The 58393-nt window shown below is 47.0% G+C and overlaps 1 protein-coding gene across 1 annotated transcript; it reads right to left on the bottom strand.

Annotated features, from left to right (window-relative positions):
- Nucleotides 1-3688: 3688 nt before the first annotated feature.
- Nucleotides 3689-53514, bottom strand: LOC141106778 (uncharacterized). The gene is made up of 20 exons (XM_073597705.1): nt 53375-53514; nt 50671-50739; nt 46450-46541; nt 46275-46362; nt 45845-45939; nt 43300-43351; nt 40360-40451; nt 39679-39790; nt 38701-39536; nt 38125-38335; nt 37881-38006; nt 24185-24380; nt 18593-18719; nt 18209-18394; nt 17999-18122; nt 17752-17882; nt 13510-13627; nt 11410-11513; nt 8173-8272; nt 3689-5587 (listed from the first exon to the last, which is right to left on the bottom strand). Exons 2-20 carry the CDS (start codon nt 50693-50695, stop codon nt 4446-4448), a joined length of 3957 nt encoding a protein of 1318 aa, XP_073453806.1. The 5' UTR covers nt 50696-50739; nt 53375-53514; the 3' UTR covers nt 3689-4445.
- Between the last annotated feature and the right edge of the window lie 4879 nt (nt 53515-58393).

Here is a 58393-nt window from a genome sequence, read left to right on the forward strand (position 1 = left end):
CCCCTCCTCAAACACAAGGAAGCGGTAGGCAGACACGTTTCCTCAGCAAACACAAGGAAGAGATAGGCAGACATGCTCCCTTCACAAACAATAGGGAATGGTAGACAGACACGCTCACTCCACAAACAGTAGCAAATAGTAGACAGACACGCCCCATCCACAGACTATAGAGAACTGTAGACAGATACGTTCCCTCCATAAAGACTAGGAAACGGTACACAGACGCCCCATCCACAGACAGTAGGAACCGGTAGACAGACACACCCCTCCATAAACATTAGGGAACGGTAGACAGACACGCCCACTCCACAAACAGTAGGGAACGGTGGACAGACACGCCCCCTCCACAAACAGTAGTAAATCGTAGACAGACACACCCCATCTCTCCCCCTCCATGGAGACAGACCATGACTACTAAACTCTGAACACAATAGTTACTTCTGAAGCTGTAAAGGCAAGTTGGACAGAAAACAAAACCACAATAATAATTTGCAACAATTACATTGGAGAAAAAAGGGTGGGATACGCCGGAAGATTCACAACATAGTCCTGCTATACTGGAAAGGGGTAACAATATGATCAGAACCATGTGTTTTCTGCGGTAGTGTTTCTAAAGGTTCTCTGTCTCTGTCAATCACTGTGCACATTTCTCAGGGCAGAGAGAATGAGAGGGGCCACAGGGCAACACCATAAGTGCTGTAGAGATGAGCCAAGACCATACGAAGAGAGGAATGGTGGCTTCTTGGGTACATACTGCTTGTTCATTCTGTTAGGTTCTCTTACGGAGTACTTTAGTAAAGTGAAAAAATTTGAAAGGCAGAAAAGGAATTCCTGACTGGGGTAAGGAGGAGAAGTCCTCAGCCTTAAGTGTGAGGAGGAGGTGGGGAATTCTCTATTCTACAGTGTGAGTAGGAGAATTTCCCCAGCCTCAGGTGTGAGGAAAAGGAGGTAAATTCTTTACCCACAGGTGTTGGGAGAAGAAGGGGGGATTTCCTAGCTTCAAGAGTAAGAGAATTTCCCCAGCCTCAGAATTAAGAGGAGAATCTCCCCCGCCTCAGGCGCGAGGGGTTCCCTGGTCTCAGGTGTTAGAAGGATAAGGGGGATTCCTGTGCCCCAGGTTTGAGAAGAGGGGGCTTCCCTTTTCTCAGGAGGTGAATTCCATAGCCTTAGATGTGAGGAGAAGGGGATTACTTCTCCTCACACCCATGGAAAGGGAGTTCCCCTCTTTCTCCTCACACCTGAGGCTAGGGAATTCCCCTCTTTCTCCTCACACCTGAGGCTAGGGAATTCCTCTCCTCTTCACACCTGAGGCTAGGGAATTCCCCTCCTTCTCCTCACACCTGAGGCTAGGAAATTCCCCTCTTTCTCCTCACACCTGAGGCTAGGGAATTCCTCTCCTTCTCTTCACACCTGAGGCTAGGGAATTCCCCTCCTTCTCCTCACACCTGAGGCTAGGGAATTCCTCTCCTTCTCTTTACAACCCTTCTCCTCATAACACCTGAGGCTAGAGAATTCCCCTCCTTATCTCAATACCCAATGGTAGGGAATTCCCCTCCTTCTCACACATAAGGCTAGGGAATTCCTCTTCTTCCCTTCACTCCTGAGGCTAGGGAATTCACCCCCTTCTCACACCTGAGGCTAAGGAATTCCTCTCCTTCTCCTCACACCTGAGGCTGGGGAATTCTTGTTCCTCTTCTCACACCTGAGGCTAGGGAATGCCCCTCCTTATCTTCATACCTGAGGCTAGGGAATGCCCCTCCTTATCTTCATACCTGAGGCTAGGAAATTCCCCTCCTTCTCCTCACACCTGAGGCTAGGGAATTCCCCTCCTTCTCCTCACACCTGAGGCTAGGGAATTTCCCTCCTTCTCCTCACACCTGAGGCTAGGGAATTTCCCTCCTTCTCCTCACACCTGAGGCTAGGGAATTCCCCTCCTTCTCCTCACACCTGAGGCTAGGGAATTCCCCTCCTTCTCCTCACACTTGAGGCTAGGGAATTCCCCTCCTTCTCACACTTGAGGCTAGGGCAGTGGTTATCAATCAACCCTGTCCTCAGGGCCCACTAACAGGCCAGGTTTGCAAAGTAACTGAAATACATCACAGGTGATATTATTTGCTGCTCAGTGATTGCAGTATTCTAGTCTACATCTCCCCAAGGTAATACATAAAACCTGGCCTGTTAGTGGGCCCTGAGGACAGGGTTGATGACCACTGGGCTAGGGAATTCCCCTCCTTCTCAACACCTGAGGCTAGGGAATTCACCCCTTCTCCTCACACCTGAGGCTAGGGAATTTCTCTCCTTCTCTTCACACCTGAGGCTAGGGAATTTCTCTCCTTCTCCTCACACCTGAGGCTAGGGAATTCTTGTTCCTCTTCTCACACCTGAGGCTAGGGGATTCCCCTCCTTCTCCTCACACCTTAGGCTAGGGAATTCCTCTCCTTCTCTTCACACCTGAGGCTAGGGAATTCCTCTCCTTCTCTTCACACCTGAGGCTAGGGAATTCCTCTCCTTTTCTTCACACCTGAGGCTAGGGAAATCACCCCCTTCTCCTCACACCTGAGGCCAGGGAATTCCTCTCTTCTTCACACCTGAGGCTAAGGATTTCCTTTCCTTCTCACACCTGAGGCTAGGAAATTTTGGTTCCTCTTCTCACACCTGAGGCTAGGGATTTCCCTTCCTTTTCTTCACACCTGAGGAATTCCCCTCCTTCCTTCTCCTCACACCTGAGGCTAGGGTATTCCCCTCTTTCTTCCCACACCTGAGGCTAGGGAATTCCTCTCCTTCTCCTCACACCTGAGGCTAGGGAATTCCTCTCCTTCTCCTCACACCTGAGGCTAAGGATTTCTTCTCCTTCTCACACCTGAGGCTAGGAAATTCTGGTTCCTCTTCTCACCCCTGAGGCTAGGGATTTCCTTTTCTTCACACCTGAGGCTAGGGGATTCCCCTCCTTCTCCTCACACCCGAGGCTAGGGAATTCTCCTCCTTATCCTAACACGCAGGGAATTCCTCTCCTTCTCCTCACACCTCCTGAGGCTAGGGAATTCTTGTTCCTCTTCTCACACCTGAGACTAGGGAATTCCTCTCCTTCTCCTCACACCTGAGGCTAGGGAATTCTTGTTCCTCTTCTCACACCTGAGAATTCCCCTCCTTCCCTAGCCTCAGGAGTGAGAAGGGGGGAATTCTCTAGCCTCAGGTGAGAAAAGGAAGAGGAATTCCCTAGCCTCAGGAGTAAGTAGGAGGGGGATTCCAGAGCCTCAGGTGAGAAGAGGAAGGGGAATTCCCAAGGCTCAGGTGTGAGAAGGAGGAATTCCGTAGGCGCAGGTGGCCCTAGGTAAGGTACATAATGCCTGTTCATTCGGTGTCTGGCTTTCTTGGAGATCAGTACATATTACCTCCTCATTCTGTGTCCGGCTTTCTTGGAGATAGGCACATACTGCCTATTCATTGTGTGTCTGGCTCTCTTGGAGATTGGTACATACTACCTGTTCATTCTGTGTCTGTCTCTCTCGGAGATCAACACATACTGCCTATTTACTATGTGTATGACTCTCTTGGGAATCAGTACATACTCCTTGTTCATTCTGTGTCTGGATCTCTTGGAGATAGATGTATACTGCCCCTTTATTCTCCAGACACTACACTTTTCTTCCTACAGCCAGTAACGTGTGACAAAGAGAGGAGTGCCCAGTTATGAGCTGCTTGTTTATTTTGTGTTTGGCACTTGTACAGTGCAAAACGCCAAAAGGCATTCTAAAATCTTGTAAGAAAAATGAATTGTTTGATTATGCGCTACTTCCCGTGAACTTCCCAATGGGAGGATAAGCAGCAAACATGTTTGTGTGTAGTGTATTTCAGTAAAATTGTTCTATAAGCCTTAAACAAAATTCTGTGAATTCCCTACAGCCAATGGAGTGTAGTGAGGTGAGCATGAGTCTGCTCTCTGGCAATCTGCTACCTGTTCATTCTGTGTTTGGTTCTACAGCATCGGGGATGAGTATGTTAAAGTATAGAAGAGACAAAAACAATTCTGGAGCTTGCCAAGGCTTCTAATCCTCTTCTGGCATACTAATAAAGGCTATCCTTCTATAGCCAATCATGTGTGGGATAAAGGGGAATGCTTTACTATTGGCTTAAGTGCTGAATTATAATTCTGCGTTTGCTTCTCCTACTTTGAAAAACATGCAGTGCATTAAAAAAAAAAAAAAAAAATGGCCCTTCCAAAGGCCTCCGCATACTACTAGAGCTGCTTGTATGAAAGGTTATGAACACCATTGTCTCAGGTGACATGCAGCCCATTCATTCTGTGTTTGTTTCTTTTACAGTGCACATTGATACATTGCAGTATATAAAAGATTGTAAAAAAAAGAAAAAGACAGTTTCGGGTCCTGTCACGGCTCCTTGCTTGCTCCTGGCATTGCAAGGATGTGGTCATGTTCATGGTCTAATTAGCCCGTGTGAAGTCTCTGATGGGCAACTAGGCCGGAGTTACTGCTAAAGCACTTCCCACACTGCATGCAACTAAATGGCTTCTCTCCAGTGTGAGTCCGGTGGTGCAGGAGGAGGTTGGCCTTGCGGTTGAACCCTTTGCCGCACTGGAAGCACGCATATGGCTTCTCCCCTGTGTGGATCCTCTTGTGGCGGATGAAGTTGGACTTGTCATTGAAACTCCTCCCGCACTCCTGACACTCAAAGGGCTTTTCTCCCTTGTGGATGCGCTCGTGCGTCACCAGCTGCGAGTTGTTGGCGAAGCACTTGCCGCATTCACGACAGGTGTAAGGCCTCTCCCCCTGGTGAGCCATTTGGTGAACAAGGAGGCTCGACTTGTCCGCAAACTTTTCCGGGCACTCCGGGCAGGAGAACTGCTTACTGCTGGAATGAAAGAGCCGGTGGCGGACCAGCTCGGCCTTGCTGGTGTATCGCTTGCCGCACTCGGCGCAGCAGTATGGCTTCTCTCCCGTGTGCGTGCGCTCGTGGATCAAGAGGTTGGCTTTGCGGTTGAAGCCTCGGCCGCACTGGTCGCAGGTGTACGGCTTCTCGCCGGTGTGTATGCGTTGGTGGCGGCCGAAGTTCGACTTGTCGTTGAAGCTCTTGCCGCACTCGGCGCAGACGAAGGGCTTCTCGCCGCGGTGGATTCGCATGTGCGTCACCAGGTGGGAGTTGCTCTTGAAGCTTTTGCCGCACTCCGTGCAGCCGAAGGGCTTCTCGCCGGCGTGGAGCCTCAGGTGCACCATGAGGTAGGAGTTGCTGCTGAAGAACTTGCCGCAGACGGAGCAGACGAACGGCACCTTGCCGCGGTGCAGCCGCTTGTGGATCAGGAGGTCGCTGTTGTGTGCGAAGCACTTGCCGCACTCGTTGCACACATGCTGCTTGATGGCGGCTCTCGCCGGCACGTTGGCCCCCGGGTCCACGTCTCGTAGGTATTTTCCGTACGGGTTGAGGCTGAGGTTGGGGGTGTACAGGTGGACGCTGGAGTTTAAGTTGCTGGGAGCATGGAAGCTTTGGTAAAAGTCGCTGTGTTTCAGCTGGTAATTGGATGGGAAGGGGGGACAGCGGTAGAAGTCTAAAGGATGGGCCCCATGTCCAAAATCTGTGGAGGGAAAAAGAAAAAAAAAAAAATGTAGATTTTGTCAAAATTGTCCCTTCAAGACATCCTGCAATGTTTGCATAAGCCGAGACTTTAACCCCTTCCTGCCTGAGATCTGTAGATTAACCACTTGCTAACCAGCAACCTACCGGTACATCGAAGGGTGATATATACACTATATTGTCAAAAGTATTGTGACACCTGCCTTTACACGCACATGAACTTTAATGGCATCCCAGTCTTAGTCCGTAGGGTTTGTAAAGGAAATAAGTTCTGTATATAATTCTATTCTACTTTATATGTATTGCACACGGCCCTCACTGTGCACACGGCACTAATAATATTTTCAGTAAATGTTTGCATTCTTTCGAGTCCTGATTAGAATTAGCCTGCCTATGTTACGCCCCTTGTTACCATAAAAGTACAATTGTAATATCAATGTGATACCTACTTAATCATGTGTATCTATTGGGTTGAGTCTGGACTCTGTGCAGGCCAGTCAAGTTCCTCCACCAAAAACTCGCTCATCCATGTCTTTATGGACATTGATTTGTGCACTGGTCCACATCATTTGGTGGAGGGGGGATTATGATGTGGGGGTGTTTTTCAGGGGCTAGGCTTGGCCCCTTAGTTCCAGTGAAGGGAACACTTATGCCCCGTACACACGGTCGGACATTGATCGGACATTCCGACAACAAAATCCTAGGATTTTTTCCGACGGATGTTGGCTCAAACTTGTCTTGCATACACACGGTCACACAAAGTTGTCGGAATTTCCGAACGTCAAGAACGCGGTGACCTACAACACATACGTCAGGACTATAAACGGGCCAGTAGCCAATAGCTTTCATCTCGTAATTTATTCTGAGCATGCGTGGCATTTTGTGCTTCAGTTTTGTCTACACACGATCGGAATTTACGCGAACGGATTTTGTTATCGAAAAATTTTATAGCCTGCTCTCAAACTTTTTGTGTCGGAAATTCCGATGGAAAAAGTCCGATGGAGCCCACACACGATCGGAATTTCCGACAACAAGCTCCGATCGCACATTTTCCATCGGAAAGTCCGACCGTGTGTACAGGGCATTAAGGGACTTAACGGAACTTTGTGGGAACAGTTTGGGGATGGCTCGCAGTCTCCGCTCTCATTCATCCTAAAGGTGTTCTATCGGGTTGAGGTCAGGACTCTGTGCAGGCCAGTCAAGTTCTTCCACCCCAAACTCACTTATCCATATCTTTATGGACCTTGCTTTGTGCACTGGTGCACAGTCATGTTGGAACAGGAAGGGGCCATCCCCAAACTGTTCTCACAAAATTGTGAGCATGAAATTCTCCAAAATGTCTTGGTAAGCCGACGCCTTAAGAGTTCCCTTCACTGGAACTAAGGGGCCAAGCCCAACCCCTGAAAAACAACCCTACACCATAATTCCCCCTCCACCAAATGATTTTGACCAGTAATCAGCTAAAAATATGCACTGTCACTGTACTAGTCTGGGAAGGGGTTAACATCTAGCGTGGTGGAAAGGTTAAATGTGTGCCTAGCCAGTGATTTTGTGTACACAGTGTGCTGCTTTCACTAAGGGATGTGCTAGATTTTTTTTCCCTGCTTTGCAGGGAAACAAAACCCAGCATATCCCCACCGATAGAAAAAAGCTCTGCCTTGTTTACATGCAGAGCTTCATCCAGTCTGTCTCCTTACCGATCAGCAGGTGCTGGTGAGCATCCATTGGCCGGCACCCACCGATCGGCTTCTGCTGTTACTAATCACAGCAGAAGCGGCGCGCACGTGCGTCCCCTACCCGGAAGGGCAGAATCACGTATACACGTACAATGGGCCGGTCGCTAAGTGGCTACACTCAATCAGGGGCGGCCCCGTCCATTAAGGGCGCCACCCCCTATATGGTTAATGGATAGATTCATGCATAGCATGAATCTATCCACAGCCGCCGTGGCCACCCCTTATTCAAGCGTCCGGCCCCTTTCAGGACACTGGGGCGCCTGAATTACAGCGGCGGGGGGTGTTCTTCTGAAGCACCTGATTCGAGCCATAGGATCTAATAGGCTTCAAAATAGGGTGGACTCGGAGCGCAGAGCATTGCGCTCGGAGCCCACCCAGGTGCGTTAGAAAAGCAAATGAATATTCCCTTTTCTAACACTAAATCACCTCTCCGCCAAACAGGAAGCGCCTGGTCTGTTACCCATTTCCCGATTGGCTGAAAGGTCAGGGGATCCTTTTGGACACCTAGGAGGAGGGGAGGAGACACACGGCAGAAGCCGCCGTGATCTCAGAAGAGAAGAGGACACAGGAATCGCTGCCAGATGTACGCCACAGCCTGTCCCCCTGCCCCCTGCCGATCCCAGATTCCCAAATGTGCCCGCCGATCTCCGCTGGTGGCCCGGCAGACAGCGGGGAGGGGGGTTGAGGTGCCTCGCGTGCGGGGTGGTTGTTTGCCGCCCCCTCAAACAAAAAACCACCAGCCGCCACTGAACTTACTGATAGAGGAGGATAGAGGAGAGGAGATTTTTTTTCAGTGACTGAACAAGGAGGATCTGGGACTGTTTTCCTGGATTTAGTGTTTATTCCTCACCTGTGCTGATCTCTGTAGGAATTTCCTCCTCCTTACAAAGCCTGTCAGCCTCTTCCTCCTCGTCTTCAATGTCAATCACGACAATGTTCAAATTTTCCTCCTAGATGTGACACACAAAATAAATACATTGTCAAGGACTACAAAATATACATTATAGTTGGGAAACATTTGAAACCACTAAAAAACAGGACTCATGATCTCATTATTCCTCACCCATGGATTGCTGCTGTGAAGGGACAGTTGATGAAGCCGTGTCTATGGAATACATTTGATGACCAACGAAAGCTACAGCTGCATTCCAGTGGCGGCTGGTGTTTTTTAATTTTTTTTGTGGGTGGCGGCAAATAAACACCCCCCCCGTTGGTTGGTCGGCGCTCACCCCTTCGGTTGCAGGCGGGCGGGCTCCTACGGGCAACGGGCAGCGGCCGGCCTCCTATGGGTGGGATGCAGGCTCCTATGGGCAGGTTGCGGGCTCCTATGGGCGGCGGGTTGTGGGCTCTTAAGGAAGGCAGGTTGCGGGCTCCTATGGGCAGCAGGTTGCGGGCTCCTATTCGCGGCGGGTTGCGGGCTCCTATGGGCAGCAGGTTGCAGGCTCCTATGAGCGGCGGGTTGCAGGCTTCTATGGGCGGGTTGCCCTCTCCTATGGGCGGCGGGTTGGGGGCTCTTAAGGGCGGCAGGTTGCGGGCTCCTACGGGCGGCAGGTTGCGGGCTCCTATGGGCGGCGGGTTGCAGGCTCCTATGGGCGGCGGGTTGCGGGCTCTTAAGGGCGGCAGGTTGCGGGCTCCCACGGGCGGCAGGTGGTGGGCTCCTATGGGTGGCAGGTTGCGGGCTCCTACGGGCGGCGGGTTGTGGGCTCCGATGGGAGGCAGGTTCCTGTGTCCTCTTTGCATCACGGCAGCTTCGGCCGTGTGGCTCCTCCCTCCTCCTGCTAGGCATCCAATAGGATTGCCTGTCCATTCAGCCAATTGGGTGACCGGTGTCAAAACCTGCTTTCTGATTGGAAAGGAGGAGGATCAGTGTTACAACAGCGAATATTGATTCGCTGTTGTAACACACCAGGGTGGGCTCGGAGGGCTTCCTTGGGCTGGAAGTGGTTAAATTACTTCCTTTCAGATTCATGTTGAGTCTTTTTTGATCATTTTTGTTTCAAAATGTGTTTTTTGGGGCTGTTTTCCTCACTTCCAGTTCTTCTCCCTGAAGAACCAGGGAGAACAATCAGGGAGAAGAACTATAAGTGGGGAAACACGTCTGATGGTTGTCCACGGAGCACTTTGCTCGATCACTTTCCTTTCACTTCAGGATATACGAGTTTACACTTTTTTACTGCCGATTGACTTTGGAGCACTTTGTTGGATCACTTTTTTTTTTTTTTTCACTTCGGTTGCACTGGACTTTCTTGATTTATTATTTTACCACTATAGAATTCTGTGCATGAGTTCCCTTTATTTTCAGCAGGGAGGACTTTACTGTCATTCATTTTGCATTTGTTTTTTTCACTTTTACTGTTTAATGTTGCTTAAATTTGGTTTGGCCCTACACAAATCTTTTACATTGTTTATTTAACCATTTGCCTACTGGGCACTTTCACCCCCCCCTTCCTGCCCAGGCCAATTTTTAGCTTTCAGCGCTGTCACACTTGCGCTGAATGACAATTGCGCTGTACCCAAATTAACTATTTTTATCATTTTTTTTTCACACAAATAGAGCTTTCTTTTAGTTGTATTTAATCACTGTTGGGTTTTTAATTTTTTGCTAACAAAACTAAAAAAAGACTGAAAATTTTGAAAAAACAAAACTTTCACAAGTTTCATAGTTTGTTCTAAAATTTTGAAAAAAGGGAATTTTCCTCCTTCATTGATGTGCGCTGATGAGGCTGCACTGATGGGCACTGATAGGCTGCACTGATGGTTGGCACTAATGTGAGGGACTGAAGGGCACTGATAGATGGCACGGAAGGGCACCGATAGGCTGCACTGATGGGCAGTGAGAGGTGGCACTGATGGTTGCCATTAATGGGCGGGACTAAGGGCACTGATAGGTGGCACAGAAGGGCGCTGATAGGTGGCACTGATGGTTGGCACTAATGGGCGGGACTGAAGGGCACTGATAGGTGCCACGGAAGGGCACCGAAAGGCTGCACGGATGGGCAGTGAGAGGTGGTACTGATGGTTAGCACTAATGGGCGGGACTGAAGGGCACTAATGGGCTGGAATGAAGGGCGCTGATAGGTGGCACAGAAGGGCGCTGATAGGTGGCACAGAAGGGCGCTGATAGGTGGCACAGAAGGGCGCTGATAGGTGGCACAGAAGGGCACTGATAGGTGGCACTGATGATCACTGATAAGTGGCACTGATGGGTAACACTGATAGGCAGCACTGATGAGGTGGCACTGGTGGGCATTGATAGGTGGCACTGTTGGGTAAAGGTAGGTGGCACTGTGGGCACTGGTAGGTGGCACTGGTGAGTACTGATAGATGGCACTGGTGGGCACAGATGAGGAAGCCGTGGCTCTCTATGTGAGGGACCGATGTCCCTCTGACAGAAGCCAGTGATTACCGATCTTTTGTTTACATCACGTGACCAGCTGACAGCTGATCACATGGTAAGGGGCCGGGATCGGCCCCTTACTCCGATCTGTGATCAGCCGACTCTCATAGACCCAGTGATCACAGAGCATGCAGCAGCTCATGCACGGGAGGGCGTCATATGACAGCCTCCCGGCAATTGAGGCCGGCTTTGTAGCCGTCATTTGGCTATAGCGAGGGCGGGAGGTAGTAAAGTTTGGCATACCACTTATTTGTGCCAGCGGCCTTTTTTACTACAGCGCAAAGACAATTTTTATATCTTCTTACCCTTTTGGGTTTTTATGCACATTGACATTGGTTATCACACATGCGTCTTTTATGTGCCTTGTTCACACCACATTGTTGATGTCACATCGTTTTTATTTTTTTTCCCACGCAGAAAACTGCCCAAACATTGCAGATTCCCGCACAGAAAAAATAAATAAAAATCTGCATGTGGCACCAGTGTTGTGGTGTGAGCAGGGCACATGACACACATAGAGGAAATGTGTTTTCTTAGAGCCCTTGCAGAACACGTGTAGAAGAACCGATATCTCTGCACAGCGGTGTGACTGAGCCCTAAACCTTCCACACCCCATCTAAAAACTAAAAAAGTTTGGCTGGAGATACACTTTAAGCCCCCCCCCCCCCCATCTACCAAGCAATGCGGCACCTTTTTACGTCTTTTGTAAGGCGTCTCGTTCAGTGAATACTCTTGGGGGTAAATAGGGTCGGGGTCGGCACATCTGTCTGGGGTACTGGCAACACTCGAATCATCTGGAAAAAAAAAACAATAGGATTACACATATATAAAACCGCTTTTTTTAGACTCCTTATAGAACCCCAATATGGGAGGAGCCAGCAAACGACAGGCAGGGGCTACACGGGTCCTCTTTAACCACTTGCTGACCGCCCTACAGCAGTTTTATTTCTACAGGGCGACAGCTCTGCGCAGGATCACTTATATATACGTGATACTGCACTTCCGCCTGCAGAGGGCGCCTGCGGGATAACTTCTGTGGTTAGTCGCAGCAAAAGCTGATCTGCGGGTCCTGGGCACTTGATGTCCACTCCGGCACCCACTGATCTTCGGTAAAACACACACAACGGGGATCTGCTTATGTAAACAAGGCAGATCTCCGTTCTGATGGGGGGGGGCATGGATCCTGTGTTCCTGAAGCAGGGAAAAAAAAAAAGCAGGGAATAAAATCCATCTCTGACGCAAGTAAAAGCAGCACATACATGTCACAAAACCACTGGATTAGACACAGCACAAGCCGATCAGGGGGTGCCAGCAATGGATGTCTGCCGGCACCCACTGATCGGCGAGGGGGGACACAGGATGAAGGTCTGCATATGTAAACAATGCAGATCTCTGTACTGTCAGTGGGGGATGTGCTGGATTTTGTTTCCCTGCGAAACAGGTAATAAAATCCAGCACACACCTCAGTAAAAACAGCATGCATTGTAAACACAAAAACACTGGCTAGGCACACAGTTAACCCTTTGACCGCCCTAGATCAGTGATGGCGAACCTTGGCACCCCAGATGTTTTGGAACTTCATTTCCCATGATGCTCAACTACACTACAAAGTGCACGAGCATCATGGGAAATGTAGTTCCAAAACATCTGGGGTGCCAAGGTTCGCCACCACTGCCCTAGATGTTTAACCCCCTTCCCAGTACAGTGGCAGTGCATTTTTTTCTTTAGCACTGATCACTGTATTACTGGTCCCCACAAAGTGTCAAAAGCGTCAGTTAGTGTCCGATTGTCGCCGCAATATCGTAGCCCCGCTATAAGTTGCTGATCGCCGTCATTACTAGAATAAATAAAAAAATGCCAGTATATATCCCATAGTTTGTAGACGCAATACGTTTTGTGCAAACCAATCAATATACACTTATTGGGATTTTTTTTTTCCAAAAATATGTGGAAGAATACATTTTGGCCAAAATTGATGAAAAAATTAGATTTTTTAACATTTTTTTTGGATGTGTTTTATAGCAGAAGGTATGAAATGTTTTTTTTTTTTTTAAATTATCGCTCCTATTTTGTTTATAGAAATAAAAAAAATAAAAAAAAAACGCAGAGGTGATCAAATACCACTAAAAAAAAAGCTCTATTTGTGGAAAAAAGGACATTAATTTTATTTGGGTACAGCATCGCACGACCGCGCAATTGTCAGTTAAAGTAACGCAGTGCGGTAACACAAAAAAATGGCCTGGTCATTAAGGGGTGGTAAAACCTTCCAGTCTTTAAGTGATTAAATTTATGTCCTTTTTTTTCCCCACAAATCGAGCTTTCTTTCGATGGCATTTGATCACCGGTGCGTTTTTTTTTTTTTTATTATATAAATGAAAAAAGACCATTAATTAAAAAAAAAAATAATAATAATAATAATAATTTTCTACTATCTGATATAAAACATATCCAATAAAAACATTAAAAAAGGAAGAAAAAAAAAAAAAAAAAAGAAAACCGTGCAATTGTCAGTTAAAATAACGCTGTGCCAGATCGCAAAAAATGGCCTGGTCATGAAAGGGGGGTAAATCTTCTGGAGGGCACTGATTAAAAAAAAAATTGTTTGTCCTGGTATTGTACGAGAAAAAAATGGAGTGTTTGTGCCTTTCCGATATTTTTGGATGAACTGTTCTGATTGGCTCTCAAAAGCTCTGTACGAATAATCAGATTATGGTACGATCGCTCCGAAAGCGGTATTTTGCGTCCGATTTTCCGATAGTGTGTATTAGGATTTAGTATCTCATACTCAACCTGTGCTGATATAATTTGCCATTTCCTCCTCTTTGTCCTGCAGGTTACTTTCTGAGTACGATTCTCCCTCCTCCAATCCCGGATCGGAGTCAATCGTCCAAATATCCGAATGTTCATTCTAAAAACGGGACAAAAAAAAAAGTGTCAGTTAATTTGGAACTGAAATATCATCGCATGATGATGTCACAATTCATATAGGACGGCGCTGTCCACCCAGCAGAGGAAATGAGGCTACAACAGGAGGACTGGCGGGATCAACACTCATCAACACTCGACAGCAAAGCAGACATAAAACAGGTTTAACCCATTCAATACCGGGCACTTTCACCCCTTTCCTGCCCAGGACAATTTTCAGCTTTCAGCGCTGTCGCACTTTGAATGACAATTGCGCGGTCGTACAACGCTGTACACAAACTAAATCATTTTCTTCCTACAAATAGCGTTTTCTTTTGGTGGTATTTGATCACCTCTGCGATTTTTTTTTTTTTGCGCAACAAACTAAAAAAGGCAGAAAAAAAAACAAAACAAAAAGATTAAAACGTTTTTCTTCGTTTCTGTCATAAAATTTTGTTTTCTCCTTCACTGACGGGCACTGATGAGGTGACACTGACGGGCACTGATGAGGTGACACTGACGGGCACTGATGAGGTGACACTGACGGGCACTGATGAGGTGACACTGACGGGCACTGATGAGGTGACACTGACGGGCACTGATGAGGTGACACTGAAGGGCACTGATGAGGTGACACTGACGGGCTCTGATGAGGTGACACTGACGGGCACTGATGGGCTCTGATGAGGTGACACTGACGGGCTCTGATGAGGTGACACTGACGGGCACTGATGAGGTGACACTGACGGGCACTGATGAGGTGACACTGACGGGCACTGATGAGGTGACACTGACGGGCTCTGATGAGGTGACACTGACGGGCACTGATGAGGTGACACTGACGGGCTCTGATGAGGTGACACTGACGGGCACTGATGAGGTGACACTGACGGGCTCTGATGAGGTGACACTGACGGGCTCTGATGAGGTGACACTGACGGGCTCTGATGAGGTGACACTGACGGGCTCTGATGAGGTGACACTGACGGGCTCTGATGAGGTGACACTGACGGGCTCTGATGAGGTGACACTGACGGGCACTGATGAGGTGACACTGATGAGGAGGCACTGATATTTAGAATTGATGAGCACCGATATGCAGCACTGATTGGTGGCACTGATGGGCGGCACTGATAGGTGGCACAGACAGGTGGCACTGATGGGCAGCACTGATGATGAAGTGCTGACAGTTGTTACTGCTGGGCACTGATTGGCACTGACCAGCGTTCCTGATGGGGCACTGATTGGCAGCTGATGGGCACATCTGATGGGGGCTGTGCTGATAATCAATGTGCTGATTATCATTGCAGACCCTCCCCTCTGACAGGGAGAGCGGCCGATCAGCTCTCCCTGTCAGCGCTAACCGAGGAAAGCCGGCACTTCCCGGTTCACACGATGATCAGCTGTGATTGGTCACAGCTGATCACGTGGTGAAAAAACCTGTGTCAGAGGCTCCATACCCCGATCGGAGACTGACACACAGCACCTCCGATCGCCGCACTGCTCCCCGGCATGTTATCCTAACATGTCACACTTTAAAATTGCGCACGCTCGTGGAATGGCGCCAAACAACGGTACATAAAAATCTCCATAGGCGACGCTTTAAATTTTTGGTTATCATTTTGGACTTACAGTCTACTGCTAGAATTATTGCTCTCGCTCTGACGTTCGCGGCGATACCTCACATGTGTGGTGCGAACACCGTTTACATATGCGGGCGCGACCTACATACTGTGCGTAGTAAAATCTTTTTATTGATTTTATTACTTTTTTAAATTTTTACACTGTCCCTTTAAAAAAAAAAAAAATTTTTTTGATCACTTTTATTGCTATCACAAAGAATGTAAACATCCCTTGCGATAACAATACAGCGTGACAGGTCCTCTTCTACCCTTGAAAGCAAAAGATTTTTTGCGATGGGGCACGGCGTTACTTAAATTGAATGTCTGTTTTTCCCACAAATGGAGATTTCTTTTGGTGGTATTTGATCACCTCTGCGATTTTTATATTTTGCGATATAAACAAAAAAAGACCGACAATTTTGGAAAAAAAAAAAAAACGATATTTTTTACTTCCTGCTATAAAGCATACCCAATAAAAATAATTAAAAAAATCTAATTTCTTCATCAATTTAGGTCAATATGCTACATATTTTTGGTAAAAAAAAAAACACCAATAAGCGTATATTGATTGGTTTGCGCAAAAGTTATAGCGTCCACAAAATAGGACATTTTATTTATGGCATTTTTATTAATTGATTTTTTTTTTTTTTTTTACTAGAATGGCAGCGATTAGTGAAAAAGTATTCATACCCCCATTGAAATTGTGCACATTTTGTCATGCTACAACCAAAAACGTAAATGTATTTTAATGGGATTTTATGTGATAGACCAACACAAAGTGGCACATAATTGTGAAGTGGAAGGAAAATGATAAATGGTTTTCAACATTTTTTACAAATAAATATGTGAAAAGTGTGGGGGGCATTTGTATGGCGCCCCCCGGAGTCAATACTTTGTAGAACCTCCTTTCCCTGCAATTACAGCTGCAAGTCTTTTTGGGGATGTCTCTACCAGCTTTTAGAGAGGGACATTTTGCCCATTCTTCTTTGCAAAATAGCTCAAGCTCTGTCAGATTGGATGGAGAGCGTCTGTGAACAGCAATTTTCAAGTCTTGTCACAGATTCTCAATTGGATTTAGGTCTGGACTTTGACTGGGCCATTCTAACACATGAATATGATTTGATCTAAACCATTCCATTGTAGCTCTGGCTGTTTAGGGTCGTTGTTCTGCTGGAAGGTGAACCTCCTCCCCAATCTCAAGTCTTTTGCAGACTGTAACAGGTTTTCTTCTAAGATTGTCCTGTATTTGGCTCCATCCATCTTCTCATCAACTCTGACCAGCTTCCATGTCCCTGCTGAAGAAAAACATCCCCACAACATGATGCTGCCACCACCATGTTTCACGGTGGGGATGGTGTGTTCAGGGTGATGTCACACATAGCGTTTTGCTTTAAGGCCAAAAAGTTCAATTTTGGTCTCATCTGACCAGAGCACCTTCTTCGACGTTTGCTGCGTCCTCCACATGGCTTCTCGCAAACTGCAAACAGGACTTCTTATGGCTTTCTTTGAACAATGTCTTTCTTCTTGTCACTCTTCCATAAAGGCCAGACTTGTGGATAGCACAACTAATAGTTTTCAGATGATGGATTGAACAGTGCTCCGTGAGATGTTCAAAGCTTTTTTTATAACCTAACCCTGCTTAAGGCGGGTTCACACTAGCTGCGGCCACGACTCACAGCAGGGGGTCTGGTGAGTCCCTGTTCACCGTTTCAGGTGCGAATCAGGTCCGAATTTTCGCCTGTATTCGCACCGAAAAGGACCACAAGACGCTACAATTCGGATTGCAGCCGCCCGGAGCTGTGTGAACCAGGTCCATTGAGAGCTGGTCACATTCTCCTGTCAAGTAAATTGGTTGCGGGAAAATTCGCATCCAATTCGCATAAGTGTGAACCCAGCCGTAAACATCTCCACAACTTTATCCCTGACCTTCATTATGCGGTTTGTTCATTAATGTTCTCTAACAAACCTCTGAGGGCTTCACAGAACAGCTGTATTTATACTGAGATTAAATTACACACAAGTAGACTCTATTTACTAATTAGGTGACTTCTGAAGAAAATTGGTTCCACTAGATTTTAGTTTTTGAAAACCATTTATCATTTTCCTTCCACTTCACAATTATGAGCCACTTTGTGTTGGTCTATCACATAAAATCCCAATAAAATACATTCACGTTTTTGGTTGTACCACGACAAAATGTGGAAGATTTCAAGAAGTATGAATACTTTTTCAAGGCACTGTATATCACACAGAGGGGCAGAGAGGTTCCGGTCATTGTCTGCCTCTGTGATCAACCGGCGGAATCACTGGCTGGTTGATCAGGTGTCCCGGTGGGATGAAATAGCCCACGGAATGCGGTGGGAGGGGGACTGAACATCCCTGATTAAGGTAAGAAAAAAACTTCTGCCTTTACAACCACAAGCTTTGAAAATGAAAGCTAGAAGCTGAATATTTGCCCTCTACAGCTGCTCCAGTCTTAGTAAATTCCCCTCATTGTATGATATACCTCAGGAACCGTTTTGTGAAAGGGCTGGTGGAGTTCTTCAGCAGAATCCTCAGGGATAATGATTTCCTCCTGTGTGGAATCCCGGGAATACAGAGGACATCTCTCTGGTGGGTTCCCATTACTGGATCCATCTGTAGGAAACACACACACTGACTGAATACATTGTTTCTATGTGTTTATCAGATGATGGGGGATCTAGGTGGACCCTCCGTACTGCTCTCTCCTTTACAATAAAGTCTCCTCTTACCTGGTGATGTGAGGGGCGGCTGATCCTCCATCATGATGTCCTTGTAGAGATCCTTGTGTCCTTCTAAATACTCCCACTCCTCCATGGAGAAATAGACAGTGACATCCTGACACCTTATAGGAACCTGACACACACAATGATACAGTCACCATCCAGACACATCCCTTGTCTGTTACTGGATAATGTCCCAGAATTCCCACCACCGCTCACCTCTCCTGTCAGCAGCTCAATGATCTTCTGGGTGACTTCTAGGATCTTGACATTGTTTTTCTCAATCGTCACAGAGGGAGGAGGAGGGTCCTTGGAGGAGCTCTGGATCCCCCTCCATCCACCTGAGGCAAGGTGGTGGCTCCTGGGTGTCACACCATCACTGGAGTTTGTATCAGGTACATAAACCTATATAATGAAGAACATTATGAAATTTCCTTCCAACAAGTCAAGATCTCACCTCTCCGGTCAGGTCTGTGTTTTATTAATAGAGATAAGAGTGATGTCATGTGACCTCCCAGAACCCTCCTCACCTCTCCGGTCAGGTCTGCGTTTTATTATTAGAGATAAGAGGGATGTCATGTGACCTCCCAGAATCCTCCTCACCTCTCCAGTCAGCAGGTAGAGTATCTTCAGGGTGAGCTTAATTATTTGCTCAGTCACATGACTCCGATCCTTCTCCATCTTGAGGCTGGGCTCAGGTCCCGGTGCTAAGGACCGGTTTGGGGATGGCCTGTTTTGGAAGAGACATAAGAACACATGGTAGGAGTTTTGGAGCATTATTAGTGAGGACTGTCCTGACCTGAATTATTAAAATCGCTACAGGAATTAACCAGATATGGACTGACTTTACACACAGTACATTAGTTCCTTAATTTACACCCCCGTGTCACCCTAGACCTGCATATTGTACTAAGAAGTATATGATTTGCAGTGAGCAAGCCAATGTCTAAGCAGGACACAGATATTCATTCATTCAAGCACCATGTGATGTCCAGCTACTGGAATATGTTCCGATTTCCTATGATCCTCCCAATTTCTAATACACCTAAGATCATCTGTTTTAGAAGTGCAGGTAAGTTAGTATGGCATCATGTGAGAGTATTAGCTCAGTGTTGTCACTTTTATGGCTCCTTGTTTGAAGGACTAAAAAAAAAAAAAAAAAAAAAAAAAAAAAAAACAGAACTTTGCCTTACAGAACCTTGTCAAAGGATGCAACCTGACCGTTGATTGAGGCACAGCATGCCTGCAATCCTACTGATTTCCACTGATGCCGAATTGCCATGTGGGTGATCCACTAGTGGCCATGTCATAACGTGGAATGGTTCCAGGAGAGTGACCACCTAGTGGTCATGTCATAATATCAGATGGTACCATCTGGGTGACCCCGGGTGGCCACGTCATTACATTGAAGATTTCCAGGTGGGTGACCCCATAGTGGCTATGTTGTAACATCGGTGGGTTTCAGGTGGGTGCTGTCTCAACATGGAGGTTTATAAACCCTTTCCCAAGCTGCATGGGTGGGGTTGATACAAAGAAACAAAAAAGGCGCCTCTAAGTGCAGAAGATTGACAATTTTAATGCCCCAAAAAGGGTTAAAAACACTTACAAAATGGAAGTGGTAATCAGGCACATCATGAATAAAGCTGCATTGGAAGGGATGGCGGTCAGAGGAAGCCTTCAGATGGAATGGATGTGATCACTGAACACAGCGGTGTGGGACACAGGAAGCCGCTGTGAGACCGGCGTCATCAGCTGGAAGGGAGACGAACCCGGAAGTGATGTCATCCACAGGGCGGCTCGATAACCAGCCTGAACCGCAAACAAACAGCCTGGACGAGGATGTGATGTCATCAGAAAGGGACGCGTTTCGGAACCTTCAATCGTTCCTTTGGGTGGGGTTGATAACACCTCAAAGAAGGTACAGTGTTCCCAAAAAGCCATTTTTAGCTTTGGGGCTGGCCAGCACAATGGCTTGTTCTAGGTGGGTGACCACCTAGTGGCCAGATCATAACATCAGAGGGTTCCAGATTGGTGACCTCCTAGTAGTCATTACATCAGAGGGTTCCAAGTGAGTGACCCCCCTGTAGTCATGTCATAAAAACAAAGGGCTCCAGCTGTTAGAACATCAGCCAGTTCCAGGTGGGTTACCCCCTTTTGGCCATATTATAACATTGGCAAGTTTCCAGGTGGGCGACCTCCAAGTAGCCATGTCATAACATTAGAGTGTTCCAGGAGGGTGACACCCTTGTGACTATGTCATAAAATCAGCATGTTCCAGGTGGGTGACCCACTAGTGACCATGTTGTAACATCTGAGGTTTCCAGGTGGGTGACCCCCTAGTGGCCATGTTATAACATCGAAGGGTTCAGGGTGGGCGACTCCCTAGTGCCCACATCATAACATTGTACGATTCCAGGTGGGTAACCCCCTAGCAGCAGTGTTCGAGATAGATGATCACCTGGTGGTTATGTCATAACACTGGAGGTCTTCAAGTTGGTGACCCCCTAGTGGCCATGTCATAATATCAGAGGGTTCAGTGAATGACACCTTAGCAGTCATGTCATAACATTGGAAAGTTCCTGGGGGGTGACCCCCTAGGGACCATGTTCAAGATTGACGATCACCTGGTGGTCATGTCATAACACTGGAGGGCTTCAGGTTGGTGACCCCCTAGTGGCCATGTCATAAAAACGAAGAGTTCCAGATGTCAGAACATCAGCCAGTTCCAGGAAGGTAACCCCCAAGTAGTCATGTTATAACACTGGAGTGTTCAAGGAGGGTGACCCCCTCCTTGTGACCATGTCATAAAATCAGAGTATTCCAGGTGGATGACCCACTAGTGACCGTGTCGTAACATCAAAGATTGCAAGGTGGGTAACCCCCTTGTCGCCGTGTCATGATAACATTGAAGGGTTCCAGGTGAGTGACCCCCTTGTGGCCACGTCATAAAATTGTACGGTTCCAGGTGAGTGACCCCCTAGTGGTGTGTTCGAGATACATGATCACCTGGTGGTCATATCATAACAATGGAGGGTTCCAGGTGGGTGACACCTTAGCAGTCATAATATGGGAAAGTTCCAAGTGGGTTTCCCCCTAGTGCCATGTTACAGATATGACCTCGTAATGGTCATGCTGTACCATTGGAGGGCAGCAGGAGGGTGACCCCCTTGTGACCATGTCATAACACTGGAGGTTTCCAGGTAGGTGCCCCCCCTAAAGGCCATGTCATAACATCGGAAGGTTCAAGGTGGGTGACATCACAATGTGGGAGGTCTATGAACCCTCAGCTGCCTGGGTGAGTTTAAGAACACCTCAGAAAGGGTACAGTGTTCCCAAAAAGCCACTTTTGGCTATAGGGCTGACCAGCACACCAGCTGGCTTCAGGTGGGTGACCCCCGAGTGGCCATATTGCATGTGGATGACCATCTAGTGGTCATGTTGTAACATTTGAGGGTTTCAGGTGGGTGACCCCCTAGTGGCCATATTCGAGGTGGATGACCATCTGGTGGTCATGGTATAACACTGGAGGGTTTCAGGTGGGTGACCCCCTAGTGGCCATATTCCAGTTGGATGACCATCTAGTGGCCATGTAACTTTGGAGGTTTTCAGGTGGGTGATCCCCTAGTGGTCATGTTGTAACATTGGAGGGTTTCAGGTGGATGACCATCTGGTGGTCATGTAACATTAGAGGGTTTTAGTTGGGTGACCCCCTAGTGGCCATATTCCAGGTGGATGACCATCTAGTGGTCATGGTATAACATTGGAGGGTTTCAGGTGGGTGACCCCCTATTGGCCATATTCCAGGTGGATGACCAACTAGTGGTCTTGTTGCAACATTGGAGGGTTTCAGGTGGGTTACCCCCTAGTGGCCATATTCCAGGTGGATGACCATCTAGTAGTCATGTAACATTGAAGGGTTTCAGGTGGGTGACCCCCTAGTGGCCATATTCCAGGTGCATGACCATCTAGTGGTCATGTAAAATTGAAGGGTTTCAGGCAGGTGACCCCCTAGCTAGTGGCAATATTACAGTTGGATAACCATCTAGTGGTCATGTTGTAACATTGGAAGGTTTCAGGTTGGTGACCCCCTAGTGGCCATATTCCAGGTGGATGACCATCTAGTGGTTATGGTATAACATTGGAGGGTTTCAGGTGGGTGACCCCCTAGTGGTCATATTCCATTAGGGTGACCATCTAGTGGTCATGCTGTAACATTGGAGGGCTTCAGGAGGGTGACCCCCTTGTGACCATGTCATAACACTGGAGGTTTCCAGGTAGGTGCCCCCCCTAAAGGCCATGTCATAACATCGGAAGGTTCAAGGTGGGTGACGTCACAATGTGGGAGGTCTATGAACCCTCAGCTGCCTGGGTGAGTTTAAGAACACCTCAGAAAGGGTACAGTGTTCCCAAAAAGCCACTTTTAGCTATAGGGCTGACCAGCACACCAGCTGGCTTCAGGTGGGTGACCCCTGAGTGGCCATATTGCATGTGGATGACCATATAGAGGTCATGTTGTAACATTTGAGGGTTTCAGGTGGGTGACCCCCTAGTGCCCATTTTCCAGGTGGATGACCATCTAGTGGTCATGGTATAACATTGGAGGGTTTCAGGTGGGTGACCCCCTAGTGGCCATATTCCAGGTGGATGACCATCTAGTGGTCATGGTATAACATTGGAGGTTTCAGGTGGGTGACCCCCTAGTGGCCATATTCGAGGTGGATGACCATCTGGTGGTCATGGTATAACACTGGAGGGTTTCAGGTGGGTGACCCCCTAGTGGCCATATTCCAGTTGGATGAACATCTAGTGGCCATGTAACATTGGAGGGTTTCAGGTGGGTGACCCCCTAGTGGTCATATTCCAGGTGGATGACCATCTAGTGGTCATGGCATAACATTGGAGGGTTTCAGGTGGGTGATCCCCTAGTGGCCATATTCCAGGTGGATGACCATCTAGTGGTCAAGGTATAACATTGGAGGGTTTCAGGTGGATGACCATCTGGTGGTCCTGTTGTAACATTGGAGGGTTTCAGGTGGGTGACTCCCTAGTGGCGATATTCAAGGTGGATGACCATCTAGTGGTCATGCTGTAACATTGGAGGGTGACCCCCTTGTGACCATGTCATAACACTGGAGGTTTCCAGGTAGGTGCCCCCCCTAAAGGCCATGTCATAACATCGGAAGGTTCAAGGTGGGTGACGTCACAATGTGGGAGGTTTATGAACCCTCAGCTGCCTGGGTGAGTTAAAGAACACCTTAGAAAGGGTACGGTGTTCCCAAAAAGCCACTTTTGGCTATAGGGCTGACCAGCACACCAGTTTTTTTCAGGTGGGTGACCCCCTAGTGGCCATATTCCAGGTGGATGACCATCTAGTGGTCATGATGTAACATTTGAGGGTTTCAGCTGGTTGACCTCCTAGCGGCCATATTCCAGGTGGATGACCATCTGGTGGTCATGGTATAACATTGGAGGGTTTCAGGTGGGTGACCCCCTAGTGCCCATATTCCAGGTGGATGACCATCTAGTGGTCGTGGTATAACATTGGAGGGTTTTAGGTGGGTGACCCACTAGTGGTCATGTTGTAACATTGGAGGGTTTCAGGTGGATGACCATCTAGTGGTCATGTTGCAACATTGGAGGGTTTCAGGTGGGTTACCCCCAAGAGGCCATATTCCAGGTGGATGACCATAGAGTGGTTATGTTGTAACATTGGAGGGTTTCAGGTGGGTGACCCCTTGTGGCCAATGCCGTAACTTCAGAAGGTTGGGTGATGTTGGGGGGGCTAAGAACCCTCAGCTGTGTGGGTGGAGTTGAGAACACCTTGGTGGGGGTACAGCGTTCCCAAAATGCCCTGTGATTGGCCGGCACACCATGGTGCCCCCCTATGGATAATAAGTGAACGTTCACGACATACCTTTTTTTTTTTTTCTTTGAGTACAGCATCCCTTTAAATGGCGGAATGAATGAAATATCGTGCGCTCCAATTGCCTGGTGCAGAGGAAGGGGCTGATATCGTACCATTCGGGGTAATAAAATATAATGAGGTGAATCATAAAGCTGCCCAATGAACACACAATGTGTCTTAAAGGGACTAAACATCATTCTGCTACAAACCTTCCAAAGAGACTCTAAACAGCCATTAATCTCCTTTCTGTAACACTAAGGCTCCATCTGACACACAAGCCCAGGACTTACCGTAAGGACCCTTTTTTCTCTGTCCCCTTCAGTCCTATCACACCGGAAGAGGATGGCTCTGTCAGAGGTGTGCTTCCTGGTTTTGCGTTCCACGGCGCTTCCGCGTTCTGCGTGCCACAAGCCTTAGCTGACTTCCGCCTTCGCTCCAGACGCAGGCTGAGCACAACTTCCGTGTTTTTGCGTTTCAACTCGCTTCCTCATTATGCGTTCCAGCGAGTCCAGTCACCACCTGCCCCCCTCGGAAACAGTTGTAGCGCGTTATTAGTTCCAGCTTGTAATCTCTGATCTGCATTTGTAAAAATAACAGGTCTAATTTTTTTGCACTCATAGCAACAAACTGAGGACCTGAGCTGCATATTATTCCAAAGAATATGTCCCCTCCACAGGACAAAGTAAAAATGATAAAACAATCTAAATAAGTCTTTATTGAAAGATTTGTATATTGTAAAGCACTATATAAATCCTGTGTAATAATAATAATAATAATAATAATAATAAGTAAAATTGGTAGGCCATTCTGTCCTGGAGGATTCACATTTCACGCTGAAGTCACCAACGCCAACGTTATACTCTCACCGCGCCACTTTGTTGGGTACACCTTGTTAGTACCAGTGTAGCGTCACATATGGCGACCCATCACATTCTGCTACCCGCTGGAGTGCGCATGCGCGGTGCCGCCATATGCGTTCCAACACACATACGACAAAACTCCACACCTCTCACAGGCTCGCCACGCTTCGGACACGGCCTCGCTTCCCTCGGCATAATCATATTCTGGCTCTATGTCCACTTGGATGGTGGGGCTTCAACCTGGACTTAGGGGTGGAGTTTTGTCGTAAAAGTGTTGGAACGCATATGGTGGTGTCGCGCATGCGCACTCCAGCGGGTAGCGAAATGTGATGGGTCGCCATATGTGACGCTACACTGGGTTGGACCTAGGGTTGCCACTTTCTTTTCTAGCCAAACCCGAACACTTTAGCGGCGCGCGGTACACTTTCTTTTGTTTTAGTATACAGTATAGGATTGTAACAGACCCGGGACACCTTTGGGCACTCCAAAGAGAATATCAAAGTGGCGCACATAGTGCCCCCTCACCCACGCCCTGTTCTGAGCCTCATTCCTGTCTGAATATTGTGCCCGGGTTTCAGGTGGACTTAAACCCGGAAATATGATTTAAAAAACCCGGACTGTCCTGATGAATCCCGGACAGGTGGCCACCCTAGTTGGACCCCCTTGTGCCTTCATTCTTGGTGGCATAGATTCAACAAGGTGTTGGAAACGTTCCTCAGAGATTTTATTCCATAATGACATGATGGCATCGCGCGGTTGGTGTAGATTTGTCGGCTGCACATCCATGATGCCAATTTCCCCTTCCACCACATTCCAAAGGTGCTCTATTGGATGAGATGTGGTGAGTGTGGAGGCCATTGGAGTACAGGGACCTCATTGTCCAGGGTGCTCTATTGGATGAGATCTGGTGAGTGTGGAGACCATTGGAGTACAGGGACCTCATTGTCCAGGGTGCTCTATTGGATGAGATCTGGTGAGTGTGGAGACCATTGGAGTACAGGGACCTCATTGTCCAGTGGTGAGATGATCTGATCTTTGTGACATGGTGCATTATCCTGCTGGAAGGAGCCATCAGAAGATGAGTACACTGTAGTCATAAAGGGATGGACATGGTCAGCAACAATACTCAGGTAGGTTGTGGTGTTTAAATGATTCTAAAGTGAGAATAAGGGGCCCAAAGTGTGCCAAGAAAATATCCCCCCCACACCGTTACACCACCACCAGCCTGAACCAGTGATACAAGGCAGGATGGATCCATACTTTCATGTTGTTTACACCAAATTCTGACCCTTCCATCTGAATGTTGCAGCTGAAATCAAGACTCATCAGACCAGACAACGTTTTTTCCAATCTTCTATTGTCCAATTTTGGTGAGCCTGTGTGAATTGTAGCCTCAGTTTCCTGTTCTTAGCTGACAGGAGTGGCACCCGGTGTGGTCTTCTGCTGCTGTAGCCCATCTGCTTCAAGGTTCGATGTGTTGTGTGTTCAGAGATGATATTCTGCATACCTTGGATGTAACAAGTGGTTATTTGAGTTACTGTTGCCTTTCTGTCAACTGTAACCAGTCTGCCCATTCTCCTCTGACATCAACAAGGCATTTTCCTCCACACAACTGCCGCTCACTGGATATTTTCTCTTTTTCAGACCATTCTCTGTAAACCCGAGAGATGGTTGTGTGTGAAAATTCCAGTAGATCAGCGGTTTTTGAAATCCTCAAACCAGCCCATGTGGCACCAACAACCATGCCACGTTCACAGTCACTTAAATCCCCTTTCTTCCCGATTTTGATACTAAGTTTGAACTTCAGCAAGTCGTCTTCACCACGTCTAGATGCCTTAATGCAATTAGTTGTTGCCATGTGATTGGCTGATTAGCAATTTGTGTCACCAAGCAAATGAACAGGTGTACTGAATAAAGTGGCCGGTGAGCGTACATCGGATCCCCCTCTATACATCAGAGCCCCCTCTATACGTCAGAGACCTCCCTGTATGTCAGAGACCTCCCTATACATCAGATCCCCCTCTATATGTCAGAGTCCTCCCTATACATCAGAGCCCCCTCTATATGTCAGAGAACTCCCCATACAACAGATCCCCCTCTATATGTCAGAGTCCTCCCTATACATCAGATCCCCCTCTATATGTCAGAGTCCTCCCTATACATCAGATCCCCCTCTATATGTCAGAGTCCTCCCTATACATCAGATCCCCCTCTATATTTCAGAGACCTCCCTATACATCAGAGTCCTCCCTATACATCAGAGCCCCCTCTATATGTCAGAGTCCTCCCTATACATCAGATCCCCCTCTATATTTCAGAGACCTCCCTATACATCAGAGTCCTCCCTATACATCAGAGCCCCCTCTATATGTCAGAGTCCTCCCTATACATCAGATCCCCCTCTATATTTCAGAGACCTCCCTATACATCAGAGACCTCCCTATACATCAGAGCCCCCTCTATATGTCAGAGTCCTCCCTATACATCAGATCCCCCTCTATATTTCAGAGACCTCCCTATACATCAGAGACCTCCCTATACATCAGAGCCCCCTCTATATGTCAGAGTCCTCCCTAGACATCAGATCCCCCTCTATATTTCAGAGACCTCCCTATACATCAGAGCCCCCTCTATATGTCAGAGTCCTCCCTATACATCAGAGCCTCCTCTATATGTCAGAGAACTCCCCATACAACAGATCCCCCTCTATATGTCAGAGTCCTCCCTATACATCAGAGCCTCCTCTATATGTCAGAGTCCTCCCTATACATCAGATCCCCCTCTATATGTCAGAGTCCTCCCTATACATCAGAGCCTCCTCTATATGTCAGAGTCCTCCCTATACATCAGATCCCCCTCTATATGTCAGAGAACTCCCCATACAACAGATCCCCCTCTATATGTCAGAGTCCTCCCTATACATCAGATCCCCCTCTATATTTCAGAGACCTCCCTATACATCAGAGCCCCCTCTATATGTCAGAGTCCTCCCTATACATCAGATCCCCCTCTATATGTCAGAGTCCTCCCTATACATCAGAGCCCCCTCTATATGTCAGAGTCCTCCCTATACATCAGATCCCCCTCTATATTTCAGAGACCTCCCTATACATCAGAGCCCCCTCTATATGTCAGAGTCCTCCCTATACATCAGATCCCCCTCTATATGTCAGAGTCCTCCCTATACATCAGAGTCCTCCCTATACATCAGAGACCTCCCTATACATCAGAGCCCCCTCTATATGTCAGAGTCCTCCCTATACATCAGATCCCCCTCTATATGTCAGAGTCCTCCCTATACATCAGAGCCTCCTCTATATGTCAGAGTCCTCCCTATACATCAGTTCCCCGTCTATATGTCAGAGTCCTCCCTATACATCAGATCCCCCTCTATATTTCAGAGACCTCCCTATACATCAGAGTCCTCCCTATACATCAGAGCCCCCTCTATATGTCAGAGTCCTCCCTATACATCAGATCCCCCTCTATATGTCAGAGTCCTCCCTATACATCAGATCCCCCTCTATATGTCAGAGACCTCCCTATACGTCAGATCCCCCTCTATATTTCAGAGTCCTCCCTATACGTCAGATCCCCCTCTATATGTCAGAGTCCTCCCTATACGTCAGATCCCCCTCTATATGTCAGAGACCTCCCCATACATCAGATCCCCCTCTATATGTCAGAGACCTCCCTATACATCAGATCCCCCTCTATATGTCAGAGTCCTCCCTATACATCAGAGTCCTCCCTATACATCAGAGCCCCCTATATATTTCAGAGACCTCCCTATACATCAGATCCCCCTCTATATGTCAGAGTCCTCCCTATACATCAGATCCCCCTCTATATGTCAGAGACCTCCCTATACATCAGAGTCCTCCCTATACATCAGAGCCCCCTCTATATGTCAGAGTCCTCCCTATACATCAGATCCCCCTCTATATGTCAGAGTCCTCCCTATACATCAGAGCCTCCTCTATATGTCAGAGTCCTCCCTATACATCAGATCCCCCTCTATATTTCAGAGACCTCCCTATACATCAGAGCCCCCTCTATATGTCAGAGTCCTCCCTATACATCAGATCCCCCTCTATATGTCAGAGTCCTCCCTATACATCAGAGCCCCCTCTATATGTCAGAGTCCTCCCTATACATCAGATCCCCCTCTATATTTCAGAGACCTCCCTATACATCAGAGCCCCCTCTATATGTCAGAGTCCTCCCTATACATCAGATCCCCCTCTATATGTCAGAGTCCTCCCTATACATCAGAGTCCTCCCTATATGTCAGAGCCCCCTCTATATGTCAGAGTCCTCCCTATACATCAGATCCCCCTCTATATGTCAGAGTCCTCCCTATACATCAGATCCCCCTCTATATGTCAGAGACCTCCCTATACATCAGATCCCCCTCTATATTTCAGAGACCTCCCTATACATCAGAGCCCCCTATATATGTCAGAGTCCTCCCTATACATCAGAGACCTCCCTATACATCAGAGCCTCCTCTATATGTCAGAGTCCTCCCTATACATCAGATCCCCCTCTATATTTCAGAGACCTCCTTATACATCAGATCCCCCTCTATATTTCAGAGACCTCCCTATACATCAGATCCCCCTCTATATGTCAGAGTCCTCCCTATACATCAGAGCCTCCTCTATATGTCAGAGAACTCCCCATACAACAGATCCCCCTCTATATGTCAGAGTCCTCCCTATACATCAGATCCCCCTCTATATGTCAGAGTCCTCCCTATACATCAGATCCCCCTCTATATTTCAGAGACCTCCCTATACATCAGAGTCCTCCCTATACATCAGAGCCCCCTCTATATGTCAGAGTCCTCCCTATACATCAGAGCCTCCTCTATATGTCAGAGTCCTCCCTATACATCAGACCCCCCTCTATATGCCAGAGACCTCCCTATACATCAGATCCCCCTCTATATTTCAGAGACCTCCCTATACGTCAGATCCCCCTCTATATGTCAGAGTCCTCCCTATACATCAGATCCCCCTCTATATGCCAGAGACCTCCCTATACATCAGAGTCCTCCCTATACATCAGAGCCCCCTCTATATGTCAGAGTCCTCCCTATACATCAGATCCCCCTCTATATGTCAGAGACCTCCCCATACATCAGAGCCTCCTCTATATGTCAGAGACCTCCCTATACATCAGAGCCCCCTCTATATGTCAGAGTCCTCCCTATACATCAGATCCCCCTCTATATGTCAGAGTCCTCCCTATACATCAGATCCCCCTCTATATTTCAGAGACCTCCCTATACATCAGATCCCCCTCTATATTTCAGAGACCTCCCTATACATCAGAGCCCCCTCTATATGTCAGAGTCCTCCCTATACATCAGATCCCCCTCTATATGTCAGAGTCCTCCCTATACATCAGTTCCCCGTCTATATTTCAGAGACCTCCCTATACGTCAGATCCCCCTCTATATGTCAGAGTCCTCCCTATACATCAGATCCCCCTCTATATGTCAGAGACCTCCCCATACATCAGATCCCCCTCTATATGTCAGAGACCTCCCCATACATCAGAGCCTCCTCTATATGTCAGAGACCTCCCTATACATCAGAGTCCTCCCCATACATCAGATCCCCCTCTATATGTCAGAGACCTCCCTATACCTCAGATCCCCCTCTATATTTCAGAGACCTCCCTATACATCAGAGCCCCCTATATATGTCAGAGTCCTCCCTATACATCAGAGCCCCCTCTATATGTCAGAGTCCTCCCTATACATCAGATCCCCCTCTATATGTCAGAGTCCTCCCTATACATCAGAGCCTCCTCTATATGTCAGAGTCCTCCCTATACATCAGATCCCCCTCTATATTTCAGAGAACTCCCCATACAACAGATCCCCCTCTATATGTCAGAGTCCTCCCTATACATCAGATCCCCCTCTATATGTCAGAGTCCTCCCTATACATCAGATCCCCCTCTATATGTCAGAGTCCTCCCTATACATCAGATCCCCCTCTATATTTCAGAGACCTCCCTATACATCAGAGTCCTCCCTATACATCAGAGCCCCCTCTATACGTCAGAGTCCTCCCTATACATCAGATCCCCCTCTATATGTCAGAGTCCTCCCTATACATCAGATCCCCCTCTATATGTCAGAGTCCTCCCTATACATCAGATCCCCCTCTATATTTCAGAGACCTCCCTATACGTCAGATCCCCCTCTATATGTCAGAGACCTCCCTATACATCAGATCCCCCTCTATATGTCAGAGTCCTCCCTATACGTCAGATCCCCCTCTATATGTCAGAGTCCTCCCTATACATCAGATCCCCCTCTATATGTCAGAGACCTCCCCATACATCAGATCCCCCTCTATATTTCAGAGTCCTCCCTATACATCAGATCCCCCTCTATATGCCAGAGACCTCCCTATACATCAGAGTCCTCCCTATACATCAGAGCCCCCTCTATATGTCAGAGTCCTCCCTATACATCAGATCCCCCTCTATATGTCAGAGACCTCCCCATACATCAGAGCCTCCTCTATATGTCAGAGACCTCCCTATACATCAGAGCCCCCTCTATATGTCAGAGTCCTCCCTATACATCAGATCCCCCTCTATATGTCAGAGTCCTCCCTATACATCAGAGCCCCCTCTATATGTCAGAGTCCTCCCTATACATCAGATCCCCCTCTATATGTCAGAGACCTCCCTATACATCAGAGTCCTCCCCATACATCAGATCCCCCTCTATATGTCAGAGACCTCCCTATACCTCAGATCCCCCTCTATATTTCAGAGACCTCCCTATACATCAGAGTCCTCCCTATATGTCAGAGACCTCCCTATACAGTGGGAAGAATGTCCCTCTGACAGTGGTGGTCAATATGCCACCCTTACGGCCAGCTGCAAGGTTCATTGCCCCGTGTGTGAACGAGGACGCACCGGACTCCTGCTGTGAGCCTCATGTGAAGATAGTGTGAACCCAGCCTGAGCCAATGATCGCAGCTCGTCTCCCATCAAAAGATTCACAGCCACGAGAAGCCTTATGCAGGCTCGCATTGCAGGAAGTGCTTCAAGAAGTCCACTCACCTCATCAAGCACCAGAGAGTTCATAGGAAGGATGCTTTGGTGGTGACTTAATGGGGGCATTGAAATGAAAATAATATGGTTAAAGCAGAGTTCCACCCAAAAATGGAACTTCCGCTGATCGGATTCCCCCCCCCCCCCCCCGGTGTCACATTTGGCACCTTTCAGGGGAAAGGGGGGAGCAGATACCTAATCCAGGTATTTGCTCCCACTTCCAGGCATAGATGGCCGCAGGCTCCGCGGTGATCTACACCATGTCCGTCCCCCTGCTGTCTTCTGGGAGACACCCAGGTCCCAGAAGACAGCAGGAACCAGTGAGGATGCACAGCGCGACTCGTGCATGCGCAGTAGGGAACCAGGCTGTGAAGCCGCAAGGCTTCACTTCCTGATTCCCTTACCGAAGATGGCAGCACCTCCACCCAAGAGCCGAGGGATAGATCGGCTTAGGGTGAGGACATCGCTGGCGCCCTGGACAGGTAAGTGTCCATATTTTAAAAGTCAGCAGCTGCAGTATTTGTAGCTGCTGACTTTAAAAAAAAAAAAAAAATTGGCAGAACTCCGCTTTAACAATGAAAATGGAAATTCCAGAAAAAAAATTGTCTTCTCAACATAAAAGGCTACGTTGGTGGTTCTACGTTTTTGACCAAACTTTGCCTTGACTGTTTACAGGGTCAGATTTTTAGAACCAAGATTGAAAGGACCTTCTTCTGAATCTCTATGATCTACTGGACTTCAAAGTTGGAGTCATCCCAGCAGTGGGGTGGAATATGTTGACCTCTCCACAAAAACGACTTTTTCTTTCCACTATCTTTAAAGACTCAAGAATGATACTGAAGGATTTAACAGAAGCGGTCTTATTTATGGGCTTGAGCAAATGGAGAACTCATTTGCTGGCCATGAAATATAGATGCTTGTGAAGGTTATTCATCTTTCAACTATCTTTATAGACTCGAGAATGATTCTGGAGGATTTCACAGAAGCCATCTTATTTATGGGCTGGAGCAAATGGGGAACCCATCTTCTGGCCATGAAGTACAAATGGTTGTAAAGGTTCTAAATCTTGGCAATTGTTTTTACTTTACTTGAACCCAACCTCAGGTTTCAGACTTTTGAATCAAATTTTGGTACTCTCTACATAAAGCGTGTATCTTCTTTTGAAAAGCTAAGACTCAAATTAGTTCACCACCATCTTCAGGTTTCATCTCCACGTCAACAAAAAAAGTTGATTTTCTTAGCTGTAAAGTACTGGACACAGGATCATTAGTCTTCGCCATTGGTTTTATGTAGCTACCTTCAGGTGATTGGTTGGCTCCTTCACAGAGTCCTGACCTCAACCTGATAAAACACCTTTGGGATGAATTAAAGCGAAGACTGCGAGCCAGGTCTTCTCACCCAACCCAACCCAAGCCTGACCTCACAAATGCTCTTCTGGAAGAATGGTCAAACATTCCCATAGACACAATCCTAAACCTCGTGGACAGTCTTCCTAGAAGAGTTGAAGCTGTTATAGCTGTAAAGGGTGGGCCAACTCAATATTGAACTCTACGGACTAATAGGGCGTACACACGGTCGGACATTGATCGGACATTCCGACAACAAAATCCTAGGATTTTTTCCGACGGATGTTGGCTCAAACTTGTCTTGCATACACACGGTCACACAAAGTTGTCGGAAAATCCGATCGTTTTAAACGCGGTGACGTAAAACACGTACGTCGGGGCTATAAACAGGGCAGTGGCCAACAGCTTTCATCTCTTTATTTATTCTGAGCATGCGTGGCACTTGGTCCGTCGGATTTGTGTACACACGATCGGAATTTCCGACAACGGATTTTGTTGTCGGAAAATTTTATCTCCTGCTCTCAAACTTTGTGTGTCGGAAAATCCGATGGAAAATGTCCGATGGAGCCCACACACGGTCGGAATTTCCGACAACACGCTCCGATCGGACATTTTCCATCGGAAAATCCGAACGTGTGTACGGGGCATTAGACTGGGATGCCATTAAAGGTCATGTGTTTGTAAAGGCAGGCGTCCCAATACTTTTGGTAATCACTGTCTATTTCATCCACCTATCACATCTTTTCTATCTATCCATCTATCTATATCTATCAATCCATCTATCTATTGTATCTATCTATCCTTCTACCGATCTATCACATCTTTTCTATCTATCCATCTACCTATCTATTGCATCTATCTATCCATCGCATCTATTGTATTTATCTATCCATCGCATCTATTGTATTTATCTATCCATCCATCTACCTATCGCATCTTTTCTATCTATCCATCTATTTATCTATCGCATCTTTTCTATCTACCACATCTAGTGTGTATATATATATATATATATATATATATATATATATATATATATATATATATATATATATATATATAGAGTATCTGTCTGTCCGTCCATCCATTCGTTCTATCTATCCCATCTATTGTATCCATCCATTTCGTTCTGTCCATCCATTGATCTATCTTCTCCTTAATCTATACATATTATCTTATCAAGCTACCTACACTCTCAGATAAATCTAGTAAAGCACACACAATCCAATTCAGACTATATACATTTTTATTGGATAAAAGTATATTTTAGACTGAACAAATGCATTTCTGTGTATGAAAATGAGCCGGGGTCCAGCATCGTTGTACAATTCCTTATACAACAGGGCGCAATCCAGAACACTGCAGTATGAATACCTGTCTATGTGTACAGGCACCTCGCTTGCCCCCCTGGAGTCTCTACGGGGGCCCACTATGTGCTCTGCACACCTCTGAGCCGACAGGGAAGAATTCCACTTCTGATATGTAAAGGGAAACAAGCAAATGGCTCCAGGAAACACTGCAGCCGTGGTAAAGTCAGAACGTGCACCCTTCTTCAACTTTGCTCCTGAGTTCCTTATAATTAATTCCAGATACATTCAGCTGGCTTTTCACAGTGCTCCCGCTTAGGACGGCTGTCTTGTCATATGATTCTGTGCAAACTCCCTCTCTATGGACTACAGCGGATGGAGCTTGGAACCCGGGAACACGCAGACGGTGTCTTCCCAGATTGATTCCAGGATGTTGAGAAAATTAGGGGCAAGTAGTCTGTATTACACCAAAATGTCCCTTGAACAATCAAAATCTTCCCTCCTCTCCCCCTTCACACGATTCACACGATTTTCATGCTGAAATCATTTTTGAACATCCTTTCATACAAAACTAATTTTTTTTTTAGTGTTGGCAGCTTTAATCACCCCGGCTTCTTAAGATTTCTCTGAGAACCCAGCGGTAGGAAGCCAGTTCCCAAGTTTCTGGCTCTGCTTTCCTACAGAGGAACAATGATGTCGTAGACCACCTCCTCCCACCACTATGGAACATCTTACTTGTTGCGATCCTTGATGGAGCCTCTGTTGCAGAGAATACACTTCCAATGGCTGATGTGTTTCGGGGGTAGGTGCCCTCTTTTTCAAAGCCCAGGGATATGAAGAAGAGGGTACCTACCCCCGAAACACGTTAGTAATTGGAAGGGTTTTCCTTACATTGGGGTTGGTGCAGTGGATCAGAGAGTGTGGGTCACTGTGGATATCGATGAGCTTGATATCCTGTGTGGTTTGTGAGTACACATCAGTTTACCTTCTTCAATAAAGAGTTTTTAAGGTAAACAGATGTGTACTCACAAACGGCACATGATATCAAGCTCATCAATATCCACAGTGACCCGCACTCTCTGGTCCACTGCGCCAACCCCAGGGTAGGGAAGACACTTCCAATTTCTAACGTGTTTCGAGGGTAGGTACCCTCTTCTTCAGATCCCTGGACTCTGAAGAAGAGAGGACCCAAAACATGTTGGCCATTGAAAGTGTCTTCCTTACGTTGGGATTGGCGCAGTGGACCAGAGCGTCTGGGTCACTGTGGATATTGATGAGCTTGATATCATGTGCCGTTTTTGAGTACACATCTGTTCCATTTGTTCAATAAAAAGTGTTAAGGTAAACCGATGTGTACTCATAAACAGCACAATATCAAGCTCATCAATATCCACATGCTCTGGTCCACTTCACAAATCCCAGCGCAAATAAGACACTTTCAATGGCCGACGTGTTTTGAGGATAGGTACCCTCTTCTATAGAGTCCAGAGATCCGAAGGAGAGGCTGCCTACCCTCGAAACACGTTAAAAATTGGAAGTGTCTTCCCTACGCTGGGATTGGCACAGTGGATCAGAGCATGCAGATTACTATGGATAGTGAAGAGCTTGATATCATGTGCTATTTGTGAGTACACATTGGTTTACCTTAAAAACTCTTTTTAATGAAGAAGGTAAACAGATGTGTACTCATGAACAGCACACGATATCAAGCTCATCAATATCCATAGTAATCCACATGCTCTGATCCACTGTGCCAATCCCAGCGTAGGGAAGACACTTCCAATTTTTAACGTGTTTCGAGGGTAGGTAGCCTCTTCTTCAGATCCCTGGACTCTATAGAAGAGGGTACCTATCCTAAAAACACGTCGGCCATTGAAAGTGTCTTATTTGTGTTGGGACGTTTTTAAAGGTAATACGCAAGGCTGGTGCGTCCTCTGCTTTTGTTTTTCCAGTGTTCTTTTTGGGCTTCCCTAGTCCTCAGGGGGCTGCAAAGTCTTGCCCACCTTCAAGTTGTCAAAGACCTAAGGTCCTCCGTTATCCATCTCGAGTGCAGGAGGTTGTTTGTATGCTAGAGCATAAGCCATCCACAATGCACTTGAGTTTCTCTCCACCCTACGACAGCAGCTGTGCTGTTAATATGCTGTAGTTAAAGCCCATCTCGAGGCAACCCAGGACACCTAAAGGACCCCATGGCATGTAAATAAAAAAGGATAGAAGACTCTGGACCAGAGCGTCAAGTGATTGCAACTTTAGGCGAGTACAGCGGCAATCAGAGGGGGCAATATCTTCCCGGAGATGGGCTTTAAGCAGGCAGATGCCTAGTTTGGTGCGGAGTTTGACATCTATTCATTTGTACACTACTTGCCCTAAAGTGCCAACCCATATAAGGAATATTTTTATTTTCTACGTCCCACTTCCACTTTGGAATAGTAGTGACATCATCACTTGGAGACCTCTCCCTTCCATAAGCTCAGCTACGTGCCTCTAGCCAGGGCTGTGGATAAGAGGGTACCATTGGTCCTAATGTATGGGGCCTGGGCCAGCAGGGAGGCCCAGTCAGCAGGGTGAATCTGATGTGGGCAGGAAGGACCGGTGAGGGAGCAATTACTGGAACTAATCCCCTGTATGGCTTTCTCTGCAGCAAGCTGACTTCTACTCCTCTCCCTCTCACTGATTTTTAGCTGCTGCAGAGAGAGTCATACAGGGGATCAGTTCCAGTAATTGCCCCCCCTGCCGCACTGATCGCCCTCCCTATGCACCATACGCTTCCCCCTGCTGCCCAGGCCTCCCCCACCCCTGCAGTGCTCCCGGCTTCCCTCCTCTTCTTCCTGCCGGCAGCTGCAAGCACACAACAGGATCATATTTATCACATGTCATATTTACTAGCCCCTTAGTTTCCCAAATTAACACAGTGAGTAATCGGTACCAATAGCTCACTTTGTTCATTCATAAGTTAAGCGTAATAAACTGTATGGGGGGGCTGTTACGTTGGCTGTACAGGGCTCCGTGGTTTCTAACCGCAGCCCTGCCTCTAGCACACATAGCCATCAGTAAGAAGCACAGGGATTTTGTGGATGTGAAAAGATGATGTGGTTTCTCAGTAAAAGGCACCTTGTCTCTCGAGCATGATATCAGTTGTTTTGTTACCTATCTGTTCAAATACACGTTTTGCAGAGTTCCATTGATTGAATGTAGTGCTACTAGACCTACCAAAAGCCCATTGGGCAAACAGGCACTGTCCAAACCTTCAGTTTTTCAAAAAAAAGCTATCAAGTTTGGTAAATGACTCCCCCTCCCCTCCCCTTTTGTATAGGCAGTTATTGTTAAGAGGTCCTTCACAAAGTTCTAGAAGTTGCATGTGTACGCACCATGGCAACACTACCTCACCTCCGAGGCTCTGGGCACCAATAAACGAGAAGGAGAAGACCAGAGTAGTAACCAGCAGAGCTGAGATGTCTTTGTTTGTAGGGGATGATCTCTTTGGAACCTTTGCACTTGTGCTCCCAGCTTCATCTGCTTCCCAAAGGATATTATAGGTCTCACACATTGGCTTTTGCATGGCTGGTAATGTGACCGAAGTTCTAAAGTTCTAGAAGGTGCATGTGTACCCACCATGGCAGCACAACCTCACCTTCGAGGCATTGGGGACCATAAAATGAGAAGGGCCTTTGGAAAGAAAAGACCAGAGTAGTAACCAGATCTGAGATCTTATTTTTTTGGGTGATCTTAGCAATGTCCTGCACCACAGATATCACAACAGAATGATTATGGATGAAGCAGGACTTCACGAGAGCTACCTTTGGGTCAAGCCCGTTTCCAAAAGCAGTAGGATCTTTCAGAAGCTGGATGAAAAATTGAAAGATCAGTCCATTATGGCCGGTGTGCTGAACAAAGCCTTGAATCACCTACCAGCCAGCTTTTTTTTTTTTGAGCAAATAATCATAGTGGGCAACCTTAATAGTTGTGTTCCTGGCTCTGTCAACCCACAAGGTCTCGCTTTCTCTCTGCTGATGTTGGTGGTCAAGTGAATGCCTACAAACAGGAAGGGTTTGGCTGCCCCCGGGCCTTCAACGTTCATCAGATCTAGCTATGTTTGCCAGGCTAAGGCTTTTCAGGGCAAGGCACAGAACTGAGGGTGCCAAGCTACTGCCTGCACAACTCGTGGGGGGGTGGGGGGAGTACAGTAGTCCAGATTGAAGTCCTCTTAAAAATTGACAGGCTCAGGTGACTGGAGAACACGTTTGGTCTTCTCATGGATCCTCTGCCGATGTTTGTCTAGGCTACCCTTCCGGGTGAAGAATTTTCCACACTCCATGCAGAGGAACGGCTTCTCTTCGGTATGGATGATTTTGTGCTTAGCCAAGTTGGACTGGTTGGCGAAGCCTTTGCCGCATTCGATGCAGGTGTAGGGCTTCTCGCCAGTGTGGATGATGCGGTGGGAGATGAGGTTAGACTGGTTGGCGAAAGACTTGCCACATTCAGAACACATAAATGGCTTCTCGCCTGTGTGAAGTATAAGATGGGCATTTAGGCCGGAGCGGCTCGAGAAGAACTTGCCGCACTGGCTGCAGGAGAAGGGCTTCTCGCCCGTGTGGATCCGCAGGTGTTTTACCAGAGCCGGATTGTTGCTGAAACACTTGCCGCATGCCGGACAGACCACTGGCTTGTCCCCAGAGTGGATCTTTTCGTGAGTCTTCAAGTTAAACTTGCTGGCAAACAGTTTCCCGCATTCTGAGCAGGCGTAGGGCTTCTCCCCGGTGTGCACCCTCTGGTGGGCCGCCAAGCTGGGCTTGTAGGTGAACCGCTTGCCACATTCGGCACAGGAAAACGGCTTCTCCCCCGAATGGGAGCGCTGGTGCTTGGTGAGGTAGGAGAAATGGCTAAAGCTCTTTCCACACTCGGTGCAGATGAAATGTTTCCCCCCTTCGGCGGTCGGGTTGTCCCCAACGATGACCTGGTCATACTCTGAGAACTTCTTGAGGTTGATGTCTCCAGGCAACGAGTGGTAATGGTCGAGTTCCTGGTCGTAATCGACCTCATAGCCTAGAGAGAGAGAGAAAGTGGACACACTTAAAGTCTACTCATTTTCCAGCCACTACCACCATGTGACCTACTGGTACTTGAACTAGACGAGAATCAGGGATAACAGCCGGAGCAAGAGCTTGCTGTCAATCAGTGTGCTCACCCGCGTCAAAGTCCAGAGTAGATTCGTCCTCCTTCATCTCCTGCTCATCTGTTAGGTACAAGTCTTCCTCTAGTAATATGGCACCATTTGGCCCACCTTCTGGAGACTCCTCCTACACGTCACAGGTAAGGAAAAAAAAAAAAAAAGGAATTAACATTCAACAATCCGCATCATGCCCCGCCATTGTTTTTTATCAGTAAACTTTCAGCAGATTGTGGAAATAAGATGTTCAGCTATTTGAGCTTTAGATAGAGCAGATAAGGACTACAGCGCCCATCAGGTTTTTCTTCTTTTTTTTTTACTGTCTGTGTCCCCTTTAGGGAGAGTCACCTTCTTTATCTGACCTGTTTACTTATCACCAAAAGTGCAAGAAAATCCCAACTTTTGGGCTGTCACTACAACAGGAATAAAAAGATCTTCCAATGGGGACGCTGGTGACAAACAGGGATTCCCTCACTTTGGAGGGATTCTCTCTCGCTTCCTGTTCCGGCTTTGCAACAGGAAGTGAAGGGGAATCTCCCCAATGGGACACAGATGGAAAAAAATAAAAAAAAATTAAAAACCTGATGGGTTATATCCCTCCTTTACATTATCTAAAAAGAAAAATATGCTTTGTCTGTTTTCACTTGCAGTGCGATATTTTTCTGTAAACAGGAATACCACCCCTCCCCCCCAGATTACCTGTAAATCTTGTTGGCTATAATCTGCATCAGAATTGTCCGAGAGAACAGGGCTGGGAAATCGCTCCGGTGTATTCCTGTGAAAGGGTCTGTCTGCAAGAAACATTTTTAAATAGACATATTATGTGACTACAGTCACCATAAAGAACAGACATTTGTTATATGACAAATCCCTAGCAGTACCCTTTATACTTTATCATGGCTACCTCCCTGTACTATGAAAAACCTTTGTTATGTTTATAATCTTTATGGACAGCATACTGACAGAAATGGTACCAGCTGATTGGCGAAAAGACCACAAGGTACCAATATTCAAAAAAGGGCAGAGACATATTCCTGGAAACTACAGGCCTGTCAGTCTAACATTGATAGTATGTAAACTATTATGCCCTGTACACACGATTGGACATTGATCTGATATTCCGACAACAAAATCCATGGATTTTTCCGATGGATGTTGGCTCAAACTTGTTTTGCATACACACGGTCGCACAAAGTTGTCGGAAAATCCGATCGTTCTGAACATGGTGACGTAAAACACGTACGTCGGGACTATAAACGGGGCAGTAGCCAATAGCTTTTGTCTCCTAATTGATTCTAAGCATGTGTGGCACTTTGTTCGTCGGAATTGTCCACACACGGTCAGAATTTACGCAAACAGATTTTGTTGTCGGAAAATTTTATAGCTCTCAAACTTTGTGTGTCGGAAATTCCGATGGAAAAAGTCCGATGGAGCCCACACACGGTCAGAATTTCCGACAACAAGCTCCGATCGCACATATTCCGTCGGAAAGTCTGACCGTGTGTACAGGGCATTAGGGGGGATGATAATGGATGATATCCAAGAATTTGCTGATGAAAACAGTATCACTAGTAGTAATCAGCATGGGTTTATGAAAGATTGAAAGATCGTTCTTGCCAAACCTGTTGACATACTACGAGGAAGTGAGCTGCCATCTAGATAAGGGAAGGCCGGTGGATGTGGTGTATCTGGATTTTGAAAAAGCATTTGATACAGTTCCTCATAAACGCCTAATTTACAAACTTAGGTCTGTTGGCATGGACCATAAGGTTTGTTCTTGGATAGAAAACTGGTTACAGGGGCGTGTACAAAGGGTAACAAATAATGTGTACACAGACTGGTCAGGAGTGGTAAGTGGGGTACCCCAAGACTCTGTCCTAGGACCAATCCTGTTTAATTTATTAAAAACAGAAAAAAAAAAAAAGAAAAGTTTTCATAGTTTGTTTTGAAATTTTGCAAACAGGTAATTTTTCTCATTCACTGATGTGCGCTGATGAGGCTGCACTGATGGGCACTGGTAGGCAGCACTCATAGGTGACACTGATGGGCACTGATTAGCACTGATAGGTGACACTGATGGGCACTACTGGTGGGCACTAATTGGCAGCACTGGTGGGCAATGTTGGGACTGCACTGATAATAAGAACACCAATAATCAGTGCCCTGATTATCAGTGTAAATGTCTTTTTCACACAATCCGGTTATCAGCTCTCCTCGCACTGTCAGCGTGAGGAAAGGAATGCCGATAACCAGCTTGTGTTTACACTGTGATCAGCTGTGATTAGACACAGCTGTTCACGTAGTAAAGGGCTGCTGCTGCATGAGGGATTTTTTCACTGCCGGGGTAATAAGCATGTGGAACCCACTTTCACAATCAGTGGTGCCAGCAAAAAGTATTGATAGTTTTAAAAAGACTCTTAGATGTGCATCTTAGTAAACACAACATACAGGGATTAAGGATGAGCTCAGGCGTGTTCGCAACAGCACGTGCAGAGCCCGCCCGGAAGTCGGCACTGCGGAAACGCTCATCACAAGCAGCGAGACATTTTCCCGATCCGCGGCTGCAGAGAGCAGGAAACGTCTCACTGCCTGTGATCAGCGCTGTGCAGTGCCGACTTCCTGGCGGGCTCTGCACGTGCGGTTGTGAACACGCCTGAGCTCATTAACAGGGATATGGGAAATGGTTATCGACACTGACACACATACACCTACACAGGTTGAACTGGATGGACGTGATGGTCTTTATTCAACCTTACCTACTCTATTAGGGTTGCACCGATGCCGATATTGGTGCTAATACTAGCTATTTTTGCGAGTATCGGTCCTCACGAAAATGCGGCGATCCCAGAAACCGATACCTGAAGCCGAACGCCTCCTCCTCCCCTCCGGCATCGGGGGATCAGAGCAGTCGCAAGGTCGCTTCCAGCTGATGTAACTTCCAGGCCCTGCGTTCCACACTGGTACCGGAAGCGCGGCTGTCCTCTGGGTGTCTCCATCTGTGGCTTCCCCCTGCCGGGATCTACACTGCGGACATCTCTGGCTAGTCTTGTTACTCCGAGCGCCCTACATGCAGAAACCCATCCCTATAGCACAGCAGTAAGAATTTTCCACCGATCTAGGGGGGTACTGGGGAGGGGTGGGCTCCCCGCTCCCAAGCTCTCCACTACCCCCTGACACTTGCCAGCAATCTTCCATCTTGTACTGACGTACAACACGTACGACGAGCCGAGACAAATGAAGTTCGATAGCCAGTGCGGCTCTTCTGCTTGATTCTGAGCATGCGTGGCACTTTGTGCGTTCTTGACGTTCAGGAATTTCCGACAAGATTTGTGTGACCTTGTGTATGCAAGGCAAGTTTGAGCCAACATCCGTTGGGAGAAAAAATCCATGGATTGTGTTGTCGGAATGTCCGATCGTGTGTACGGGGCATTAGTCTTGTTTTGTTTATAGTGCAAAAATGGTGGTGATCAAATACTACCAAAAGAAAGCTCTATTTGTGGGGAAAAAAAAAAGACAAACTTAATTTATGTACGGCGTTGCATGACTGCGCGATTGTCAGTTAAAGTAGCGCAGTGCTGAACTAAAAAAAAATGGCCGGGTCATGAAGAGGGGTAAAGAGAGTTACATGTTCCTTGTTACCTTTCTGTTCTTCCACCGTGTCTTCCTCTCGAACCTCCAAATTTATTTCACTCTGAGGGTTAAACACAAAAAAAAAAAGTGTAAGTAACAGTGACACCCATACACATATATCAGACGCCTGGGGCCACCTTGTAAAGGTTATGTATATATAGATGTTTGACAAAAAGCAAAAAATAAATAAAAATAAAATTAAATAAAAACAAAAAAAAAAAGGCAAAAAAGGTTAACAGGGAAATAAAATATGAAGGGTTCAAACTGTAGAAAACAGCAATTTTTGCCCCCTTCTTTACTCAGTCCTACATTCATTTTCAATTCTACTTTCACTAGCTGCTTTTCCTGCTAGCTAGTGTAATGAAAGCAGATTAAAGTGATTCTAAAGGTTGCAATTCTTAAAAAAATAAAATAACAAACATGTCATACTTACCTGCTGTGTGTAATGCTTTTGCACAGAGCAGCCCGTTCTCTTCTTTTTGGGTCCCCCCACTGGCGGTCTTGGCTCCACCCCCCACCCAAATAGCAAGCCTCTTGCTATGGGGGGCACTCGAGTAGGCTCGCTCCCGATCCACACTCCTGGGAATGGACACTGTCCATTCACATACAGAGTGTGGCTCGGCCCTGCTCCCACACTCTCCGCATTGGCTCACTGGCTGCGATTGGCTGCTGTGTGAGCCAATGAGGAGAGGGGAACCCGGGAGAGCCATGGTTCTCATGCACATCACCGGATTTAGATCGGGCTCAGGTAAATATAACAGGGGGGGCTGGGAGGGGGGAGTTGCACCCAGGTTTTTTTTTTTTTTACCTTAATGCATACACTGCATTACAGCGATTGTAAAGTCTCATGTTTTTTTGTAAATAACAAACATGATGGTTTTGCACAGAGCAGCCCAGATCCTCCTCTTCTCGGGTCCCTCTTCGCTGCTCCTGGCCCCTCCCTCCTGTCGAGTGCCCCCACAGCAAGCAACTCGCTATGGGGGCACCCGAGCCGAGCCGCAGCTCCGTGTCTAAATGGAGGTGTTTTTTTCCTAAGAAACGTGTCAGTTTTTATTCCCTTCTTTGCAGGGAAACAAAAACCGACACAACCCCGCTGACGGGACAGAGCTCTGTGTTGTTTACATAGGCAGAGCTCTGTCCCGTCTTCCTCCTCACCGATCAGTAGACATGTGCACTGCCAAAAAATGGGTTTGTTTTCCTTCCATTCGTTTTTTTTTTTTCTTCGTTTTTCGGGTCATTCATTATGATCGAAATTTGTAAATTCGAAATCCAAAAGTTTGAAAATTCAGAAATCCGAAAAGAAGATCCAAAAATTTGATGGAACGAAAATCTGAAAATTTCAAAAATCAAAAATTATAACTAGCTAATAATAACTATTAAATTATAGGTATTGGAATTTCCTTTCAAATCTGGCTGTTAGTGAACGTAACGAATACGAATTGATCCAAAGTTACGAAGGTCACATCTAAACGAATGGAACGTAACAAATTAATAATAATAATAAGTTATTATTTATTATTATTAATTTGCTATGTTCCATTCGTTTAGATGCGACATTCGTTATTTCGGATAATTCGTAACTACGGAGAAAATTTGCATTCGTTACGTTCACTAACAGGCAAATTCGAAAGGAAATTCCAATACCTATAATTTAATAGTTAGTAATATTTATTAATAGTTAGTTAGTTATTTCAGATTTTCGAATTTTGGGGTTTTCTAATTTTCGGATTTTTGTTCTTTTCGAATTTCCAATTTTTGTCTTTCCGAATTTTTCAGAAGAATTCGTTAATGGGTTTTGGTTAATTCGAATATTTCCGAATGAACGTATTTGTCAAATTTAGTCGAAAAACTAATTTGGGACGAAACGAATTGCACATACCGATCAGCGGGTGCCAGTGGTCATCCATCTTATCACGGCACAGCCGGCACGCCCGCTTACCGAGAAGTGGTGTAACACGTACCGGGTACACAGTCTGGCGCAGGACAGCCACTCCGTCGCCGTACAATTATGTTATCCGGTTGGCAAGTGGTTATTAACAACTTAAAGGGGTTGTAAACCCTCGTGTTTTTTTGTGAAAAAACACCTGACAGTGACCGGCCCCCAGTCCCCCCCCGTTTTACTTACCTGAGCCCTGGAACTTGACCCACAGGGACCCGCTATCTCTCTGCCCGGGGTTCTCGGCTTTGGATTGGATAGATTGATAGCAGCACAGCCATTGGCTGCCGCTGCTGTCAAATCCCATGCCGCGGAGGGTGGGGCCAAGTCCTGTATTCGGTGGCTATGGACGCCAAATGCTGGACTCGGGAGCGCGCCCGCAAGGTAATCCCCCAGGAGAGCGCTTCTCCTAGGGGGTTATCTGATGTGGAGAGGAGCCGCGAGAGATGCCAGGGGACCCCCAGAAAAGGATGTTCGGGGGCCACTCTGTGCAAAACGAGCTGCACAGTGGAGGTAAGTATGACATGTTTGTTATTTAAGATATTAAAAAAAACGAACCCTTACAATCACTTTGACCTGCATTTGGGAAACAAGTGCGCAGCTCTTCCTCACGTTTACCTTAATACGTATTCTCTGCCATTTCCTTCCATCCCTCTTCAGTGAGAAAATTGGAAGGGGGCGCCTCTCCACTGTGGTTCTCTTGACCGATATGTCTGTAGGAAGAAAAACACAAACTGAATCTGTTCTGTATTTGGTGGTTATTGCTCACCTTTTGTGACCTCCAATGCACAAGCATGTAAGAATCCTGTCCTCGGTCATTACAGGTTGGGACTCGGAGATTACACTGCTCCTCCAGGGGAACACAGGGGAGTGTAAAGAGGAGAGCCGGAGTCTAATAGAGGCTGATGGCTCCTGACTCCCCCACTGGGCACATAATTTTCCCCCATTACTGTCTACTGACAGAGGAGGGGGGAGAAGAAGAGATAGTTGTAGTGACTGAACAAGGAGAATCTGGGACTCTTCTCTGGATTTAGTGTTTATTCCTCACCTGTGCTGATCTCTGGAGGAACTTCCTCCTCCTCCTCCTCATCGCTCTGCACAGTGCGATCTTCTTCCACGTTTATTTGATTTTCGCTCTGAAAAACACAAAATAGATCCATAACTGACAATACCGGTCTGCAAACAATTCTGCATCCACTACATCTAGCAGGTATGTCCTTTACCTGGTGAGGGGTGCCGAGATCCTCCAGTTTGGAATCTGGGGAATGTGATAATTGGGGACATCTCTCCGATGCGTCTTTGCTGCTGGACCCATCTGTAAGAAACATTGTGTCTGAGCGTATATATGTTTTATTTAGCCCTCTAGAACAGCGTTTCTCAACTCCAGTCCTCAAGGTGCCCCAACAGGTCATGTTTTCAGGCTTCCCATTATTTTGCAAAGGTGATTTAATCAGTTTCATTGCCTTAGTAATTACCACAGCTAGAGAAAAACTCACCCAAACTCTACCGCTATATAGTATATTTGGTGTGTAGAGTAGTCGGTGCTCTGGCTAATTAACCACTTCCCGCCTGGCCTATAGCAGATTGACGGCCGGGAAGAGGTTCTGTTATCCTGACTGGGCCTCATATGACGTCCAGCAGGACAACATGTGGGGGCGCGCAGCGCGGCGTTTCAGTCTGACACACCGCATCTCCGATCGTGATAAGAAGCCTCTGTCATAGGCTTCTTACCACGTGATCGCTTGTGACCAATCACAGCTGATCATCGCGTGAACCAGGAAGTGCTAGTAAACGGCATTCCTTGGTTTGCGATGACAGGGAGAGTCGATCGGCAGCTCTCCCTGTCAGGGGGGAGGGGGTCTGTGCTGATAATCAGCACAGCCCCCTCAAATGTACCAATCACCTGCCAATCAGTGCCCAGCAGTGCCCCAGCATTAAAGTGTGCCAGTGCCCACCACAGTGCCAATCACTGCCCACCAGTAACACCTGTCAGTACTTATCAGTACCTAATCATCAGTGCTGCCCATCAGTACCGCCGCCTGTCAGTGCCAATCAGTACCGCCGCCGGTCAGTGCCAATCAGTACCGCCGCCTGTCAGTGCCAATCAGTACCGCCGCCTGTCAGTGCCAATCAGTACCGCCGCCTGTCAGTGCCAATCAGTACCGCCGCCTGTCAGTGCCAATCAGTACCGCCGCCTGTCAGTGCCAATCAGTACCGCCGCCTGTCAGTGTCCAGCACAGCCGCCTGTCAGTGCCCATCAGTGCCGCCTGTCAGTGCCGTCTGTCAGTGCAGCATATCAGTGCCGCCTTTTGGTGCCCGTCAGTGCTGCATATCAGTGCCGCCTAGCAGTGCCCATCAATTCTACATATCAGTGTCTCCTCATCAGTGCCCATCAGTGCCACCTCATCAGTGAAGGGGAAAACAACATTTTATGAAAGAAACTAAAAAAAAAACCTCATTTTTAAAAAAAAATTTTGGTCTTTTTTAGTTTGTTTAGCAAAAAATAAAAACCGCAGAGGTAATCAAATACCACCAAAAGAAAGCTCTATTTGTGGAAAGAAAATGATAAAAAGTTAGTTTGGGTGCAGTGTTGCATGACCGCGCAATTGTCAAAGTGTGACAGCGCTGAAAGCTGAAAATTGTCCTGGGCAGGAAGGGGCGTAAGTGCCCGGTATTGAAGTGGTTAAGCTCACAAAAGATCCACAGAAAGTACATCCATAGATGATGTTACTGCTGTAATGCTTAAATAAATATTTCCTATGGAGAAGCTGTTCATTACCACAGCTGTTTCATCTGAGGGAAATCCTAAAAACATGACCTGTTGGGGGTGCCTTGAGGACTGGAGTTGAGAAACACCGGTCTAGAACACAAGTGATTTACACAGGTCAGATCCTTCAATAAAAGACATTCAAATTTTTCTCTGCTCCTGTCGTCCCCTGAGATCCAAATAGAAATTTGGAGACACATTACATATGACTGCTAAAGATCACTGCTGTTACAGGGCAGTATGGAAAACCAGAGAAATGTCTACAGGGGTTCTGAAGGCCACATAAAAAATATCAAAGGGCACCAGGGAGCTATACAGTCTCCGATCTCTTATAATGGACGGAGCAAGGAATGTTGTGAACGCCCTCCAGCAAGTTGCGTGTTATTTCTTTACTGCTCTGCAGAATTTCCTTGATTGTTTTGCTTTTAGTTGCCACCTGCCTCCAGGGTAGTTTGGCTGTCTTGCCTACTCAAAGAGCATGGCAACTGTGGCTGACGTTTCAAAGGTTGACTATACGAAGCTGAGGCCCAAAGAATCTCCCTGGAAGTGAATGTTCTACTGGAGCTCAGGATACACATGGAAACAAACTGTCACTGCTATGCCTATGGCAGTTGTTCAGCAAGCACACGGACTGTACTGTCTAATATACAGACAGCCTCTTGAAGGCCCATCTACAGTTACAGTGCCTTGAAAAATTATTCGTACTCCTTGAAATTTTCCACATTGTGTCATGTTTCAACCAAAAACATAAATGTATTTTATTGGGATTTTATGTGATAGACCAACACAAAAGTGGCACATAATTGTGAAGTGGAAGGAAAATGATAAAAAGGTTTTCAAATTTTTTACAAATAAATATGTGAAAAGTATGGCGTGCATTTGTATTCAGCCCCCTTTACTTTGATACCCCTAACTAAAATCTAGTGGAACCAATCGCCTTCAGAAGTCACCTAATTAGTAAATAGAGTCCACCTGTGTGTAAATAGTTGTTCTGTGAAGCCCTCAGGATTTGTTCGAGAACCTTAGTGAACAAACAGCACCATGAAGTCCAAGGAACACCCCAGACAGGTCAGGCATAAAGTTGAGGAGAAGTTTAACGCAGGGTTAGGTTATAAAAAAATATACCAAGCTTTGAACATCTCACAGAGCACTGTTCAATCCATCATCCGAAAACAGAAAGAGTATGGCACAACTGCAAACCTACCAAGACATGGCCGTCCACCTAAACTGACAGGCCAGGCAAGGAGAACATTCATCAGAAAAGCAGCCAAAAGGCCCATGGGAACTCTGGAGGAGCTGCAGAGATCCACAGCTCAGGTGGGAGAATCTGTCCACAGGACAACTATTAGTCGTGTTCTCCACAAATCTGACCTTTATGGAAGAGTGACAAGAAGAAAGTCATTGTTGAAAGAAAGCCATAAGAAGTCCCGTTTGCAGTTTGTGAGAAGCCATGTGGGGGACACAGCAAACATGTGGAAGAAGGTGCTCTGGTCAGATGTGACCAACTTTTTGGCCTAAAGAGCAAAACGCTATGTGTGGTGGCAAACTAACACTGCACATCACCCTGAACACCCCATCTCCACCGTGAAACATGGTGGTGGCAGCATCACGTTGTGGGGATGCTTTTGTTCAGTAGGGACATGGAAGCTGGTCAGAGTTGATGGGAAGATGGATGGAGCCAAATACAGGGCAATCTTAGAAGAAAACCTGTTAGACCCCTTTCACACTGGGGCGGTTTGCAGGCGCTATTGCGCTAAAAATAGCGCCTGCAAACCGACCTGAAACTGCCGCTGCTGTTTCTCCAGTGTGAAAGCCCGAGGGCTTTCACACTGAGGTGGTGCGCTAGCAGGAGAGAAAGAAAACTCCTACAAACAGCATCTTTGGAGCGGTGAAGGAGCGGTGTATTCACCGCTCCTGCCCATTGAAATCAATGGGGCAGCGCGGCTATACCGCCGGCATAGCGCCCCTGCAGCGGCGCTATGCGGGCGGTTTTAACCCTTTTTCGGCCGCCAGCGGGGGTTAAAACCGCACCACTAGCGGCCGAATACCGCCGCTAAAACGACGGTAAAGCGACGCTAAAAATAGCGCCATTTTACCGCTGACGCCCCCACCGCCCCAGTGTGAAAGGGGCCTAAGAGTCTGCAAAAGACTTGAGACTGGGGAGGAGGTTCACCTTCCAACAGGACAACGACCCTAAACATACAGCCAGAGCTACAATGAAATGGTTTAGATCAAAGCATATTCATGTGTTAGAATGGTCCAGTCAAAGTCCAGACCTAAATCCAATTGAGCATCTGTGGCAAGACTTGAAAATTGCTGTTCACAGACGCTCTCCATCCAATCTGACAGAGCTTGAGCTATTTTTCAAAGAAGAATGGGCAAAAATGTCCCTCTCTAGATGTGCAAAGCTGGTAGGGGGGTTGGTCTATCACACAAAATCCCAATAAAATACATATACGTTTTTGGTTGTAACATGACAAAATGTGGGAAACTTCAAAGGGGTATGAATACTTTTTCAAGGCACTGTACTGATCTTTACTGATGGCAGCCACATGGTCCATCACCAAATGATCAAAGTGGGGGCCTTGTCAAAAGTTCCTTTTAAGACAAAAGGCCGAAAATGATCAGAAAAACGCATTCCCGGCCCTGGAAGACCAAAAATACACAGTGTTCTTACCTAACAATATCAGGGGGTCCTCCATGGTCACCTTGAGTACAGCCGGCAGCGGAGAGCCTCAGGTGACCTCTGCAGACAAGAAAAGAGAATTAACGTTAAAGAATCTTCCACATTTCTTTTAATTAAACAGTCACAGACATTAGGAGAGGGCAAAAGTATAAAGGAACACCCGTAGCCGCCTCCCCTCTGTGATGTCAGAAACCGTCTCCCCTCTGTGATGTCAGAGACCGGAAGAAATGAGGATCTCGTCACTTCCGCTTTTGGTTTATTTGCAGATAAGCTGTTACCAGCTCCTGATCAGATAGATTTGGGTTCAATCAGATGCTTTGGAGGCCAGAGGAGAGATTTGGGGTCTTATAGACCAAGATCTCTCCATAAAGAGGACCTGTCACATGCCTATTGCTGTCACAAGGATGTTTACATTCCTTGTGACAGCAAAAAAAGCGATAAAAAAAAATGAAAGGGACAGTGTAAAATGACAAAACTATAAAATAAACCCAACAAAACAAGTAAATAATTAAAAAAAAAATTTTTTTAAAGTGCCCCCATCCCCCCCTGTTAGCGCACAAAGGTGAACGCAGGCGTTTGTCCTGCACGCACGTAAATAGAAATTGTCCCACACACACGTAGGTATCACCGTAAGCATCAGAACATGGCCAGTAATTCCAGCACCAGACCTCCTCTGTACATCTAAAGTGGTAACCTGTAAAGGCTTTTAAAGCGTCGCCTATGGATAGTAAAATTGACGTCGTTTGTCACCGTTGCACGGGCGTGCGCAATTTTAATGTAATATCTTCTATATTTTTCAAAAAAAATTTGAATTTTTTTGTGATCACTAAAATTCATTAAAGTGTATTTTTTCCTAAAAGTTTGCTGCGCAAATACCGTGCGATGCAAAAAATTGCAAACACCTACCATGATATTCTCTAGGGCCTCTGCTTAAATAAAAAAAAAAATATATATATATATATATATATATATATATATATATATATGTGTTTGGGGTTTCCAAGTCATTTTCTAGCAAAAGAAAAAAAAAAAGTTTTTTTTTTTTTTTTTTTTTTTACGTATATGAGCGAATCGGCAGAATAAACCGGGGGTAAAGTGGTTAAGCCCACCTGAGCTATCCTGCCAGGAAGTCGTCACTGGGCGCTGCCAATCATAAGCGGCAGAGGCGTTCCCCACCCTGCAGCTGCACGCCCCCAGCCTATATGGGAAATGTCTTGGCTGCTTATGATTGGCGGGGCCCAGCGACGGCTGCTTATGATTGGCGGGGCCCAGCGACGGCTGCTTATGATTGGCGGGGCCCAGCGACGGCTGCTTATGATTGGCGGGGCCCAGCGACGGCTGCTTATGATTGGCGGGGCCCAGCGGCGGCTGCTTATGATTGGCGGGGCCCAGCGGCGGCTGCTTAAGATTGGCGGGGCCCAGCGGCGGCTGCTTATGATTGGCGGGGCCCAGCGGCGGCTGCTTAAGATTGGCGGGGCTGCTTATGATTGGCGGGGCCCAGCGGCGGCTGCTTTTGATTGGCGGGGCCCAGCGGCGGCTGCTTTTGATTGGCGGGGCCCAGCGGCGGCTGCTTTTGATTGGCGGGGCCCAGCGGCGGCTGCTTTTGATTGGCGGGGCCCAGCGGCGGCTGCTTTTGATTGGCGGGGCCCAGCGGCGGCTGCTTATGATTGGCGGGGCCCAGCGGCGGCTGCTTATGATTGGCGGGACCCAGAGGCGGCTGCTTATGATTGGCGGGACCCAGAGGCGGCTGCTTATGATTGGCGGGACACAGAGGCAGCTGCTTATGATTGGCGGGACACAGAGGCGGCTGCTTATGATTGGCGGGACACAGAGGCGGCTGCTTATGATTGATTGGGTCCAGTAATGGCTGCTTATGATTGGAGGTTTCCAGTGACGACTGCTTATGATTTACGGTGCCCAGCGATGGTTGCTTACGACTGGCGGGACCCAGTGAAGACTTCCCATCGGGATGGTGGGGAGCATTGGAGGGAACCCTCACAAGCCCGGGGGGGGGGGTCATGCCCACTCCATGCAGATAGAGTTCTGACCGGGATTCGAACCCCATCACCACCAATCCACTGTGACGTCATTACACCGTATCCTACTATTATGTTACTATGGAATTTATACTTTCATCATTGTATCTATTTCCTAGTCTGTATTCATTAGTTTTACATCCATATTTTTTATTTTTGGACATTTGCTATCAAGAAACACAGCGTACGCGTGGCGGCGCCGCCGCGAGCGGTCGGTTTTGTCCCCCCCAAGTTTGGCGGCCAGGTGTCCCCGGAAGTTATTTTTGGAATGTCGCTTTTAAATGGGGGTCGCGTTTTGAAATTGACCCCGGGGAGAGGGTCACTATCTTCTCCGGGGCGAGGGTCACTATCTTCTCCGGGGCGATGGTCACTATCTACTCCGGGGCGATGGTCACTATCTACTCCGGGGCGATGGTCACTATCTACTCCGGGGCGATGGTCACTATCTACTCCGGGGCGATGGTCAGTATTTTCTCGATGGTTGTGCTTGAGGTGCACTTTGTCTATGGTGACCTCACAGCCTCCCAGGTGTGTGATGACCCCCCCCAGTACTACCGGCACCCCCTGCCTACCTAGCATTCCCTGGGGCTGGACCCCTCTCTCCCCTGTACAGGACCAGTACATACCCCCCATACAAACAATGCACACACAGCTCTTACCTTCTCCGGCGTCCACTCTCTCCCCACCAAGTCAGCCAGGCGGCGCCATTGTGACGTCACCGCCCCATCTTCTCCTCCGCCCCGCTGCATCTCGGGAGTCGTAGTCCCAATCAGCCGGCCGGGTTCTGCGCTTCCCGCTTCTTACCACCAGGGGGAGCATCGTGGCGTCACGGGCGCGCTCAAGGCACAGGCGGGAAGTCGCAGGGCGCGCTCCCGAGTCTAGTCAGTCACAGGCTGAGGGAATCCTGTCAGAGAAGAGCTGAGGCAGGTGTCCCTATTAATCATCTATAATCATATTATTTTTTACTATATAGCAGTATTGTAGCGTGTATTATCACTTTATATATTGTTTTAGAGCAATATATATTTTTTATATATTTATAACTGATTTATTATAACTTATTATTATGTATTGACTGTTATCACCACTATGATTTATAGATTATGATTATTATCACTGTTATTGGTATTATATTATTGGTATTATGTTGTGACTATTACTAATATTCTCTCATGACAGGCTTCCTTTAGCGCTGGCGAGCCAGCCGCCCGCCGCTGCCCAGTCATGGCGTGCGTCATTACCTGCCCACTATTATTATTATACTGTGACTATTAGTATTATATTGTGACTATTATTACTGATGCTCTTCCATGACAGGTTTCCTTTAGCGCTGGCGAGCCAGCCACCCGGTCATGGCGTACCATCAGTACATGTTCAATATTTTTACACTGTGGCTATTTGTATTATATTGTGACTATTATTACTAATATTCTCTCACGACAGGTTTCCTTTAGCGCTGGCGAGCCAACCGCCCAGAGCCCACCCGGTTGTGGCACAGATCAGCACCTTTCCATTATTATTATTATACTTTGACTATTAGTATTATATTGTGACTATTATTACTAATGTTTTTCCATGTCCTTTAGCGCTGGCGAGCCAGCCACCCAGTTGTGGCATGCGTCACTACATGCCCATTATGAATATATTGTGACTGTATTATATTGTGACTATTATTACTAATGTTCTTCTATGATAGGTTTCCTTTAGCGCTGGCAAGCCAGCCGCCCAGTTGTGGCATGCGTCACTACATGCCCATTATGATTATACTGTGACTATTAGTATTATATCGTGACTATTATAACTAATATTCTCTCATGACAGGTTTCCTTTAGCTCTGGCGAGCCAGCCCCCCCCAGAGCCCACCCGGTTGTGTGGCACAGATCAGTACCTGCCCATTATTATTATATTGTGACTATTATTACTTACAGATAGGTCCATATATATTTGGACACAGGCACAATCTTCATACTTTTTGGCTCTGTATGCCACCAGAATAAAATTAAAATGAAACAATCCAAATGAATTTGAAGTGCAAACTTTCAGCTTTAATTTAAGGGGTTAAACATAAATATCCAGTACAAATTGTAGGAACTGCAGCCATTTTTATACACAGTCCCCCACTTCCCCCATTTTCAGGGGCTTAAATGTAATTGGACAAATTAATATATTACCTAAAGAAAATGTTCATTTTTATTATTTTATTGAGAATCCATCACTGGCAATGACTGCCTGAAGTCTGGAACCCATGGACATTACCAAAGACTGGGTTTCCTCCTTTCTGATGCTTTGCCAGGCTCTAACTGCAGCTGTCCTCTATTGTTCTTTGTTTGTGGGTCTTTCTGCCTTTAGTTTTGCCTTCAGCAAGTGAAATACATGCTCAATTGGGAGGAGATCAGGTGATTGACTCAGCCATTGCAGAAAACTCCACTTCTTTTCCTTCAAAAGCCCCTGGGTTTCTTTTGCAGTGTGTTTTGGATAATTTTCCATCTGTATTGTGAAGCGCTGTCCAATCAACTTTGCTGCATTTGGCTGAATCTAGGCTGACAGTAGATCTCTAAACACTGCATAATTCACTTCTGCTTTTGTTTCTGTCTTCTGTCATATCATTAATAAACACCAATGACCCAGTGCCACTGGAAGCCATGCATGCCCATGCCATCACACTGCCTCCACCATGTTTTACAGATGACTATCTGTGCTTTGGCTCATGAGCTGTTCCAAGCCCTCTCCACGCTTTTTTCTTCCCGTCATTCTGGTACAGATTATTCTTATGCCACGTACACACGATCTGACTTTCCGCCAATAACACAGTGGAATTTTGTCCGAAAGGTGTTGACTCAAACTTGTCTTGCATACACTCGGTCACACAAATGTTGGCCAAAAATTCTGAAGGTGGGAACGCGTTGACATACAAGAAAAGATGGAGGTACAGCAGAGGTAGACGTGTTTCATCACATTGGCAGCTGAGCAACTGCACATCCTGCACCCGACAGCTTAGGATGAGTTTCATTAACTTGGGGTAGTAGCACTTTTCTTTGTTGTTTATGGTCTGCAGCAATGCTGGCAGCACTCATATGGCTATTTCCCAAAGACAGCCTCTGGATATGACGCTGAGCATGGGAACTCCACTTCTTTGGTCGACCATGGTGAGGTCTGTTCTGAGTGGAACCTGTCCTGATAAATGTCTGTATGGTATTGGCCACCGTGCTGCAGCTCAGTTTCAGGGTCTTGGCAATCTTCTTATAGCCTAGGCCATGGGTGTCCAAACTTATTTCAAAGAGCGCCAGATTTGATGAAGTGAACATGCGTGAGGGCCGACCATTTTGCCTGACATTCTTTGAACCATTAAAATTATATGCAAATTAACTATTTTATGCAAAGTTCATTGCAAACGGCATACTTTTCATTTCGTCACATGGATGACAAATCTAAACAGATGTTAAATCACTCTGCCTTTCATATCTGAAGGCCAGATGAAAAAAAAATCCAGGAAGCTGAAATATATGTCCGGAACATTGTAAAGTTCATTACATATTAGAGGTCGACCTATATGGGTTTCTCTCTGGCCGATGCCGATGCCAATACCAATATTTAGTAATTGGGGCGGCTGATGGCAGATATATGATGCCGATTTTTGTGGCCGATATTTTAAGCCGATTTAAAAAAAAAAAAAAAAAAAAAAAACCTCACCCACTCCTCCCTGCTTGCTCCTGTCACTCTACCACACACTTGATGTCCTCAGTACAGATGGCACTGGTTGGCTGTGGCAGGTGGCACTGGTTGGCTTAGGCAGGTGGCACTGGTTTGGAACTGGCAGGTGGCACTGGTTTGGAACTGGCAGATGGCACTGGTTGGTGGCACTGGTTTGGAACTGACAGATGGCACTGGTTGGCACTGGCAGGTGGCACTGGTTGACACGTGGCACTGGTTTGGAACTGACAGATGGCACTGGTTGGCACTGGCAGGTGGCGCTGGCCCGTGGCACTGATTGGCAGGTAGCACTGACAGATGACACTGGCAGGTGGCACTGATTGGCAGTGGCATTGGTTGGCACTGACAGGTGGCATTGGTTGGAGGAGTCACTGGTTGGCACTGGCAGGTGGCACTTATTGGCGGTGGCACTGGCAGGCACTAGGTGGCACTGATTGGCAGTGGCACTGGTTGGCACTGGAAGGTGGCATTGGCAGGTGGCACTGGTTTGGCACTGGCAGGTGGCACTATTGGCACTGGCAGGTGGCACTGATTGGAGGTGGCACTGGCAGGCACTGGCAGGTGGCACTGACAGGTTTCACACTGAGCCGTGTGTAAACTGTGTGTGAAACTAACAGAGAGGAGCTGTCAGAATTGAGCTTAATGTTGGGGTGGGCGGGACCCGGCTGGGGTGGGCGGGACCCAGCAGCTATCAAACAGCAGCCAATGATTGGGCTGCTTAAGAAAAGGGGCGGGGCCACATACACATAGCGGCCTGCCTAGATCCCATCCTATTGGCTGTGTTTGATAGCTGCTGGGTCCCGCCCACTCCGGCCGGGTCCCGCCCACCCCTCACATCAACCTCAATTCTGACAGATCCCCTCTCTCTCTCCTCTGTGTTCCCTTTCAGTTTAACACACTCAGCGGCTCTGGCAAGCATCAAGCGCCGCGCTGAGTGTGGAGAGGGGAGGAGGAATGGCGGCCAGTGTTAAATATCGGCCTAATTTAGATAATAATCGGCCCATGCCGATTTATCAAAAATGGCCAAATATCGGCCGATATATCGGTCGACCTATATTACATATTATTGGTAATAAAGGTTGTCTGTCAACTTTTAAGTTAAAAAATTATGAACAGGAACATAACACCAAGTATACATGTTGTGTCCAAATATATTTATAACTGATTTTGACCAACTGACATTAACTGAGATTTTGCAATGTATTCATCTCAATTGAAAAAAAAAACTTGCCTGCACTAATGTGAAGGGTGAAACAGATCTGGACTGCAGCACATAGGCTAGGTCTGGTTGAAAGGCAGTTGTTTTTGATGCGCAAAACTATTGTCTATTGTCCCCTGTCCAGGTTCTCTTCAGTTGCAACAAAGATCAATTGGCTGCCCATGTGGCTGTGTGTGATGAATACACAGCACAGGGAGAAGGAACGCACCAAACCCCGCGACGTCCGAGAGATCGCAAGGACACCGACTGAGGACGTGCAGTCCTGTGGCGTTGAGAGATCCCAGGGGAGCGGCGCTCGGGGATTCACTGGTGGGTCACAACAGATAGATTTTGCCAAATTAACTGTGGGGCCGTATTAAACCGGAACACTGGCCGCAATTGGCCCGTGGGCCGGACTTTGCACATGCCTGGCCTAGTGCCATCTTTATGTAGAGCAACAATTCTTTTTTTCAGATCCTCCAGAGAGTTCTTTGCCATGAGGTGCCATGTTAAAATTCCAGTGACCAGTATGAGAGAGTGGGAGCGATAACACCAAATTTAACACACCTGAGACCTTGTAACACTAACGAGTCACATGACACCGGAGAGGGAAAATGGCTATTTGGGCCCAAGTTGGACATTTACCTTTTAGGGGTGTACTCACTTTTGTTGCCAGCGGTTTAGACATTAATGGCTGTGTGTTCAGTTATTTTGAGGGGACAGCAAATTTACACCGTTATACAAGCTGTACACTCACTACTTTACATTG

Source organism: Aquarana catesbeiana, linkage group LG08 (genome assembly GCF_042186555.1).
Source record: "Aquarana catesbeiana isolate 2022-GZ linkage group LG08, ASM4218655v1, whole genome shotgun sequence".
Classification (NCBI taxonomy): Eukaryota; Metazoa; Chordata; class Amphibia; order Anura; family Ranidae; genus Aquarana; species Aquarana catesbeiana.

Excerpts from the sequence above, each read along its gene's own strand:
- LOC141106778 (XM_073597705.1), bottom strand. The coding sequence starts at position 50,695 with ATGGAGGACCCCCTGATATTGTTAG. Across the intron at positions 39,791-40,359 it reads ATAGCCAACAAGATTTACAG|GAGGAGTCTCCAGAAGGTGG; the intron begins GTAATCTGGGGG and ends TGTGACGTGTAG. Across the intron at positions 8,273-11,409 it reads CTTACAAAAGACGTAAAAAG|GAGGAAAATTTGAACATTGT; the intron begins GTGCCGCATTGC and ends TGTCACATCTAG.